Consider the following 70,234-nt stretch of genomic DNA (forward strand, 5'->3'; position numbering starts at 1 on the left):
GGCAGAAAGGGCGCTGCTGACACAGGGGCTGCAGCTCTGGAGAAAGGCTGTGGGGTGGGCGGTGTGTTTTGTTTTCCATTCTGACATCGCCAGAATAATATGGGTAACTTAATATTTGCTAAAATATCCCAAAAAAAATCCATTTAATTGAATAAATTTACTGAAAAGCTTCATAGATGTAAATGGTCTTAGGAGTCATTTACTAGAAAAGATTGATTTCTTTAAGAGGATCCAGCTGTAACTTGCCTTGAGCATTGTACAAATTCTTTAGGGGAAGTGATGACTTTTTTTCTTGTCAGTCTAGTTGAAAATGATACGCAGTAGTTCTATTTATCAGTGGAGAAAACTTGTTTAAACACATTCAGAATGCTCCTCTTGTTTTTATTGAATCTAATCCTTCTGTTTCTCTTGTTAAGAAGGTTTTAATATAAACACAACTGAATTTGTTCTTGTATGTGAACTGTTAAAACCCAACAGTAATACAAAGAGGACCAAAATAGCTCTGCCGTCATTCATATCAGAAATGCGATGCTGTTTATTTATACGACAGAATGATAACACCCAAAGAGATCAAAAGAAGAGTGAGGGAGAACTTTGCTGGCAATTAAAACTAGTAAACTTGAATTTCTAAGCCCAGACTGCAGGTTGCTCAGGACAGGGAGCAAATCTTAACCTTCGTAAGCCCCGTTCCTGGAAGGAGCCTGGCTCCACAGAGGTACTGGCTGACTTATGGGAATTGCAATGGCCACAATAAGTGACACCCTTTTCTTCCCAACCTGAGACACACAGAGGAATCAGACAACTAGAGACAACAATATCACTGGACTGAAGATAAAACTCAACTAGAGGGAATGGCTGCATCACATATCTAGAGTGGGCTTCTTAATCCTTCATCCTGAATTAGATGGAGTTGGCCCCTTGGTGGGTGGCAGCTCTGGCCAACTACAGGCCCCCCTACAGATGTGGGGCCCACCCGTGAGCTCACTGCATGACTGAGTTGCCCCAGAATGCCAGCATCTTGTGGCCTGGCTGCCCCAAAGTCAAGGATGCTCTGCTCCCTTCTCAAACCTGCCCACCAGGTAAGCCACATCCCCTCCTGGCTCGGGAGGATGCAGAGAGGAGTTGAAAGTATTCCCCATGCGTTTCCCTTCTGGAAGCACAGTGGGAATTGTGTCTCTTTTGGAGACCTACAGCCTTGGAAGCGAATGTTTAGTAAAATGCGGGAGAACTGTGGTTTTTAAATGATATGTTTTATTATTTATCTGGGCTTCACTAAGGCTAGAATCCTCAACTCTATCCTTATTGTGGTAACCAAAGTATAACTGCTGGCAAATACCCCTCCAACAAGCTTTAAAATTCATATCATTGCTTAGATCCATGTATCAATCTGCCTTCTCTTTCGATTAAATCATGTTATTGTCAAAAGGAATTACTCGATCAGACTTTTATTTATGTGTTTGCATTTTCCTTCCATTCGCTGACATGACTTGGTATACTCTTTTTGTAACCTGTTGCTGGGGCAACTCAGTAATTCTAAGCTTTAGGCAACTATTTGAGCTGGGACACTGTTCTTTAATGACCTTAACTGGCTGGAAAGAAAAGTCCTTGTTATAGGGCTTTCTATTCTGTTTTGGGTTTCAGAATGTCCGGATGTGTGACAAATATTAAACAAACTATCACTTTGATTTGGGGTTTCGGGCTCAGATCAAAGTCACCATCATCAAACAGTAAGAGAGGTGATGAAATCAGGCAGGGCTCTGTGTGGAGAACGCAGGCTCGCAGGCGTGGGCTTCCAGGGGTGTCTGCAGAGGGGCTCCTCCGAGAGTCAGATCAATAAGGAAGACACCTTGGTGGTGACGCTCCGCAGGTGTCTTCCCCATGTTCTGGTCTTTGATTTCATACTATTTGGTTTGCATTAGCCTCGCCCTGGGTTCAGATCACGTTTGATGGCTTAAGGCTGAGCCACTAGAACCATGAAAGACACGGGGACCTCCTCTCCATGTTTAAAAGGCACTTTCTAAAAAATACAAGGAAAGAAGGTAAAACCCCAGACCACTGTATTTCACAGTCATGGAGTTTTAGGGCTGGGGGAGACTTTAGAGATCATCACATTTACCAGCTCCCTAACCCACTTCCTCACTTTACAAAGCGGGGAAAACAAAGGCAAACAATTTGAGGAGCTGGAATGAAATGACAAAGCTTGACAATAACGAGGTCAGGGCTAGAACTCAAGTTTTTCAGATTCTCCATTTCTCTTTCTTCATCTCTGCTTCTCAAATGTTGGGAACATTAAGGAAGAAGGTGGTGTGAACGCTACCTAGTCACCTTGAGTCCATGTAGAGTTGAGTGTAAGTTGCAGATAACATGTTCTAGCCCAAAGCATGACTGTCCCTTGGTTCCCGCAATTCTCCAGCTTTCATTTCTCTTCTTAACACATTTTAGACTTATCGTCACCGTACAGTGACTGGACATATCAGAGCCCAAATCTGGCAAACCCAGCTAGGAATTGATCCATGAATTTACTTTCTTGCTTGAGTGCGCCCAGAACATAAATCATTAAATTGGCCTCCATTGTTTAAGATTTATTTGTCTTAGGTGTTGTTTTGGGGGTCCTGGGGATTCCGGTGGAATTATAGGAGAGGTTTTGGCATTAAATTTCAAAGCGTAAAAAGTGAAAAGGTCAAAACAAGGGTGAGAAGGGGAGGGCCCCCAGGAAGGAAGAGGCGAAGGCACCCTTCCAGCCACCCAGGCCACTGAGATGGGAACACACACGGGGACAGGCCCTCGTCAGAGCAAACAGACGCGGGTGACTGAAAACACACCTCTGGGCACCCATGTTAGGAATCTAGGTCTGGGCAGTCTCAACTGAGCCTTCCTGGTCTCTGAAAAGGCAATCAGCATTTACATCAGAACTAAAGAGTGGACAGCTGGGGAAGCCACAGACCTAGCTCAGGGGAAAGGGGGAGTGGGAGGGGCCCAAGATACTGACAAGAAACGCATGACAGCCCCAGAGGGGGAAAAGGAAAAAAACACACACACAAAACCCACCCAAAGAGGCCCAGGAAGAAAGACTCTGCCAGGTGGCACCACTTCAGTTTAATTAGACAAAGGCTTGGGGGGTGGGGTGAGGTCTGAAAGCAGAGACACCTGGGGAGCCAGAGCCATGCTGGTAGGGGGCAAAGGTTGAGCAAAACAAGCCGCCTGGGACCCTGACTGAAACACTCCCCCGCCAGAACAAGGTGTAAAGGAGGCAGGCCAAGGAGGCCCGCAGAAAGGCGTGCAGAAATGGAGGCGGAGGCGGGGGCGGGGGCAGGCGCTGCCCGTTAGGCTGCTGCCCGTAGTCCAAAAGGTCAAACAAAAGGCTGGGAACGACAGGGATGTCACCAACAGAGCATCCTCAACTGGGAATCGTAAAGAGATAAAGGTTATATCAGGAGGGACGGCAGAAAGTAAAGGACAGCAACCTCAAGTCTCTTTTCTTCTTAGAGACTTTTTGTTTTTTGCTATATGTTTACAAATAGCATTTCATGAGCGTCAAATCAGATTTTTTCTTTCCATGTTTACTTCCGAAAATTTCAAACTTATAGAAGAGTTGAAAGAACAATACACTCCGCATCCATATATCCTTCACTTAGATTTACAAAGTAACATTTTGCTACATTTGCTTTAGCTTTCTACCTATGTACTCCCCCCCCCAACCATTGTAAAATAAGTTGCAAACACCAAAATACTTCATTCCTAGATACGTCAACATGCAAGTCCTAATAATAAGACCATTCTATTACATACCCAGGAAAATTAATAATTTTATGTAATATATAGTTCATATTTAATTTTCTCAATTTTCCCCAAATATATTTTGGGCTTTTTTTTTTTTTTTTTTTTACAAATCCGGCATCCAAAATTTGTGCCATACATTTGGTTATGTCTCATTAGACTATTTTAATTTGGAGCAACTTTTTAGAAGTTTTTTCCATGACACTGAAGTTCTTAAAGATAACTGACTAGAATACACCACACTCTGTTTTTGTCAGATTGTTTTCTCAGCATTAGATTCAAATGAAATATCCTTGGCAAGAATACTACACAGGAGATACTGTCTTTCCTGGGACAGCACACCTTAAAGGTTTCCATCTTACCTACGTGACAGAAAACGTCCTCATCAGACTGGCATTAAGCCGGTTCGTTTCCTTATAATTTACATTGATGTCATCGTTTTCAACCAAAACACTCTCTTGGTAATGTCCCTGCCATTCCCAATTACAAACCAAACATGGAATTTGATGCTAAGATTCCAGGCAAATGAAGCAATCTGATCAAGAAACTGAATTCTAGAACTTCACAGTCCAACTCAGACAGAAAATGTAAAAAGCAATCCCCGGACTGAATCCATAGGAAATTTATCATGAGAAGTATGATGGACAGCACTCTCTCTGTGTTTCTCCAGCAGAGGCAGCGTCAGCCTCCACGGAGCGCCTGGGTCACAGGGATTCCGTGCGCTAACGGGAAGGGCCCCACGTGTTCTGGACGCCAGATGTGTGAGTGGGAAAGCTGACAGTTTTGAAAATGGAGGAGCCTGACTCTTATTCCTGGCCAGATGGGGAGCCACTCTCACCTCAGCAGGGCAGTGGTTTCCTTGAGGTTCTCTACATATTTTCCAAATGCAGGCCCCCAAATTCTACAGAGTGGCCAGTCTATACTCAGATAATAGTCAAATATTCCTGAAACTGGTCAAAAGATATATTTAATTCTGAAAATGGCTCGTGCATCTGATGAAAACTTAAAACAGACCACAAGGAGTTTATGAAAAGTTAATCTGTCCCCTAAGCAAATACCCAGTCCTAGTCTTCAGAAATAACTACCCTCTCTCATATAGTCTTCTAAGAATGTCCCTGCAAATACACACATACCCGTATATATTTTAATATGCAAATCACTGGGGCACGCTATACTTTCCTGTTGCCTTTTCCTTCCCCATTAATATACATGTTGGATATTCTGGCACATCAGCTTATATACAGCTCTCATGCTTTTTATGTGCTGCGTAGTATTCCATTAGATACCGCAAATTGTTTGACTAGCCACCAATTTCCATTTTCAATATCAATTATGCTGCCATCATCAGCCTGGCAAGTGCATGTTTGTATATGTTCCAAAATATTTGTAAGATAAATCCCTAGAGTAAAACTGCTGGATCAGAAAGGGTAGACATTGAAGATATTAACAGATATTGTACAATTGCCCTCCAAAGAGCTTGTCTCAAGTTACACCCAAATGACCTATGAGAGCCCCCGTGTCCCCTTCTCCTGGCAAACCTGTGCTTTCACACCACTGAGCAATCCGATCGGTGAAACATGGTGTGTCTTGTTTTCTTCTAATTTTCATCTGCTTAAAAGGCTTTTTGAATTTCTCCTTATGCCAGTTTGTCTTCTAGTATTTTCCTAATGGTTTCTCTTTTTCTTATGGGTATATGAGGGCTCTTTATATAATAGAAAAAGGAGATCTTGTCGGCCACATGTGTTGCAATCTTTCCCCCATTTTCTCATTTGCCTTTCGACTTTGTTTATAGTATTTATTTGTAGTTCAAATGTTTTTAAAGTTATTTATTTTTATTAGTTTGCAAAACCAATGTAATAGATATTCACACCCCTCACAAAGTGATGAATCCCTCTCCCAATCTACTACCCCTCTGACATTGTATATAGCAAAAAAAAAAAAAGTTTTTTTCATGTAGTCAAATATAGCTTTTCCTTTTAGCATTTAGGTTTTGTGATTTGAATAGCGAGGCCTTCTCTGCTCTGAGATAATTATCAAGAAACGAAACAAAAGAAAACAAAAACTACCATATTTTTTGGTACTTCTCATATTTTATGTTTAAATTTTTAATCCACATAGAATTTATTTTGGTATAAAGAGTGATATATGGATTGGAATTTCTATTTTTTTCCAGATGTCATTCAGTTGCTCAAAGTTCAATTTATTGATTGACCCATCTTTTTCCCATTGCTTTGGTGTTTGTTTTTTATCTTTTGAAGATAATTATCCTCAATAAAAAGGTTAAATCAGACATCATTAGATCCTAGGTATGAACATTTTTCAGTTAGTTTATTCAATTTAGAAGTTACTGAACAAAATCCTTTTATATACAACTCTTAATCCATTCAGCGGTTTGGTACTTTTCTTTCTCCAAAACAAAGAACTTATGTGTCATTACTGTTGAGGAGGGTTTCTTAAATAAAATTTACTTTCATTCATCTTTCATTTCTAAATGATATGGTTGCAGTTCCAAGTGGAGCATGACAACACGTTCTCTGCAGTGCAGAAATTGATGATGATAGTCCATTTGCATCATTACCTTTAATTATTCAAAAATTGTCCCCACACTAGATAGAGGTTAACTGTTTGTTTTGTTTTTCAGTCGTGCTTGGGACCATCTTCCAGGTTTCAACATTTTTCCACAATTAAACTCATGGGTGAACTAAGAGAATCACGGACAAATTGCCTGTGAGCTCATCAGTAATTCTTTATGCTACCGGATATATCCATCATTAACTCGTTGTCGTTAGACAATCCATCATTGTCTGGGATCAGTATTCATCAGATGACATGAGTTCTACCTTCACAAGAAGATCATACTGAGTGCTATCAGTTCACGCTGCCATGATTAACTTAAGAGTACTTAACTGGTTACTTCAGCTTCAGTAGGCCTTAAAAGATCCAAAATTGTTCCTTCAAAAATGGGGTTGGGAGAGCCTAAACTTCACGAGCCTTTGGTAGACATCATCCATTGATCGTGGCACTGTTTCCATCTGTCCATTTTGTTCAACTCTGTATCATTAGTGTTTAGAACAGTGCTTTGCACATAGCAAATTTTAATTTGTTGAGTGGCAGGATGGATGGATGCAGGACTGGATCAATGGAGGGATGGGAGAGCCCAAAGGAGTTGTCACCGACTTCCACGACACAGCAGCAACTGTTAATTGATCAATTAACACTCCAGATGAAATCTGTTTACCAGGCTGCACTGAGGTTTCACTCTGGACTCATTCTTTCTGACTTTTCAATAAAAGACATACATGTTAAAAAAAAAGCACTACAGTCAGAAAGGCTTGTTTTGCTTAGTATTCTCATCAAAATGATTTACTTGTCATATAATTAAGAAAACTCTTGTTATATGTAGACTTTCCATAAAACTCTGAAACAGAAGTGGGTTGATCTACTCCCTGTTTCAATTAGGGACCACTGACGGTTTCTTTCTTTCTCCTTAATTATAAATATAAGTCAAATTAGCATGGGAGCTCCTCCCACTCATCAAGAACGATGGAAAGTGTTTTTATAATAACCATGGTTGCAATATTTTAAAGTGCAGATAATTAAAATCTCAGCATGCTGCCCTCCAAATCACATGCACCAGAAAAGGAAAACCTTCTTACGTACTAGTTCAAAGACCCGGCCACTTCAACCCCTCCTCTTCGTTCTCGAACATGCGTTTACTGAGGACCTGGAACATGACATGGGACCTGGAAGTGGTCGGGAGGCAAAGGCAGGCGGCTGTTTTGTTCTGTTCAGTGTGCATACAGAGGAGCTGAGCACGCAGACAAGTGAACAAGCTTCTACAGCAGGGTGTACGACAAGCCCTCGCTAAAATAATGAATGAATGAAGGAGTGGATTAAACATGCTTATCAAATTTCGGTAGACGGCCTATAATTTGAGATGAACATTCATGTCTGCCTGTCCCAGTTTCCCTGGCAATGTTTTTGTAGCAGTCACGTCCCTTCTAGGTCCAACTCCCACTGCCTGTTAAAAACCCTTAATTTACTCATTTTAAAGAAGGCTCCCTTACAAGACAACATCCCTATTTTTAATAGATATTTATAACCATGTGGATCTTCATAAAAATAATTTGATCGCTTGTTCAACAAATATTTATTGAGTACCGACTGTATACCAGGCACTGTGCTAGGTGTAAATGTCGGGGCTACAATGGCTAGAGGCTCAAACTCTTTGCCAGGAATGCTTCATATAGTTTAATAAAATAACTATGAGACCCCAGAACAAGGACAGATAAATGTACAAGATGGAAGTTTGCTGGAGGGCAGCAAAGAGCCATGGTGAACTCTTCATGGAACGGAACGAGCAGGGTTGGAAGAAACACCAGAGAAAAAAGTTTATTCATATGATGCCCCCTCCCACGAAAGATCTGAGGTAGTTTACAAAGATACACACAATTCAAAATGATTAAATAAATGAGTCAGGACAAGAAGTACGGATTTATTATAAAAATAATAAAGGTAGGAGTAAATTTGCCATTTAGAAATGTGTACTGGAATTCATTTAATTACCGGATGCTGAATACTAGAGATTGCCCTACCGAGGGGTAACCTGGGAGAAGCCTGTTTACTCCACAAATAGGAAGAACTAAGTACGAAGACTGAAAGGCATTTATCAAACTATTGGGAGTCAGTGGGAATCAACAGAAGGCAAAGTCCCAAATTATTTGAGGTGAGTAATAATAAATAGAGCCTAATAATGTGGAAAGATAAGGATCATACAAAAGGTTGAAATAATATGCTAATATCCTAAAATAGTAATACATCTGCAATAGCCAATCAGAAATAAGATGTGGTACCTTGCTGTGGTCTTGTTATGGTCTTTGACAAGAGATATGCTTTGCATGTGTGAAGGGACACCCATGAGCAGGGTGACTCCTGCTACTGTGAGTCCAATAAGTAACAGGCACTAAAAAAGCACAAGGTTTAACTCCAAGGAAGTCTGGTTTAAGGCATCAGAGCTGAAAGCAGTTAGAGAAAGCACTGCTGAAGACTGAAGGTGGGGATTAAGAATAAAAATCACCAGACATGCCCTCAGTCTGGTGGGAACCAAATTTCCCATGTATATACCATTCTAGAACATTCTCAGAAGAGGCACAATAGGTGCCTAGGCTACAGCTCATCAAGTGACCCTGAAGTAACAACAAACCTCCCTGGAGTGAGCGAGGCTCCTTAGAATCACTCCTGGCTAAAAGGGCGTGGTCTAAGCATCCAGGTGTCCACATGCAGCTGGGTGTCTTCGAGTTCAGTCTTTCACAACAAGGTCCCTTGCTCTGTGGGACTCACACACGTTGTGAACCTCCCCCGACACACCACCAATTCTGAGGGCAAAAATGAACAGCCTCAAGCTCCAACATGATTCAAATCTCTTTCAAGGCCTAGAACTCCAGGGTCATTGCACCCAGCTCAGCATTTTCCCGAGACGACCATATTAAGCCTGAGGCTCCCCCACAAACCCTTCCTCCAAGAACGACCCCGAGACACCCAAGTTGTCCTAGTCACAGCCTCTCTCTGGCCTGCTTCACAAAACACTACGCTGATAATGGGTCCCGTGCCAAGTCTGCGGTTCCTGTGCAGTAACTTCTGACACCTAACCAAAGAGCTCTTATGAACACAGCTCTGATGAGTATTAATTCCAATATTTTTATTTAAAAGCGATTCACTTAAAAGTCAAAATGACATCTTAATGCCATCTCAGCACAGCAACTTGCCCAAGAATAAGAGAAAGCTTCATTTTTGGAAAGACTTACTGCTGAATTTCAGACCACATTTTTTTTTTTTAATTAAAATACATGGATTGTCTTCACAAACTCTTCCTGAATATTTCATGTATTTTGAGCTTTATTTGCTGTACATATCTTCACAGTGTGCCTATTTTTCAAATATTCCTAACAGATGGTCTCAAGTGCTACATATTATATAGCATTAAGTGAATAGCTTGGTAAACAAATGAGTCAAGGATTAAAATATTTTACAGCTTATAAATCATGAAAAATGTTCAGTAACAGTACGTTAATTAAAAAAAACCCTTTAAATGTAAACATAAAAACACTAAACGCTGCTATTAGATCAGTCAATGGTTTATGACAAATGGACTCTTTCTTTAAAGAGATGCTTACCCTGCCTGGTCTCATAGATTATAACCTAAATTAATCTGAGGTTGACAACTGGTTTACCTGTGAGTCTGGCCTCCTGTAGCCTTCTCCCTCCAACTCCAGGAGCTTTCTCTGCCATTTTCCCCTCATTAACGCCGCCTTCATAACTAGGAAGGGAAGTGAAATTCATAAGCCAGTTTTGTTACTCTTTAGACTATCTTTAGCAAAAATTTGCTGAAGGAGTTTGAAACTACAGGTTCGAGTTGAGGGTTCTGAATGACCTGTGTGATATTAATGATCTGTGCTCTCTGGTTCTCCTTCAAAGGCCAATGTTGGGCATTGACGTTGCCATTGAGGGTTTGCATGATGATGAAAACAAACAAAAATTAAAAAAAAAAACCCAAACCCAACAACTTTGGCCGGCGTTCAGGTGTCTTCGAATCCATTTAACACTGTTCATGTTATCGCTATGACTCCACTGACAAATAAAAACCAAAAAATACTCTCCGTTGGGCGTTCTCTCTCCGACCACCCTTACTTGAAATTATGTTACCTAACCTAATGTGTAACGCCCTTTTCCTCATCATTTGGTATTTCTAATATCTGATGCAAGATCTAACCAGATTTTAAAACTTCATTCTAGATTTCCCTAGTCATGAGAACTCAGCCCAGTTTTGACTGTGAAAAGAATATCAGCTTTTTATGAACTCTTTGACAAAATGATTGTAACTAGCAAAGTTACAAAGTGCCTGTTAAGTAAAACCTCTTACCTAAAGTCACAAGTTGGCTTCATTTGTCATATCAAGGTTTATTACCCAATTTCACACCTACTGTCAAAACTTTATTCTACCACCTTCCATATGTGGCTGCATTCTCTATTTGCTCTTCTACCCTAATATCTGTGAAAGGTAAAGACCTCTGTGAGGCTGAGAGAGATGCCTCCTTAACCAAACAGGGCATAGCCACGCCTGAACAAAAGGAAGACCTCCTGGCAGTTTTACATTAAGGCTCCTGCACACGTTTGCATCCTCAATCAGAGTACCAGGTCTTACTGCACAGACGAAAGGTATCTTATCAATGGATCAACAGCATTTATTTATGCATCGAATCTGCATAATGCATTGTGCAGCAATTAGGAAGATTCCACTTTTATGAAGTCTCATGAAGATGAAGTGCTATAAAATACAAAATAGTCATCAAACAACGAAACAAATAGGTCCATAAATAAATTCAAGACTGGCAAGGAACGTTACATTAAGTCAAAAGTCCCACACATCCCACATGCCGCGTGCATGGCCAGTCCAGTTTTTGAATCAACACAGACTCACTGGTGGGAAGTAAACAACAGCCGAGCTCTGAATCGTTCTTACCCTGCTGGTGATGATGAGGAAGAGGATCATGGGGGTACAGCAGCAGCAGTGACTCACTAACGAAGAGGCTGCGAACGTGACGCTCCAGATTTGTGTGTGTATGTGTGTGTCAAGAAAAATGAATTAGTCGCTAACATTTGGAAATCGTATTTCATGTAAATATCTGTATTTTCAGTTTCTCTAGAAAGATCACGTTTAGCAACCCTGGCCGTGCATTCATTTCCATATGGCCACAGTGAGCCGGAGCTGAGCAGCTGTTGCCCACTTTTTGCAGTGGAGCATGGGCTTTGCAGATGGCCACTGCCGCGAGTAATCCCTACTCCTACACACCTGGCCTGCTCGCTATCCACCGAACCTACCTGGCTGTACACGGAGTACACCGAGTTTGCAATCCCTGCTCTAAGGTGGTAACACCAATAAGAAAGTTTGCTAGGAACTGCAAATAACCTCTAGTCTCAGCCTTCCACACTTTGATGTCATGCACCCGAGCGTAATAGAACAGGGGTAAGGTTATAATAGCAACCATCTGACTCTGGTCTAATTTATTAAAAAAATAAATCATTTGCAAACTTTGGTACTAGTATTAGAACAAACTGGACCATATCTTACATTGGACCACAACATACCATAGTTGAAACCTCTGAATACAGAAATTTGCTTTTGTGCTTCCCAGCAGAAATTCTGACTTTTGAGTATGTCCAACAAATGATGAAACCATTGATAATTTCAGAATCAAATTTTAGGGGGCAAGGGGAATAAGGAGTAAAAAATTAGAATCAAGCACTTCTAGTTTATGTAATTATAGATATATAAAAATGTTGCTTGTAAGTATTAACTGTCAATCATAGAAATGTGCAAGTTTGACATTTGTGTTATCATGTAAAATTATTTGGGAAAAAATGTAGAATTCGGTTACTTTGCAAAACTGGACAGAAACATTTCTGAGACAGGCACTGCATCGAAACAAAAATCTATGTGGAAAGGGGCCACTTTAATAGAGTAACAACTCTCTACTTTCAAATTACCCCAAATATCCTTGCCTCAGTAGACTAAAGAAAAATACATGTGCGTGCTGAGGACAGGTAGAGAGTGGAACAATCTAGAAATATCTTGGGGGGACTGAAGGGATAGGTTAAATGGGCCCTCCAAAACTGAGAGCAAGTGGAGACTAGGAAGGTGTTTGGCCTGCAGAGAAATCTTTTTCCAAATGTGTATGATTAATGTCCCAGACCACTATGTAAAGATCACATCTCATAATCTAGAATAATACAATTGCCTAGTCCACTCCCCACCCCCCAACACACAGACACACACACACACCCATCCCAGGTCCTTAGGGTCCTGTTTCCCTCGGACAGACAGGTTTCTCTAGGACGTTATGTTGAGAAAGCACTGGGCAGAGACAGGTCTTGACCTGTATATAAATACTCTAATGTTATTTTCTACCACAGCTTCATCCCATGAAAGGATGCCTGAGACAGAGGGCACTCAGGCATTTGCTGAAGAATGCCCACTCTAAGGTACTTAGAAACTCTCTTCTGCATGTATTTTCAGACTGGTTTTCATAGTGAAATGAGTTTGTAGGTCTTACAGAATACTCGCTGCCATGCACCAAACAAGAGGTGTCCTCAGTAGTTTTAAAAGACAAGGAGGACTCATGTACAAATGTGTATGCCACACTGTTTTATCTGCAACAAGAAATGATGACAATTGAATTAAGATTAAACACTTTAATCAACTATAATAAATCAATCATATAAAAATTCTGATTCATGCATCAGATTACATAAATTATACAATTATCACATTATGCAATGCTTACACGTTTTTGAGTTTGTACCTGTAAAAATGTATACAAGTTGTTAGAGCATTTTACTTAGTAAGTGTAATACTCTTCAGTTATAAATAATGCTTATATCTTTCAAATACTTGCTAACTATATACATTTCTAGATCTGCAGCATTTTTTTGTACCTTAAAATACAAAACACCTGGAAGCTTCGAAGATTAATAGGCCCCATGTATCATTTGTTACAGACTTCAATTCCATGGTGAGAGTGGATTTTTTGACATAGAAAATAAATGAAATAAAATGCCAACTCTGGTTTAATGCTTGAAGAGCTTCTACACTACTTATTAAATACACCAGAAAACCCTTCATATGCAGATTAATTAGTTAAGGTGCTACCTATTGCATATTAAATACGTCCAATAATTGCATCTGGATTATTAAAGGTATAAATCTGTGAAAATGGGGACTTTCAAATGTGTGCTGCCAGACCCTTCCATCTACTGTCATGAACAGCAGCACTGGGATCCTTTACCTCTTCCTTCAAAGAGATCGAGTCCACGAGCATGCTTTATACTTCACTCACACACACAAGGGGCACCTACCATATCTACCTCTAAGACACACGAGTACGTGGACATCAAGACTACCTTGACCTACAGATCCAAGGTAAAGGCTGCTTTTCCTAAAAAGCTACAGAGGAAAATAAAAGCTCTAGTGCAACAATTACTAGACATATTAAGGAGGGGTTTTTTTTAATATATATATTTTTAAGATTCTCCTTGCTAAAGAATAAGCACCCTTATGGGGGTGGTAGGCAGGGGGGCAGGCGGGGGGTGAGGGCAGAGGAGCTGGTGAAGGAAGGATGTGAGGAAAGCAAGTGTGTCACTAATGAGCTGAGTTTTACTTAGGTTTCCATCCACAAAACCCTTTTAAATACAAGGCAACATTTTCACAGCTGGAAAATTACAACTAAATCTTCATTTACTGCCAAAAGCAATAGATGTAGTTATGTATAATCTATGGATAATACTACAGTCATGGGAGAATGGCAAAACTAGGCTCAATGCAGAATATAGCAGCCAAAAGCAATACTTAAACGTTTTTCATGAATGGATGACACGTCATTTTATATACAATTCTAAGACACAACCCTGGCATTCAATAAATGAGACTTGACGCATAAGTGGTAGGGCAAGTATGTTCAATGCTTTCAAAACTGAATTTTAAAACTGAGAGGGGAACTGGTTATAAAATAATACTATTTTTAAAATAATAGAAATATTTAATTACATAACAGAAGTATGTTAACTTCAGATAGGTTTGAGATAAATATCAATTTTGTGATTTTAAAAAAATCCTTTTATTGGTGGAAATATTTTTGAGCATGCATTTGTTAAGCATAAAACTAAAATCTGTTTCTAAGTCTATAATGTTGTGCATTATTTAATGAGTACATCTATTTTATTTCAATTTCTAAGCTACTAACAAAATATACCATCAGAATACTTAGAAGTTACATTTTGGGAAAACAAACTAAGGTGATCTTTTTGGCCTTCCTTCTGCAATGCCAGAAAATAAAACTACTCTGTTTGCAATTCTGCCCAAGGGTAGGAAACACTGATATGTTTACTGGGGTATTCATTTTTACTTTTTGTTTTTAGTTTATTATATTGACAGATTATGAAAATATATAATAAGTTTTACTCTGGGTCATAAGTAAAAATTCATAAACATCGGAGCAGAACATTTTCAGGCAGTGATGAATGCAGATTGAGTTCTCAATAGAATTCTTGTCTCAGATTTAAAGATAAAAATATTCCGTTATAACCAAAACATTCATATATGAATAAGTCTAATTCTTAACAGTTTTTATACAGGCAAAGAATTTCTCCTTAAAAATTAATTTCCTCATAAGAATAGCAGTACTTGAACCACACTTTTTAATGAGGTCTATTCACATAAAACATATCCCCAATACAAAACCACCATCTTGGTTCATTCCACAAAGAGCAAATTTTGGCCAACACATATTAAAATATCTGCAGATAATCTATCATAATACTAAAACTACATGGACTTCGGTATTTTAAAAAACATAAGAAGAGCTTCAATTACATTAACAACAGAAAAAACAAATGCTAAGAATTTTGTAATATTTAATAAATGTTAATTAAAAATGGCACCATATTAAAAAATACTAATTAGTAAGAACTCAAGTGGGAAAATAAAATTCTACACCAGGTTTTGAGGTTTATTACTGAAATGCTTAAGTGAAGGAAAAGTTGGTAAAAGCTGTTTTTCCTTCTCCATTACTTCATTTCAAAAAATTATTTAATTTTTTGCATTTGGAGGAAATTTTCAGAATGTATGCTCTCATAAGAAAACTAAAGAAACCCAGAAAATACAAGTAAGGGATTTTAGCTTATGAATAGAATATAAGCTTGGCTAAGTATTATCTGATTCAAAATATTACTTAAATGAGTAAAACTATTATATCTGCTTTGTATTTAACTTTCAATGAAGTCTTAGTAGAGATAAGTATTAGACAAAAATGCAGTTCATTAAAAGATTAGGGAGTATATGTCTCCGCATACAGGTATATTTTTCATTTTAATTTCAGAAGACACAGATTCGGTGTTTCATAGTATTTTAGATTTTTAAAATAAAAAATAGCAATAGATGATCAGTAATATTTTTATAACTGTTGTTTTTCACTTAAATTTAAGACTAATTTTGTACAAATATATGAAGATAATTCATGGGCATAATCAACATTTTGAGGGAGCAGACTTACAAAAGGAGCCAACATATAATTTTGTGATAAATCAATTCTTAAAGGGTGGATATAGAATAGTGTATAATGTCACGCTAGAAAAGATCTGTTCTAAAATCTCACTCCTCCTTTAGTAACTGTTATTTTGGTTCAAGACCCAAATGCAACCATCTGTTCAATTATTTATGTAACTTGAAACCAAGCCTAACTCTTTATTCCTAGAATTTGCCCACTGCTTTGGGTTATCAGGCATCAGACAATCACTTACTTTTTTTCCCCAAAAATTATATTCAGATTTAACTTCTTAATATTTTCTTGGCTAGTGATTTAAAGGCATTCAGAATCTCACCAATTACGTTAGCTTAGCTTCTGCTTATAGCTTTAACAAAACTCAAAGGTTCAGATAAAAAATGAACTCAAGAAACCCGTGCTGTTGTGGAGTTAATGAAGTTTCCTAAAATATGTCATTCTTGAAAAAAGGGCTTTGGAGCATTACTTTTGGGAAAAGAGCGACAATACGATCCTGAATAACACGTAGCAGCAGCACATTTTGAAACCAAGGTTCACATCGTCAAGAGTGATTTGAAGCAGCTTTTCTGTGACAAATCGTAACACTGTAGTAGCAATGATGATTTGTTTTTCATCAACAGAGCACACATATATTTTCAAATTAAGAAATTGGTACCTAATTTTAGAGGCAACCAGTTATTTTTAAATGTTCTGGAAACACATGTCTATATGAGGTATACGCATGTACTTTATGTACAAAGATACATGAACATATATTCATGTATAAATATGTAATATAAAATATGAACTGTTTTTTAAGTAGTGTTTATAATGAGCAGTATTACTGCAGCTAAACATGTCTACAAATTGAATGCTGAGAATCCAACCACAGTATCAATTCTGCTTTATGAGAAATCTGTTCCTGAGGAATAAGTCATATGCTTCTGAAGATATTTCTAGGCCTATGGCAGGTGAGTGGACCAGCTCCAGCACCTAAGTGAATCCTAAGGAACTGCTTATTTATCGAGAATCTGGTCCGAGTCCACTTTAAAAGTTCAGTTATTTAGCTCACTTCAAAGGTCACTCTTGATAGTCCCTACTAATATTTACAGGTACGACAATTTTTGACAATGGAAGAGAGTATGGAATGAAACCTGTAAGTGTAGTTTCTTTCAGTAACAATTTTTCTTCTTTCTTCCTTTCTGTTCTCCCCCCAATTATAAATGCAGTACAATTGGCTTATTAACTATTGGAGAACTTGCCAGCTTTCCGGGATGGTTCGTACGGCACTCTGAGAATACTGGGCGTCTCTTCCATCACCCTCACCAGGAGGTTGTCGATGTAGTCCTCCAGCTCCCGGATGTGGGTGTCCTTTCTCCTAAGGAGCTCTCTGTGTCTCACCAGCTCCTGCAACACCTCCTCGTAGGTCAGGCTCCGGAACCCTGCAGTGGCATCGAAAGGGTTGCTGTCCTAGAAGGAGATAAAGACTGTGTCACTTTAGTAGACATGATATCAGGGACAAATTCAGAATCATCTTGAACTTGAACTTCTGGCTTTTCAAACCCTGATCGAGACTTTCTCTATCCTTGGCTAGAACCAGTGTGACAGTTCCCAGAATGGTTGGTCAGCTCTGAGGCGAGCACTGGGTCACGTGCACCATGGCCTTAGTGATAATTCTAAATTCCTCTACGGTCCTTTTTTACAATGTCCTAATATAATAAATGCACCTAATAATTTAAGATTAAGAGATTAAATGTTCTAAAATAAATATAAATGAAAACTAAAGATCTCTAAGAGTTAACTTGGAGGAACTATAACAAGCGGTTGAAAACTATACATTTGGACATTAGGTTAGTCCTGACGGAACTGCTTCCAATGAACTGCAGTTTCATGCTATGCCTCTGGCTTTTTGTTGAAGGGATTACAAGAAGCAGCTAAATCAAGTCTGCTTCTCACTATGAAATGTTGAAGGCATTCGGAATTAAACCAACAAGCTTCCTTATAAGAAGTCCCATGGGAGTAACTTCTGTTTTAATTTAGAGGCAAACAGAGCTTTTTCCCTTCTGAGTAATCAGTTTCTTTCCCCCTCATAATATAGTACTGATACCTAATATATATATATATACTTTATCTTATTTCCCTTTTTGCCCTGGCTATCAGGAAACTCAAGAGCTCAACTATGACAATGCTCATATTTAGGATTAGTGTATCTACATTTTTTTCCATTTCACTATTTAGTTTGTTAACCTTATTCTAGGATGAAAAATTTTTACATAAATGTACAAATATAAATGAAAAAAGGCACTGATTTAATTCATTTTTATTACAAAGCATTCTCATATAATATAAAAATATTTCTCAGGAATTTAATAAAAAAGGTACTATGATGTCATCTATTTACAGTGTATAGTAATTCGAGTTCTCATTATGTAAAAGATAATGCCCAAATATACAGTAGCATTTTTATGTCTTTTTATACATAGTTCTATCACTAAGCTCAACAACTTACAATGGTTTTCATCACTTTCTTTCAAAACATTTCCATTTGGCTTTAAGGAAAATCAACTAAATATTGAGGAAATTGGTCTTGCTCTTTCAGACAAATAGTACCTAATCTAATCAGTGGAGAATGGAGGCTGATGAATGCAGAAAGGCCTTTTTTTCCCCATAGGAATTAAATTTGTCTCTACTCATTTTCAGGATCTGCTTTAATTTGCTGTGTGTCTAAAGTTTTCATCAGTAAAGCCAAAATGTAACTTTTTATCACCTCCTCCCCCAGGCACCATGACTTTGCCCGCACCAGAAAAATCAAGCTAGAGTACAGACGCTTGGGTTATTGAAGCACACTTCCTTCTCCAGGATAAAGGAAAAAACAATTCAGCATGGGGAAACTTCTCCAATCCCATAGAATCTCTCAGATTTTCTAGAGAAGATACAGCTTGCAGTAGGCAGAAATTCGTAATGGGCATCTTAAGCAGTGGGCCCTTCTTGTTCAAAGAAGGAACAAGGTTCAAGTGGCCAAACAGGGGCTCGGGGGACAGGGCTGCAGAATAAGGTTCAGGGCGGCGAGAGGAGAGCGGCTGAAACGACAGGCTTCACACAGACCATCAAGGATGCTGAATGCTATTATTAAGGACTTTTGGACTTACTGCTGTGGGAAACAGGAAGCCACTGAAGGTTTCTACCAAGAAGAAAGATATGATTAAAGCTAAGTTTGAGGGGCCGGCCGAGTCAAGTGGCGCATTGGTTAAGAGCTGGCTTGGGACGCCAGAGGGCGCCGGTTCGGATCCCACATATGAGGGCCAGTGACACTGCCCTCTACAGCTAAGATGCTGAACAACAGCTCAACCTGGAGCTGGGCTGCAACCCCTGCTGCAGTGGGTTGCCAAGGGCTACCGTGTGTAGCCAGCAGCCAGCGTGAGCGGCCGTCCTGAAGCCGGCGACTGATCTGCCTCACCCGGGAAGAGCGCAATGATGGTGCCAACTTGGGCCAGTGAAGCAACGTCCTCCACAACTAGACTGAAGAACAAACAAACAAAAAAACGACAGCAACTTATCTGTCCCCCTTCCCCCAATTCCCCAGCACTGTTCCAATTCCCCAATAAAAATCTTTTAAAAAAAATCTAAGTTTGAGGAAAATTAAAATGGAAGCAGTGGGTAAAATCATTTGGAGGGGCTGAGATTAGGTATAAAGCTATTGAAATATTAAAGGCAAGAATTAATAAGAACCTCCCCTAGATTAACAGAATGAATAGAGAGAATGCTAAAGGGAAGTGGGTTTAAATTCTGTAAGATACATCTAAGACAACTTACTTATTTTAGCATTAGACAATGGGGACACATAAAACTTTAAGTTGTATTACCTTTGTCCCTAAAAATATTTCAAATACTGCTCTGCAACAATTCAAGCACAATTCTGCAGACGAGTGTTGATTTACTTTTTACTCTCTTCTCTCAGATCAATTTAATCTTTTTAAAGATTAAGTCTAAACACACACACTCTCTCATGTATTTGCTAGTTTATTTAATTGGTCATGAGTAGTTTATAGATATATAAAACTAATAATTTCCCCTAACCTCATTCTTATTAAACAATTATTATATAAAGCAGGTTACTATAGAAAAGATAAGACATACTATAGAGGCAAGTATATATTTTTTAATTTATTAAAAATAGGCAAAAGTTTCTTACTTTAACCTAAGTAATTCTGTACAGATTTGAGATAGAAACCAACCTAGGTCTCACTTTCCTTATTTGATAAATGAGATGTTCTCCAAAGTCCCTTTTAACTCTAAAATTTCCTGGTTTACAAAGTGATTTTTCTGAACTGCATTTTAAAAAAGTAGTAATGTCTAACTATTGTGATTTTGTTTTTCTAATAAAACACTTACTGAAAAATAGGGCTTCTTGTGAGAATTGCAGGGATTATCGAAACTAAATTAAACAGGATTCATTACTGATTGGTTGACTGTTTCTTACTTTAACACAAAAATAGCATCATTTTGAGTCTCTCTAATCTTAATCAAATTATACATATGTGAATTGATTTCTCCAAATTAAATGATGATATACACTTACATTGTAATATTTAGCACTATACCAGTACCACCAGATAATGTAGTTAAAATTTTTTAAACGTTTTTCTAAAGACAATGAAAATGAAAGACATGTCAAAAAATTCTTATTTTGACATAGTTTAAATTAACATCATGATATAATTCAATCTAACAATTTAATCTCAAAATAATCAATTATTATCCTGGAATATTTTTCGACACTTTACAGCCACTTTTAGAATGTACAAATCTATTGTTTGGCTTACTCCCCCCCACCCCCATTAGATGTCTATACGTCTAATACTTATGTATAGACAGATTTCCTGAAAATACATTTCTGACCTTTCCAATAAATTTCCCATTTGTCCTTTCATGTGAAAATTTTACCCCAAATTTCTGCATCAAGTTTCTAGGCAGAAAACATCTTAGAAACACATGTACTATAAACTATATTCTAAAAAAGAATATAAAATAATTAAAAACAGTTTTATGCTTAGTTCCAGATTTTATCCCATATTTGAAAATCATGTAAACCTTTTAGTTTTAGGCATAAGATTCTTAAATTAATACACTCAATAAATCTATACCTGTTTATATATATATAAATGCTATATATATATATATATATATATATATATATACACACACACACACACACATATATATATATATATATATATGTCCTTCTGTTTGTTGGTATAATTCCAAATAAAATAATGAAGATTAATATTAATTAGCATATACAACATAAAATTAAAATATTTTCTGTTCATAAAAATTATTTTGCCAAAAAAGGAAAACGCTCAGGCAAATACGAAAATTAATTATTTTTTCAAAAGATACTTTTAATACTAATCATGGAAAAACTTCTAAAATTGAGAAATATCCAAACTGGTAAAGACTCAAATAACCTGTAGTGGGATTCCTTAAGTACTCAATATTTTTTCCTCCAGCACTCCACATAGATAGCACATATGTTTTTAAGATGTCTTCTTATATTGAAATGTAATGTAAATTTTTCTTCTCTCTTCCCCTTTCACAACCAATCCTTTTTCATTCCTAACCAATCTCTGTTAAAAATAACCATATGCAGATATAAGAAAATGGGAATTGGGTGAGAGAATAATAGAATTAGTACATGAATTTTCCAATTGGAATTTTAAATAACACAGTTGTGCAAAAGACTGAGGATTTCCAGTGATCTATTTTTACTTTACTCAAAGTCTAGCCTTTTAAACTAGGAAATGTATATATGTTTTTTTACAATATTTAAATTTAAACACAAGCAAATTATCAGGACTCAAAATAACTGAAGATTTAAAGAAAGGTTGTCCTGGTAACCAAGTATTGGTGGGGCACTAGCAGACATCCAAGGCAACTGGAGGAGAGAGAGAGAGATGAGATGAAGGCTTGGCATTCTCTGATCACCTCATTATTGTTCTAATGAGGAACTTTGCTCTGGGAATATCATCGCAGCTACTTTCACATCTTTTGTCCCACTCCCTTCATCTCCCTTTCAGTTCTTAATTAGGCCTTAAAGAGCTCACACTGCCCTTTCAACTGGCTACTGCTCCTGTTTAAACACTGCCTTTCACAGACAGGTGTTGGCACTAGCATATAAGACATACAAACTTAATTACAAAATACTATGTCTAGAAGGGGAAAAAAATAACTTGGTGGACGGCTGTTACTGGAGAACTTCATGTAAATTACTTCAAACATCTTATAATCTTCAACGTAAAAATTGTTCAAATACTTTTACTCAAAAACGATCCATCGGAGGATGAGCTTTCTCCTCTTAATTGTATCTTGCAGTAAATTAACAACACCTAGTAATCCCTTAACTGTCATTTAGAATAGCTAGTATTCCAGAGAAAAAATAATCACACATCAAGGATTCTTTTATCACCTTTAAATCCTTTAACTAAAACAATTTTCACATTTTTATTTCTTTAAAGAACTCTAAGGATGCTTTTACAACAGCAATAAATTACAAGATTTGGAAAAGTACATTTACAAGCACATAGAAATTGTAATTAAGGTTACTTAATAAACAATAGCTGCACATTAAATCGTTTTTTTTGATGTTGCATTTTGTTTGAGATTAAGTAACCGCCTGATAGAATTCATTTTCCTATCTGATCAAAGGCTGACTTCATATATTCTGACATTTCTCGCCAGACTGCCGTATTATAGAGACTTGAGTATTTATGAAACACAAAAACTCCCAAGTCATTTACATAAAACAGCAAAAACACAGTACAAAGTCCTCTGCGTCTATAATGTTTTCTACAATTTTATAAAATAGCTACATTTAGTATGGCTTATACACTACACCATGGTTTCTTCTAGGTATATCGGATTATAGAAAATTGTGATACGTTACTGCTTTAAAAAATTCCTATTATACATCTGGATCACACACATTAAGGACAGCTGGTTCAAAGAGCAACCACCAGCATCTTGGAATAAAGGCTCTATTTCTGTTATTCAGTGAGAATTTAGTTTTTTACCAAGAACATGTGCTCATATTTTTATAAAGTAACTTATCCGCTAGGTTTAATATATTTAGAATTGACTGAAGATGCAGTGTAACTCTAAATAGAGACCCAAAGCTGGACTTCAAATAACAACAAAATGAAGTTAAGATATCTGACCGAGCCCTGCCAAACACGTGACTTAATTTAGCCGATCGCTACCAAGCCTGTTGATATACTGAGTTTTGTTCTGACTAGGGAGGTAAGTGTCCTAAAGGTTCTTTCAAATACTTTCCTGGTCAACTGGATTTCTCGCCAGGATGCTTTTCCTATTGTTGAATACTGACAAGCAGTTTTATTCTTTCTTCAATCTTGGTCCCAACAGAAAAAGCTGTTAGTTTCCTCCACATGCTCTTATTTCATAATTATAATTTTGACCTTGACATACAGCTTTCATATTAATTTTAAAAGTCTGCAAACAAAACATGTATATTCTAAGTTGGCTTCAATTATAATTATGTTTACCTGAACTTCCACAGATGGTACAGAAGTCACACCCTATTGTATATTAAAAACAAAGTTTGAGTTTTGCTTTACTTCTTTCTCCCCAAATTATCACACTAAGCTATAATCCATAGGTAACTGAGGGAGTCAAAGAGATGGAGGCCCTTTTGGAAATGTGTACCAGACAGAAGGCCAGCTTGTGGCTTGTTTTTTTTTTTTGGTAATTCTCAAACCCGCTCTGCAACTTACCGGGATTTTCCTGATGTCTTCATTGCTTGTCGGATTCATATGAAAACTAACAATAAAAGACAAATAAAAACGTTAAGCGGTATCATAATCCACGTGGGAGGAAACATAAAAACAGAGCATTTTTAACCAACATTTCAATAACAATTTCTAAAGTCCTAAATCACTCGGATGAATGAAATTTAATCCAGGATGTAGAAGAAAACCAATATTTACTCAACATTCTAAAGTGTCTACAATTTTAAATTTTGAGGAATCCTTCAGTTATTATCAGAACTGAGGAACTGTACTTCTAAGTATATAGTTTCTAAACATCTTTAAACATAAGCATTTTATCCAGCAAGGTATCTTATAAAACTAAATTTTATAACGTATGATTCATTCTATATACATACACTCACTCACCTTAGGCCTTCTCATATAAAACTAACAGAGAATTAAATAAATTTAGGTTAGAAAGAGCGTAGAATAAAAGAAACAAAGCAACCTTTAAAAAAATTCTACAGGTATTAGAAAATTATCTTTTAAACATTACCCTATCAGTGAGAATAAATTCAGAGTTGTATGAAACATTTCTATCATTAATGTGATTTCTAAGTAGCTGGCCTTCAAAATTTAAATACCCAAGTGGACCAAAACAAAATGGATTTCTTCCATGCAGAGAGTAAGAAAACATCACAGCTGAATGCTATAATCATTTTCTTCTTTGAAACATGTCCATTAGGAAGGGGACTGCAACCAGAAAGAAGCTGAACTTCAAAGCCATCTGATGAGTAAATATTTCATCGTTGTTATTCAAGTTTAATTTTTACCCAGCACTTAAGAGTATTAGCCTTTATAACCTCTACAAAGCATTACTGTCCTAAGAACCTTTTCATCCTCTCTACCCCCCCACCCCCGAAAGACTTAACTGTAAAGTATATATTTTTACATTATCTGTGCTTTATCGGCCAAATAATTGGAATTCCTTGAAGAAATTCAGTTTTTAAACTTTTAATTGTGTGCATGAAAAGTCTGGACACTAGACATAATGTCTGGAAAATATCTATTATTTTAGGTACACATCCCAAGCTGTAAATCTAAAGAGCATACATGCATGGACAACCACCTCAAAGAATTTCTCACACATTCAAGGGTTCATTTGACTAAGATTTGTAGTACTAGCTTCCAGGACTGGTGGCTGACCTTTTCTAGATAGAATTCCTTGGATAAATTTAGTATTTCGGTAGAGCTGGGTGACACAGTGGAAAAGCCTGACACATTTTAAATACCTACAATGCACCATTTCCCGGCTGAGGTGGTGGACACATTTTCTCATTCCCTTCATCTCATCATCTTGATGGTGTTCTACCTGGGCTGAGACCAGAGTCACTGTACTAGCAACGTCTCAAGAGCCTGACAAGAGTGACTTAGAAAACAAAATCCAAAATGCCATTATCATACAGTACACCCCCACCTAGGTGCCCCTGGAGCAGCTGCTAACACCGTGGTTCCCATGCTCCCGGATGTTCACTCCAAGGTGGTCAGCATCGGGGTCCACTGGGACTAATCTCTCCCTGTGCCATCATCTCACAGCACGTTGCTTTCTAATAGGTCAAGAAACACATTCTGCTGCCTTTCTCCTCTTCATCTGACTATGATCATCTCAAGGTCAAAATGATCGAAATCCGGGTGTGACTGTATACCACCACGGTGGTTACAAGCAGAGAAGCGGTGGAGGGCCCTGGAGCTAGGAGGTGTGAATTCAAATGCCAGTCTGCCTTTCACTTGCTGTGTGACGCTGAACAAGTTACTTAACTGACTGTGTCTGAGGCCCCGCATCTGTAAAATGGGGATGGCAACAGTGTCCACCATATAAGACTATTGTGAAGACTGAATAAGTTACCATGTAAAACACTTAGCACAGTGACTAGCACATAGAACGTGTTCAATAAATTACTTTATTCAACAAACATTTACAGAGCACTCAGACTGAGCCAGATATTATTCTAAGCAGTTTACCCGAATTAACTCATTTAATCTTTAGAACTTTTAAAGTAGCTATGGTCTTAATTTTCAAAGTAAGGAAGCGAGAGACACAGAGAGGTGCGGTAACTTGTGTGTGGTCATCGAGTTGGTAGTGGAGGAGGTGGCTGCCCCGAGAATCTGTCCTGACTGACACACGGCCCCAGCCCTGCTCTCTGCACACCGTCAGCACGGGACACGGTGCTCAAGCCCTGAACATACAGGACGCAGGGATTCGTCAGAAAGTGCACGTCGCCTCATTCTGAGTCGGCACCCACTGCAGCTGTGCTTGTGGGGGACAGGGGGACAGCGCTAGGGAGAGTTCAAGTTTCAGGCCTCATAGGGGAAAGATACGTTCCATCACAGCAGTTAGTCAGGGAAGGCCTGAGCCCAGGCAAAAGGAGGATTTGGAATGACATGAAGGGTAGGTTTGGCAGGCCGGGGAGAGAGGACTCTGAAGACATACGGCATGGCCTGGGGCTGCTGGAGAGGAAGCCACTGCAGGACACAGGGCAGACTCGGACCCAAGGCAGCAGGGCGGGAAGGAATCCTGGAAGGGTTTTCATGCCAAACGTGAGGCTCTTAGGTCTGATCCACAGAGCAACAGGAAATTTTTTCACACTTTCAATCCTCTTTCATAAATGTTATTAAACATTTCATGTTCGGTAGCATAATCCATCCCATTACATCCCTGAAGAATAAACAATATTATGACTGTATAAAGTGCATTATATGTCTCAAGAAGAAATTATTGAAGAAATAGAAACACTGGTGTTCTATTTATTGTTATCACAATAAGATTTTTAAGAAACAGACATTTAGATCATAAAACTAACAATATGTCATAGCCAGTGGCTCTAGCCTGTGGACCTACGGTGAAACTCAGCGACAACCTGAAACATGTCTGAGAAGTCTCAAATGATTAAACTGAAAAGGCCGCAACTGTAAGAGAAAAGGGTGCGGAGGGCAGCAAGCCCCAGCCACCCCCATTATACCTGCGTGTAACCTGAGCGCTCTGACACTCTGGCTAGCAGCCCCCGGTGCAGAGCTGAGGACCGGGCTTGTATGGGCCATTGTGGAAAATCTAAAGGCAGAACCCCTCCCTTGTGTTCGGCTTTATATTCACACACTGACCTGTCAAGCACATGACAACTCAGTCATTCACGGCTGCCTTTTTTGATCTGTCCTTAAGGGGGAAAAAAGAGTTAACTGAACTGGATTGAATTAGCTCGGTGAAAAATAAAATGTCTCTATTTATCGAAGTGTGGCACCAATTTGTGATATCTTTCTCTTTGCACTGCGGTCCTCATGTCAGACAAGATATTGAATAATACAGCCTGACTGCTCAACTGAGTTGCTGACAGGTTAAGAAGGATGGTGTTTTTAATCAGGTAGAAAATGAACTTGGACATGCTCACACTGAAAAATGTTTATACAAATGTAAAATTCAGAATTAAAAAAATTTAGTTTAAAAATCAGAATTGAAGGAGTCTGGAAGGATTTTTATTGAAGGATTTTTTTTAATTGAAGGATTTTAAACTGATAAAAATATTTTAAATTCATATTTTAAAAAGTTTTCTAAACTAATAAGATGCTTTACCTGAACATTCAAAAGTTTTTCATGTAAAAGCTTACCTTTTACCTTGCGATATTTCCAAATTTTAAGAATTCTTCTAAGTAAACTCTAATTGGAAATTTTGAAATTAGTAGTACTCGAAAATATTTTAAGGAATCATTAGTATTGCTTCTACCTACAATACACTTATTTATTTTGTAGAATAAAGACTGAATAAAGAAATAAGTAAATTGGTGAGAACTTGAAACTGTCCTTCAACAGGTCAGAAAAACAAACCAATCTTATAAAGCACTAAAAACGGCCATTGCAGAAATCACTAAGGCTTTTGGCGGCGATCAGTTTTTTGTTTTTGTTTTTGTTTTTTTTGTCCTTCCTTTTCTCTCTTTAAAACGTAAATACATTTCTTTGGAGCACAAATACTTAAGACTGGGAAGAGACTACTGAAAGTGAAAAAGTATAAACTGTTTGTCAAGACAAAATAAGACCCATCAAAGAACAAGAACAACAAAGATCTATTAAAACCGATTAACTGTCTTGTTAGGACAAGACAATGCAAAGTATCAATTCTTGGCTCGAGGATTTTAAGTCTTTCAATGAGAAGTCACCCAACACTGGCTCTTTGGAAGGCATTTAAAAGCAAGTATTATTACATCTCCCGTAATATCTCTTTCCAAGCCTCATCAGTGTGAAAATTATAAAGGTAAGTCCATCTTGGCTTACAACTTGACCATTTGGTACCTAATAAGTAAATTCAAGTGGAAAATCCAGGTGTCCCACCTGGCTGGGAGGTGGCAAGAGGGTAGTACAGGAGTCACTTCCACAAGCACCATCCATTTTTTACTATGTATAGGAAATAAGTATAACTTTAAACTATCGCAGAAGAACTTCTGACATTAATTATGTTCAAAGGGGAGTATCCTCTTGATCTTGTTTAACTGACAGAGTGGACTCGAGAGACTTGGGGCTTCACTTTGGTGACAAATGTAGGTGGGGGAGGGGTACAGGCAGAGCTGTAACACGGCATCATATAAAACCTTTAATGAGTCTGAAAAAAGAAAAAGAAAAATACCCCATTTACAGTGAAGCAAGGGCAAAAAAAATGACAGTAGGCCTAACAACAACTGATATTTATGGGCCTTTAATCATGGTACCAGGCACCTTTTTGAGCCCTTTACATGTTAACACATTTAATCCTTGTAACAATCCAATGAGGTCAGTGCTACTTTTACTTCCATTTACAGAAGAGGAAACAGGCACAGAGAAGTTAAGACGCTTACTCCAGGTAACACACTTATTAAGTGGCAGGATCAGGAATCAAAGAAAGGCACTCAAACGCCACAGTCCCAGCTCTTTAGACATAAAACACTTGTTCCACACAGGTGTTCTGAACTGTCAGCCCTGCTCTGAGTTCAGAGATGGCTGGTTTCAAGGAGTCCAATACAATTTCCCAGGGCTTCTTCCAATCAGAAATGACTAAGAAAATTCCAAGACTTAGACAATCTTTAAAGAGATAGGATAAAGGCTGAAAAGCAACAGGCTTTGAAATAACTGTGACCATTATTTTTTGCTTGCCCCTCCCTGTCCTCCAGGAGGCTGACCTCTGGAGTGTATCACCGGGGCCCCTTCCCACTGGCTTCCATGATGCTCTGCCACTAGAAGGCACAGGAAGAGACCGGAGGGCGGGAAGAAGCGGAGGCAGGGGATTTTCCTCCCCCGCCCCTGCCCCATACTGCCACCCCCTCAGCCCCTCCCTCCCTGCTGGAGTGCAGTGTTACCAGCGGCTTCTCTAGAACAGCCACAGTTGCAGCGACAGCTGCCCTTCACTCCTAAGCATGGCCATCCCTTCTAGACACTGCCACACTATCCCTCCCTGCTGTCCTTAACCCGAGCCACCCCTCCGTAAATACTCTCCTCACTAAACTTTCTTCAATTATCCATCATGAGTGAGTCATTTGTTTCCTGCTGGGACTAACTGATACAAGAATATACAATAAATGCTATAAACTACTCACTTAATAATTTAAAATAGTTAAGGACAAAGGTTTATCCTACTTATCTAATAAAAAGAGCGAACCAAAGACAAACACTATATCATGATTCTTCACATGAATGATCTACTCTTCCCTTTTCCCATCAATTTCTGGCTTATGCTCCATAAGTAGTTATTTTAACACTACTTTTTTCTTCCCAGAATATACATAATCTCTTACGTTGTAACTGACAGTTCACCGCGCTAGCCACAAAAAAAGTTCTTGGCCTTCATTTAACAACACTTTTCACACTCACAGAACCAGAGTACTTTATGTTCAAAATTATTTTCAATTTAGGATGACATTGTTAAAGACTGATTGCTCCTACAGTTTTGAAATGGCGTAATTGCTTAAAGTGACCTGGATTTCAATACTACCACTTCACAACTGATAGCACACTTCACACACAGAATTCCTCTAGACATGTTTCCAAAGGAACAGTAATCAATAAGGTGGGATATGGTTACTCACACTAAGCTCCCACATGACCAAAATCCCATCTGATGGACCTCACCTTCTGATTCCCCCACCCCCACTCCTGTCCGACCTGTTTGTGGACACCCACTACCATCCCAATTGTTTCCTAATCTGTTTGTATGTACTGACCTATCTCACCAGCACACACTGACAGCCATGGCCCCTCAGACATTCCACCATTTTTATTTTGCCAATCTCTAATCCCTCCCAAGGAATCCTGCTGACTTTGTTACTTTACTCACCTTTTATAATCGGAAGCACACCACCCACCAATACTTACTGCTGCTTTTATGAAGGTCACCAACAAACTATTTCTACCTAAGGGAACAGCCTCACTCTCTTCCACTTCGCAGCTCCACTTGATACCAGTGACTGTTTTTCCTTTTTGATATCTGGCAGCCTAAATTTTCTCCTGTTTCCCATTACTCCTTTTCCTTGTCCTCTTCCTCTTCTCATCCTGAGGAGGAAACACTGGGCATTTCTTAATGTTCTGTTTTCAGACCCCTTTTTCTACTCTACCTTGGTGATTTCCTATCTTCCATTATTTTAACTACCACCACTGTATGGATTGGTAACTGCTAAATCTTTCATCACCCACAATCACTTTATCCTTTGTTAATTCGACCTTTACAAATGTCTGTTTAAAGTCTCGGATATCCCACTTGTACCTCAAAGTTAACAAGTCCAAAACCAGTCATAATCTTGGCTTTGATATCAGTTCTGTCTGATTTTCCTCTTGCTGGTCCAACAGGTCTCCTGGTCACCAAAGGTGAGGTCTCCAGCTGCAGCTTCCGTGCCTTGTCAATAAGCTACCTGGCCCTCTCCATTCAGCTTTTGGACACAGATGTCTCACTGTCCCAGCTACTCGTCTGTACTGCTACCATCTGATCACAAGCCTGCATTACCCCCAGCCTGGACTGCTGTAACGGCCTCTTAAGTCTCGGCCAACCCTTCCTCATCAGTGCAGCCTGTGGAACATGGCTGAGTAGGACGTTCTGAAGCTCAAGTCGAACCTTATTCATCCGTCCAAAAACTTCTGACCTCCAGCTTTCTCCTGAATAATAAGAACATTTCTTGGCCTGGCTTTCAAAGCCTATTGGAGGTGACTCAATATATCTTTCCAAACTTATTGCCCACTGCCTAGTACCCAGATACAACCTATTTAACTGCTCTACATTTCATACTTTATTTTTAATAAAATGCCACCACCTATTTCAAAGAATTAGGATTAGAAGAGTGTTAAAAGAAATGAATATGAAACGTTTTGTATGACAAAGTACTATTCAAAAGTAAAGTCTATGAACCTAGACACAGGTCTTACATCCTTCATAAAAACTAACTCAAAATTGAGCACAGACCTAAATGTAAAACACAAAACTATAAAACTCCTAGATGATAACACAGGAGGAAATCTAGATGAACTTGGGTATGGTAATAACTTTTTAAATATAACACCAAAGACATGATTCATTAAAGAATTGATAAGCTGGACTTCATTAAAATTAAAAATTTCTGCTCTGTAGAAGACAATGTTAAAAGAATGAGAAGATAAGCTGGAGGATGGGAGAAAATATATGCAAAAGACACATCTGATAAAGGACTGTTATCCAAAATACACAAAGAACTCTTAAAACTCAACAATAAGAAAACAAACAACCCAATTAAAATATGGGCCAAAAATCACAACAGACACCTCATCAAAGAGAATATACAGATGGCAATAAGCATATCAAAAGATGCTGCACATCAATGTCGTCAGGGGGATGCAAATAAAAACAACAATGTGACAGCACCACACACCTATCAGAATGGCCACGGTCCAGAACACTGACAACACCAAGTGCTGACAAGAACGCGGAGCAATGGGAACACCCATTCGTCTTCTGGTGGGAATGCAAAATAGCACAGCCACTTTGGAAGACAGTTCAGTAGTTTCTTACAAAACTAGGCATACTCTAACCATATGATCCAGCAATTGTGTTCCATGGTATTTACCCAGAGGAGTTGAAAATAACGTTCACACAAAAACCTGCACACCAATGTTTATAGAAGCTTGATTCGTAACTGCCAAAACTTGGAAGCAACCAAGATGTCCTTCAGTGGCGAATAAACTGTGGCACATGCAGACAATGGGATATTAGCGCTAAAAAAGAAATGAGCTATCAAGCCATGAAAAGACATGGAGGAACCTTAAATGTATATTACTAAGCGAAAAAAATCATCTGAAAAGGCTACAGACTACATAGTACCAACTCTATGACATTCTGGAAAAGGCAAAAACTATGGAGACAGTAAAAAGATCTGTAGTTTCCAGGGGTTGGGGGTGGGGAGAGTGATCCAATAGGTAAGGCACAGAGGATGTTTAGGGCAGTGAAAATACTTTGTATGATATTATAAAGGTGGACACATGTCATTATACGTTTGTCAAAACCCATAGAATATACATGACCTTAATGTAAACTATGGACTTTGGGTAATGTGTGAGTTCAGCAACTGTAGCAAATGTCTCACTCTGGTGGGATGTTGATAATGGGGGAGGCTATGCACATGAGGGGTAGGAGGCATATGGGAAATATTTGTACTTTCTGTTCACTTTTGCTGTGAACCTAGAACTATTTTAAGTTTGCCTTTTGTGTGTCTGTCTTAACCCCTGGATTCCCCAGGCCTTTCTACTATAAACTGCTTGAAGGAAGGAATGATATCTCATTCATCTTTCAGTCCTAGCATCTGACAGTACTTAGAGCATGGTGGATACTTAACAAATATATGTTGACTAAATTAATAGCCAGTGCTTAATAAAAATTTGTAAAAACTAAGCTAATAGTTGACTGAGTAAGTCAATGGTAGGTCAATACAAGTTTCAACAACAAGATATAAAGTCCCCAAAGAGCAGAGGAAATCTTTTTTCTGAATAACAAAGAGTACTTATACCTAGACCTGACAGTATATTAACAGAATTTTTTCCATTCTTTTTAAAATAGGAAGACATATTCTGAAACTTACAACTGCCAAATATGAATTGAATTAAGTTTCAAATTGTTGACTTCTAATAAAATCAATTCAACTAGCCAGTTTACCCATTTTATCAAGCAGGTCTACCAGTATAGGTATCTGACCACAGTACAGATTATTTTGAGATTTTTCTGATAAATACTGAAAACATTTATTCCAGAGTGGTTCAGTGGAGTGTAAAGAAGTTATAAAAGCCCTAAGAAGTGAAGTGTCCAAAGAGAGATGCCACTAGTACACACAGCCTTTAGCGTATTTCAATTATGCTTATCACACATGCAAACAGGGCTTAAGAGGCAAGGTGCAACTCAATACTGTTTTTTTCTTTTTAGAAAAAAAAAAAGTCAGTACCAAATCAAATTAATGCTACTATAGATTAAAGTACTACATTCTCTCTCCTGGGGCTGGGCAAGTACGCTAAATACATAAATGGCAAAACAGAACCTAATACATAAATGTCTATGGGGATTAACAGTAATTGACTTATTAATATTCTCACAGGATATCTGTTATGGATCTCACAGGCAAGACAATTAAAAACCGTGGTCAGAGACCCCAAAGACCATGGACCGCAAATTCAGACCTAGCTGCTTCTCCATTATGAACGGTAATAAATACACTGTTGAAGAAGTCCGAAAACTGAAGGACTTAAAGATACTGATGAAATGAAGGCGTGATTCATCAAGAATATCATACTCAATCAAGTTTAAGTTACTATTTTCTCCTGGTGAAGAAAACAAATAATTATTTTAAATATTAGTCAATTGAACACTTCACAAATTGTCCAAAATAAGCCTTATGGATGCTAACAGTTCTCCATTTCTTTAAAACCAAGCTTTTCAAACATTTTTCTCTTTAGCACCCCAATACATGAGATTACATTTAGCAACAAGCATCAAGTTTCCCTGACATCTCAAATTTAACTAAAAATTCAGGTAGATATTTTTGCATTTCACTCCATACCATAATCATATTTCTCTTGATATAAAAAGATTCTTTTCTCCCCAAATCTTTGGGAAAACTGTCACTCTGGGAAGGCATGTTGTGCTTATCCCGTTGCTCTGAGAAGACCCTGGTCATGGCTGCCATATAGCCACTAGCGTCTATTTGGGGTGGGGGTGGAACTAAGTTTTCTTTTAGAAACTGGAAAGAAGTGATGAGAACAAGGCACCAACCAGGCCCCTCGGCAGGGCCAGACCCAGCATAGGCTCTGTCTGTCTGTGGGACCAAGGCCAACCCAGTACCCTGGATCAGCCTGTTCCCCTGAGAAGAGAATGAGGACAACCTGGGCAGAGGCAAAGTGGCCTTCGGTCCCTCTGGACTAGGCACAAAAGGACAAGAAGACCCAAGCTGGCTCTGTGCCTGGGACAAAGGCAAGTTCTGGGGAGGACGCTATGGTGCCCTCTTTAACAGTCTGAGCTCAGCCGTGTGAGTTTAGCTCTTTCGTCATGCTTTAAGGGAAAGCCAAAGCTTAGAAAGCCACCTGCGCTGTCCGTACCCAGTGCTACGCAAGGATTTCTGAGCCCAGGATTTTATAGCAGTACTGCTCATACCCTTGCTTTGTATAGTAATAAATACACTTTCTACTTAATACAGGGAATATTTTACTTAATTTCAATGTGGTTTAACTTATTTCATCAAGATATCCTGAAACCAGAAAATCTATGAAGTTTATTGTTTCCTGCCAAATGTACGTCCTTTATTGGTCAGTAAAAACCATGAGCTCCTAAATTTCACTTTTACTTAGTATTTTGCAAGTTGAGGACACATAATTACTTAGAAACAATTTCATCTAACTTGTTTAAAGCGGTTCTTCAGATGCTGCGTAATAAGGTCACACAGGGAACCACCGTCTCCAGGGTCTCCGAGTGGCAGGCACGACCCTCAGCACATCACTTCCGCTCTTCCACAACACCAAGGCTGTTACCCCGTTTAACAGTTGAAGAAAAAGAGAGACTTCGAAAGGTTAAGTAAGGTCATACAAATCCAGACCTGAGTCCTAACCCTGAACTCTTAATACGTATCCTATACTCCCTTCGGGATAGTCCTCTATTACTATATTTCTATTTTCACGTTACACTGTAAAATCCTTGGGTGGAAGAAGTATATCCTCTGAATCAAATATTAGATTATGTTCAGTCTGATTTCCATTTTTAACTTATTTTGGGCACTTAATGTCCTTGAAAATGAAGAAAACCTGTATGAAACAAATATACTGTACACCTCAAGTGAACAAAATATGTGATTAACCTGAACACCCCATCCCCACACCAGGCTCCATAACGAAGAGGTCGCCACCCTGAAAGCAGGGCCGGTGCAGGGCGCTTACTAAACGTAACACACACACTTCCTGGGAACCTACCAGGTGGGGAATGGCAGACACAGAGTATATAATACAGCTCCATGCCTCCAACTAGAACAGAAATGGTAAAATTACTAAGTCGTTAGTAAGCAGCTAATGATATAAGAGTGTATCATCACTATTTATAAAATCTTCCGTCAAAACGCATCTCACAATTTTTTTAAAAATAAGATTTCTTGCTATTTACTAAAACAAGTGTCTCTCTGTTCATTCCCCAACTTAGAAAATCGTGTTCAATGGTCAAGAACAAGCCCAAAGGCCTCTTTCTTAAAGAAGTGTTTCCCAATTTCTAGCAAACTGTTCCTCTGCCTTTCCACAGCAAGGGCCATGCTCCACACAGTTCTTTCTGCCTGGACTCTGGGTCACTGTTCACATATTCCACTCCCTGGCTACCAGCCCTCTATGAATCTTATCTTCAACCCACCCACCCCAGCCCCAGTAGGGCTTTACACACATCTCTGTTAAAACAACTTTAGGGCCGGCTGAGTAGCTCAGCTGGTTAAGAGCGCGAGCTCTGAGCAACAGGGTCGCCGGTTCAATTCCCACATGGGCCAGTGATCTGCACCCGCGCTGAGTTGCCACTGAACTGCCAACAGGTGGCCGGATGTCTCGGCTGGTGAGAGCACGTGCTCCTAACAACAAGACTACCGCTTTAACCCCTGCATGGGATGGTGGCTATGCCCACCTGCAACTAAGATTGAACACAGCACCCTGAGCTGAGCGGCCGCAAGCTGCCTCCAGGAGGCCGGATGGGAACTGGACTTGGAGCTGAGCTAGCTGCGCCCTCCACAGCTAAGATTGAAGGACAACAACCTGTCTGTGCCCCTTCCCCAATTCCTCAATAAAATCTTAAAACAAAAACAAAAACAACTTTAAAACACTGACAATTTTATTTAAATTTTACTCTTAGGCCAAACTGATTCACATAATTGCTATTTAAGTGGTACTGGCACTTTTGTCAGAAAGAGTTTCTAAGCTTAAAATATATATAAAATACATAAAAACATTTTTTGTTTGATGTATAATACATTTAATATATATTTATGTACTATCATGTTAGTATCTATACATTTACAATTATATAATAACATAATACTATATTTAACACGTCAAATCAAAGAGCAGTAATTTATCCTTAAAATGTAAGTTCAAGAAAAGAAATGTCAAATGTCTGGATCGTAACATTCTTAGACAGTAAATAAATGCATATAAGGAAACTCATTTCCTAATCAAATTAACTGCTTTATTTTCTGTCACCAGCAGCTATTTGAAACACGCTGGCCACAGGTAACACTACCCCCATATATTCAATATGTAGAAATGGCACCTGTTTTTCGAAAGTTAAAGCTTTATTGTTGGGAAAAAAAAGTGATGTGATCATAGTGGCCAAAGAGGAAATGCTCTAAACCTAGAAGCAGGAGAGCTGGAAAAACGGTGTATAGAGAAGTAAGGGCCAAGTATAAAAGAAACAGAAGTTATTCTCCTAGTGAAAAGCTAACACAAGGCATCCAGCAGGGCCAAGGTTTGGTGAAGCCAAATCCACTGGAAAGAAATACGTGTACTAATGACACTGCTCGGGGGAACACCTTTTAAATACACTAAATCCATAAACAGTTACAGAAATTTGCATGTTTGTGTTCAAAAAAGCCCAGGTATGCCTCAGTGTTCAAAACCAAACTCTCAAGGACCGTAACTGTACTGATATGAACTTGCTTGTCTGGACCAACTAAAAACACATAATTCCTATTCTCTGAAACAAAACTCTAAAATAAGTTAGCATCTCATTAAAAACACAAAACTCAAACCTTTCCATTAAGACCAAACTGTCACGTTGGATTCAAAGGTTACAGGCCTGACAGTTTTCACAATGCTGTTTCATCAAATTTAGGATACGGATTGAAGACACATCACTGGAGTAATCCTCGTTGTTTCTTCTCCTTGACCACTCCCCCACTCCCCCACCTCCTCTCCTCCTCACACACACACAAAAGTAGAATGGTTAACTTCCGTTTATTTTAGCCCAGAAATATATCTTAATGATATTCTCTCCTTTTCCATCCTCACTGCCAACTGATCTCCATCAGCTCTCACCTCAGCAACCCCGAACTCCCTAACTAGCTTTCCTGCCCCAAGAGTCCATCCCCTTGCCCCTCCACTCCTCCTGTCCCCAGCAGATCCCCCATGCTACAGGGCTATCTGTGTAAGATTTCACTTTGATCATATTACAATCCAATTTAAAAATCTTTCATGGTCCCCAATCCCTATACAATGTCCAGTCCTCAGCGTGGAATTCAGACTGAACAATTACATGCCTGTTTCTATAAGCTCTAAGAGCAGGGTTTATATCTTCATAACCTGTGATTTCCATGTATACAGTAACTATTCCAAAAATAATGAAAATGGAAATATCATCTGATCATCAGATCTGAAATCTGGGGAGAAGAATCACTTTGATGGACGGGAGCAGCCACACCGAGGCGGCACGGGGGTGCATGAGGAGACGAGCAGAAGCTTCCTTCCCAACCTTAGAGTATAACATGTTTATCAGGAAGGTTTGCTGACTGTCGTTTTCTGAAGCCAAACTCGATTCATACCTCCAACAATTTCCCATTTACACAGGAAATAACTAGACCAAATTCCTGAAACTGGGCATCTCAGGTGGCAGACCTGAAAGCACCCTCGGAGCATCCCTGGAGGGACCTGTGCGTGTTATGTCAAACCCAAACTGGTGAAGTGCAGGCTCCTCACTGGCCGAGGTCCTCACAGCTTTAGAGTGGATAAGGAAAACAACATCAACTTGGAACAGGCAATTTTAGCCAACAGGCTCGAGACGAAAAAATAAACAGAATAATAAATTTCCAAAGCAATTTAGAATCATCAAATTTATGTCTTTCCGATGTACTTTTCTCAAAATACACACGTTCATTAGTGACAATTTAAAAAGATTATTAATCTACATGTAATAAGTGTCCCATCTTGTTGGTTTTACAAAACAATAACCCTCTCAAATTCTACCTTAAAAGTTAAACCAAAAAATTTACGTTGATTTACAAAAATTAGTGCGCTGGGGTCACTGGAATAGAATTTTAATACTTTCCTGTCAGAAACCTCAAGAGGACGTATCGCGATATCTTGTATTTGATCATATCATAGCGACCTGTTCTCTTTAAGTATTGGACTCGCTATGTGTTATCCTGTGTCCAGTGCCTAAGAGCTCGTTAATTACCTAAACTATATCTCCTTAGGTCTTGTTAATTACCCGTCTCCTGTCTCAGAGGACCTTGTTAATAACTTGTACAGTCTCTCTAAAGAGGTCCTAACAACACATTAAAATTAAAGATGCTTTTCTTTTAGCACCTGTCAAGTGCTGTAAATTGAGAAATTTTCACATCAGTTTATTAGCCGACAGTAGTTTTTGTTGATTTTTTTTGGCTTGTTTTCCTTCTCCCATAGAATCTCTCTGTTAGCTCAATCTCTGAGCTCAAAATAATAATAATAACTTGGCAAAGTTTGTCTTTTTTTGTTAGAGATTTTTTTGTTTTCAATTTTGAAGTCTACAAATATCAATTTGCATTTGTGACTTAGTAAAAGGATGGTATGGTTGGTATCTGCAAATTAACCCATTGGGAGATGTACCAATTAATGAGAGCTATTATAATGAGTATTAGGATGACAAAGAGTAAAAAAGTTTCAAGCAGTATCTGGGGAATTAAACATAAAGTTCTAGTTGGTGTTAAGGGAACTAATCACATTGCATATTTCATGTTCCCAGTCGTTTTATTGGATACATTCTGTAAATCCCTGGGCACTAATGGATTAATGGATCTAAAAATTGTCTCAAAAGTTTTGTTTTCTACCTCATAAATGAGGCTACAAATTTTCAGCCGTGTAAAAGATTTACAGCCTGCCATGAATACCAGGCAAATTATCTTTAATACTGGACAAATATGAACAAAAAATAAATACTATTAAAATAACCTTATGCATGTTAAGCTTTATTATGCCAAGGACAGAGCTTTAAACTTATATTAAAAAAAATGTCCATAAGGAGTGTTATAAAAATGAAGGTTTTAAAACTAAGAATAGGATCTTTTCTTTAGGATCATTTGTTTACTATGAAAAATTAAAATGTAAGCCTACAGTACACAGTCTATCATGTTTTTATAGACATGTTATACAACTTCACAATAATGGTTACATGCTTCTAAGCCTACAGTGATTTTTTGATTTGTGAAAATTAGAAACACATTTAAAGATACATTGTAGGCAACCAATTTTTGTAGCTTCTAAGCAAGTTATGATACAACCACAGACAGGAATTAACTAGAGAAGGAAAGAAAGGGGGAGGAAGGAAGGGCAAGAGGGAAATAGGTCAACCTGATTTCAAAGGAAAAAGGCTTACTATCGTGCAAAATGAGAAAATACTAGTGATAAATAAATAGGAGGTCTTGGTCTTTAGACGCTATTTCTGTACTGCCCTAAAAAAAGAACTGTTTGGTCTAATTTCATCAACTAAGAAGGAGACGGGTTTTTCCAAAGCAAATATTGCAAATGAAAATAAATGCATATATGCTCTAATAAAATCAATAATACTAAGAATATTATAAAACCTACTATTAAGTTGTCATAGAACAACTAAGAGTTTGCTATATGGTACTCACAACTCCAGTGAGGCAGAAAATAATGATACCTAGATGCTACCTGAATTCTGAGAAACAATTCATCCACAAATGCCACAAATACTTAGCGACATTTCTGTTTGGTCTCCAAATCTCATACTCCTCTCCATGCCCGTTTCAGTCCTGCTGATCTTCTTACCGTCTCCCCTGCCTTAGTTAGGGCCCTGTAAGCAAAGCTAACATGACTAAGTTGTCTATTCAACTATGAGTTAACACACACAACTCCTTACTCCTCTTCATCAGTAAGGTCTTACTGAACGCTTATGAAGTAAATGCTTTCATTTGGATCAGCAATTTTTAAACCTGTCTAAGAATCAATGGGCAGGTTTTAAAAAGCTGATTTTTATTTCAGGCCCATTCACTAAAGATTCTAATTCAGTCTGTGGTAGGATCCAACAAGCCGTGGTCTAGGAAAATCCCCAGGAGCCCAATGCTCAGTACTGAAGCCGTGCACGGATCCAGGTGCTGTGGGGCACCCACGAAAGGAGATTCAGCACAACCATTATGACGCTTACACAGCTCAGTAAGGAGGACTAAGACCTAGATACAGTAAACATCGTAAGGCAATTGGGTTGCTCTGTATCAGCAGAAATCCAAAAAAGGGGCCACCATGTTACTAATCGGGAAAGAATTACAAAGCTTTTAGTATGGCGGGTAGAGAGGCTCAGGACATCAGGCAAGTTAAGAGTGCATTCCACCACTGAGCCAAGGGATGGAGATGGCAGGGCTAGCGAGGGCCTTGGGGTAGAGAGGTGCAGTAAGAAAATTCACTTAGAACGGAGAGGTGAGGAATAGTAAAATTAAAGTTGTACAGTTAAGAAAAGCCTAAAACGCAAAAAGCCTTGAAAAACAGAAAGAAGAGTTTGGAGTCGGTGTTACAAATCAGTGTTCTTCGACTCTCTTGAGCTAGGCTTTCTTAAACAGAACAATGTGCCCTAAGTACAAAACAATAATGCTAAGTGCTGTAACAAATAAATGCAAAAATTGCAGTAACTTAATACTCTGAGAATGTCATTCGGACAAGGTTAGGTGGCCTTCTACATGCATTCAGAGACCAAGGTTGGTCCTATCTTATAGGTTTTGCCCTCTCAAAGATTTCCATTCAGCTAGTGCAGGGTTCAGCAAACTATTTTTGTAAAAGGCCAAACAATATTTTTGGCTTAGCAGGCCACACAGTCTACTACTCAACTCGCACAGAAGTAGCCATGCGCAAATGGGAGGGCTGTGCTCCAATAAACATTATTTACAAAAACGGCAGCAAGCCAGGTTTGGCCCCCAAATCTTATTTGCAGCCCCCGGTCTCGGGTATGGAGGAAGAGAGGCAAAATGAAGCAGACCTGGAAGTGGTACACGTCTCTTCCACTAACTCCTGAATAAGCCAGAACTCAGTCACCTGGTCCCCAACGAACGTCTAGCTGTGTCTGTTTAACAAACAAAAAAAGGCAAATCTGGTTTGGTGAACACACCCTCCAGTTTCCACTTTCCATCGGTAAAGAAGAAGTGGTTGTGAACAAATGATTGAAAATGATATAACAAACATCTCGGTGTATTTGTTTTTGGGAAACTATACACTGCTGATACTGGGAGATGGAAGAGCCTGACTAAGAGCAACTGCAGGAAAAAGCATTTCCAAAAGCCCTGTTCTTGGTTGAAGTAACCTGACAGAAAGCCTAACTCATTTCCCCTATCAGTTCTATGCAAGACTATGGGATCCATTCCAAGAACAGAAGCAAAATGCAGTCGCTTTGTGATTCACAGGGTGATCTCTTCAGGTGGATTTTACTGACACTAAGAAATAAAAACTAGAACTACTAAGGAAGTTTTCCTCGGTACTTTAAACATTTTTGGCATAAAGCAAATCATACACGATTCACTTAGAGGGTAAGAGTATATGGGGCCGGCCGAGTGGCGCGATGGTTAAGAACTCGCTTGGGATGCCAGAGGGCCCCGGTTCGGATCCCACATATGAGGGCCAGTGACACTGCCCTCCACAGCTAAGATGCTGAACAACAGCTCAACCTGGAGCTGGGCTGCCGTGAGTCGCCGGCGACGGCGTAGGCTGCAGCCCCTGTGGCAGTGGGTTGCCATGGGCTACCGTGTGTAGCCAGCAGCCAGCGTGAGTGGCCAGCAGCCGCAGTGAGCGGCCGTCCAGAAGCCGGCGCCTGATCTGCCTCACCAGGGAAGAGCGCAATGACGGTGCCAACTTGGGCCAGTGAAGCAACATCCTCCACAACTAGATTGAAGAACAAAAATGACAGCAACTTGTCTGTTCCCCTTCCCCCAGTTCCCCAGCACTGTTCCCATCCCCCCAATTCCCCAATAAAAATCTTAAAAAAAAAAAAAAAAAAAGAGGGTAAGAGTATGGTTACCACACACCTGCACGCACAGGTGAGCCAGTTCACTCACGAGAACACAATCCAGTTGCACAGCCATGTATCTTACCCTTAACTTTGTTCAGCATCCTCCTTGGGGCATGAGAATCCGGGAAACTCTATAAAGAGACCTACTTAGCACTACCGGAAAAAATACTTCACAGCATGTGTCCCAGTGATGGGAGTCTGCAGCTTCAAAAGTGCATTTGGTTTAGATGTTAACGTGAGAAATCTAAAATGTCTCATCTGACTGAAGTGTGACACTGGGAGGAAAGCAGGAGAATGTGTTATGGACAGCCAAAGCCACCTCCACTCTGTCCTCCCAAATTCCACCCAAGATAAAGCTGCTTTTCAGAAATCTGAACTGCACTCTCTTCCCAGATCTATTTATACTCGAGCCTTTTGGAATATACTATCATTAGAGCTACCCCTTTTTTGCAAATGTTTTAAATTTACCACAAAGATGGTTTGTGACACAAAAAGGAAGAGGAACTTCCCAGGAATTGACCAATGTTTCTGTCCTCATATCTGGCATCTCACAGAATGCGAAGATGAAAGAATGTGAACAAAAAGCCTTAGAAATTAAAAACCTACTTTTTTTTATATACTTGCAATCATTTTATACATGTCATGAAATAGCTCTAATTGTGATAGAAAACCATTACTATTGAAGTTACCCAAACGAGCCCTAAATCTTGTAAAATGCCACATTCACTTTTAAAATCTGTGGCAAGAAATACCCCAAGTATAGGGAAATTAAAGGTTTGAGGACACCTATTTTTCCATATGTTGCCATAATTTAAAAACATTATTTTCCTACCATCTCCTATGTTTTTTGCTTTTTCTTTGACTCTAAAATTATATAAATTAGCCAATCTCTAAGTTATCTCAGAGAGTTGTTTACAACAATCTTCTTCAACCAAAGTTCAGTAAAGGAGAAAAAAAGCAAATGTATTTCTATTTACCCCTTCATATAGGACTTAATGCAGTCTGTGAAGTACACTCTATAAAATACCAAAATAAAATATTTGAGAACAGTGTATCAAAACTATGGGTTCTTTAATACAATATTAATGCCATATGATAAAATGTATTTCTTTGGGGAATAATCTATAAAGAAAACTGACCAATACTTTCTAAAGCCACAGCAAATAACCATTGATTGCTAAAAGAAAACAAAAGAAATACACACTTCCCTTTAAAAGGTTTAAATGCATATTTTTTTAATTAAAATTTATTGGGGTGACAATGCATATTTTAATGTGTCATTAGAAAATTAGAGGAGAGATGAGAGAGCACAGCCTAAAAGGGTGATTGTTAATACTATATTTTCTGTGTATAGTGGGACCAAAAAAAAAGCAGTTTTTTTAATAAAATATGACAAGACAGTATATAAAACATAATAGCAGCCACCATTTATGGGTTCCCTATTTGGGGTCTGGCTTTGTATTATATACTTTATCATCTATCGTCACTGAATCCTACCAAGTAGGCATTATCTTCCTTGTTTCAAAGACGGAGATGTTGAGTTTCATATAGAACAGAGCTGCTACGCCAAGGGTCCCACTCAGGTCTTTACACTATACATTACTGTCTCGAGGAAAAACTGTGTTACATGGCAAACATTCGACCTCACTCTTCTATGGTAACTGTTTAAGATCTCAATAAATTCATCCTGCTCTTTGAGTGAGGTTTCCTTAATTGGTTATTCCATCGTTCACTTCTGCAAAATCCATAATCTTAAATGCATACAGTTCCAACTTGTCTTAAGGAATACGAAAAGTACCACTGCATATGTAACTGAGAACTCAGATTTTGAAAACCTTATCTTTATGATGATAGTGATTATTTCTATGACTATAAATCACCATACAAATATTCTCTGATATGTTTACAGTACCCACAAGGGTCAATGAATTCCAATAAACATTCACAAATAAAACTACTTCTAAACAGCCATTTGATAAGGAGAGTTAACCATTAATACTTAAGTCAGTATTTCTTTTTTTTTTTTTTAAGTCAGTATTTCTTAAAAAACAGCCCATGGGCTGCGACTGGTTCACTAACCCTCTCCAGATAACCCATGGACTAATTCTTGGAAAATAATACATAGAAACACAACATATAATCTAAATTTCTGGCTTTTCTGGCTTGAATTAATACCGCTGGTGATTCACTCTCACCACATCTCATCAAAAGCTATGCCGTTCTCTCCATAATTTCGGTAAGTTCTGGCTCACACAAGTAGAAACAGACTAGGCTAGGGATTAAGAATCTTTCATCCTTCTAAGATAAAAAGTTCAAATCCAAAGACGTATGCAACGTTGTCTGGCACTATAATTCATTATAAAAATAGATTTTTTTTCCAAGTGAAATAAAAGGAATTTAGAATACTCAAGTATTTAAAAGGAATATCTGATACTTTTAAGTACAATATTTTCCAGAGCAAGCTTCCCCCATGTTAAGCTTACCTTGAAGGTGGCATTATATTTGCAGCCCTGAATTTTGTTGTAAACGGATTAGTTGACTCATAATCAAAATAGTCCTGACGATTTTCACTAAACGCATTAGGTGATTTCAAGTCACAAGGGCTATCGGATGATGCCCCATTGTTAAGTTTATCAGATCTTCTGCTATCTTTTTTCCCAGTCACTCTTTCAAACAGGCTAACTTTCTCCCTTTTCTCTCTTTTATTTTCTTTTCTTGCTTCAACTGATTTTGAAAATAAATTCACGCTGCTGTCCCATGATTCACTGCTTTCTTCAAATGGATTTTTCTTCCTTGGCAGTGTCGCAAATTTTTGGGGTAATGATGCAGTCACATTGGTAAATGGGTCATTTTGTCTTCCGAGAGATGATTCACCTTCATCCACGCTGCTGTCAGGTTGGTTCATTTTCGAAGTATCAAAGCTTAATGTTCTTCTGTGTGGCGATTTGAGACTTGCTGCAAACAATTTTGTAGTTAGTACATAACAGTGACATATTACATCACACAATTTGACACATTCTGTGTGCATACTGCTGCTTTTAGAATGAGAACAATTAGCTATTTAAAGATATTAACCTTTAAAATAATCAAAGAAAACAGTCCTAAAATGCTAAGGTATAGCAGCCTGAAGTATGTGGGCTAACAGCAATTAGGATATCACAAGACAATCAGTAATTTACTCCCCTCAGAAAGAAACAATCACAACAACAAACTAGAATGTCAAAACCAGAGGTTCCGCTCAGCATGGTAGTGCTATAAATTCTCAGACTTTTTTTTTCATCATTAGCATTAAATTTACTTTCTTACTTCTGAACATAAAAGGTTTTTTCCTAAGAACTTTCTGATTAAATGGAATATTCATTTGTGCTGCAGGCTTTCAAGACAGGAAAAACAGCAGTAAAAAAAAGAAGCCAGGCCAGGAAAAGTGGCTGGGACTTATTTTTATTATCATCATAACAAAAATGCAATACTGAATTCAGATAGACTCTGCCTTTAATAAACTTATCAATTTTGAGTACAGCAGGTACTCAGTAAAAGACTGGATCACTAAATTTAGAAAATACTACCAAGAAACTAATCTTTATTTTCTAATCTTAGAACTTAAACTTTAAAAATAAAAGGGTATTTCAGGCCAGTGAGGACGCAATTAGAAAGAATGTGTCACTTACCGCTTTCCGGAACTGCTCCAAAGGAATCTATCTGGCGCCCGTGAAGATGCGTTTGACCAATGGTGCCAGACTTCAGTTTCTCAGAAGATATGTGGGCCCCAGTTAAATCAGACATTGAATGTGCTGAAGAGAGTCGCTGAGGACCCAAAAGGAAAGGCTTTTTTGGTTTAGATTTCATCTGCATTTCACCACTTGAAAATTCAGAATTGGCATCAGGCAAGTGAGAACTTGGAATGATTGCAGAAGATGTATCAGAAAATGTCCCATCATTTTTTCTACCTTTCATCTTATCTTTTAATTTTGCAAAAGGAGATCTTGTTTTGTCCTTCATGGATAAGTCAAACATACTTGCTGTCATATTGTTCCTCATGAATTGAATATTGACCTTTATCTCACCCCTGTTTTTGGCTCTTTTTCCTTGTTTAGATTCTAATCTAAACCACCTTAAAGAGAAGGAAAAACTGAGTTGTAACATGTATTGAAGAGAGGATATCAAGCTTTGTTATATACAAATAACTTTTGAGGTAACGCTACTGGCCATCAAGGCAATGCTGAGCAGTGAATGAGAAGCTGTCGGCCAGAGGACTTCTGGATTTACTCATCGTTTAATTTTTTAAAACTTATCACTGTCACATATACTGAAAACACAGGTCTTCAGTAAGTTTGAAAAGGTTTTTCAGATAACCTTTTCTTTATGATTTGCAAATCATTCATCATCAAAAATTCTTACCAATGAGAGTTAGTATGTTTCCTTCTGGGAGAAGTGTTACAAATGGCCTAAAAACATTTTTTAAAGTTAAACAACAAGGAGGTACAGACTCTGAAAGAATCCATCGATCAATACAAACTATTTTTGAGCATATTCCTTAATGATAATCACATTTTTTATAAAATAAATATTTAGCCCCTATCCCAACTGTAACTCTATTAAAAGAATTTTGTTAATGTTGGAGGTCACTATATATAGTTTGCTAATCATGAAAATTGCACATGACATAATTTAGATTAAAGTAAAATGGGTCAAAGCCTTTTCCTATATAAAAAATACAAAATGAACAAAATGCAAAAAGTAACAAAGAGTAACAAATCTTGCAGTTTCTGAAGAAAAAAGCTTAAATGTTTTCTGTTAGAATCTACTTGCTTCATTTACTATTGCTACTGTGAGAATACTGAATAAAAATTATTTTAACTGGAGCCAAATCTTATGCTTTTATAGTCACTTCATTGTATGACATTGCCCACTGTTAAATGATGTATAAAAAGCAAAGTTTATTTTGCTTTCATTTATAGGATTTTTATCCATGAGAAAATCTCCAGTTGTCAGTGTCACAAGTGGTCATTCTATAGGGCAAACAGCCAAAAAACTGCAAAATCAAGCCTAGAAGCGAGTTTCTACAATGTGTTCACATTACTTAACCATGAAGCATAATATCCATTGCTGCAGACAGATTATTACCTAAATATAGCTCTATCAAGTGTAACAAATTTTCCTGGCTACAAAGGAACTCTGATCTAATTTTTGCAGAAGTTCCTTCTCTCATTGTTACCAACAGGATGTGCCCACAAGAAGATACATTTACTATACATCACGTGGAGGATTGGTTCACAGGTCTTTCTGGGCAGGAGAGAAAACTGGCACGTAACATATATACCAGCTACACCTGAGCAAGTAACACCCAAGAGAAATACATTCTTAATCAATACGGAGCAATTCAATCAATTAAGATCTAGCTGCATCAAAACAAGCAATTTTTTAAAAAAGAATATTTTACAATAGCATTAACCTGAGGCCCTAAACCGAGATAACCCCTTATCTGAGGCAAACGGTGAGATCTGGTGAGATCTGGTGAGATCTGAAAGCACCTGGACGAGAGATGACAGCAATAAACTTTGCGGAATAGAGAACCCTGAACAACCCAAAACTGAGTGCTTGAAAAGCCTGGAAATGAAATAAGGATATATACCCAGTTATTGACTTAGTTTTAGAAAACAGAACCATTTTTTTTTTATGGATGAGAAATACTTCTGATGCTTGAGAAATACTCTGTAACATCCCAGGCTTTACAGAATATAGGTGAATACACTTTTTAAGAACTGTACCAAAAACACAACAAAGCAAAAACCCCAAGCATGCAGGATTTCCATATGTAGAACAAAGCAAAGCAAATCTGAGAAAAAAAAATTACCCAATAAATAAAAGCTGATGAGGGTAATCAAAATTCATAGAATTTCAGAAATAAGACCAAATAAATCATCTACTTTAACGTCTTTATTTCATAGATGTGGAAACTGAGGCACAAAGAATAAGTAACTTCCCAATATCAGATTCAAGTCAATAAAGAAAATATCCAAAGTTGATGAATAACATCTACATGAAAACAGAAGTTCTTTCGTATCTGATGAACCATGTACGTCAATAAGATTAATTGCAAAGCTGGTCATATATTACATGCCACTATATTTAATCAGGAGACATGAAGGACAAAGAAGGCAACGCAGGTTTCTACCGCTAGAGTATAAGCTCCATGAAGTTAAGTTGCCTTGCACTAGATAAATGCTTATTGAATTATTATTTCTAGAACTGTATTCTTCAAACAGCCAAGCTGTAATATATATATATTGTGTGTGTGTGTGTGTGTGTGTGTGTGTGTGTGTGTGTGTGTGTGTGTGTGTTGCATTGGTTTGTTTTTTTGGTAGGGAACACTAAAGACTTAGGTGAGCTTTAAAGAATGAAGCAAGTTAGGTTTTGATTACAATCTGTAAATGTAAATACAGTATTTTCCATTCTCCCCCAACCAAAAAAAAAAAATTTTTTTTAATGTGAAGAACTTTAACAAATATACTAATTTAAAATACAGGCATGACAAATAACTTTCGCTGCTTTGTTTTGAAAGTGATATAACAGGGAAGTCTTAATGAGACCTTCAAAAATCATCCCACAGATAAGACTTGTTTTCCCAGGCTTCAAAAAGATAAAATGAAGACATAGCATTTGGGACTTAGTGGATTAATGCTGATTTTTTTCACCTCTTGAGTGCTGGATTTAAACTGTATATGGCCTCTGTTCAATTTTTAGTGGGCACAGGTCCACGTTCTAAAACCACCACACATGTGGGAACTATTCCCAAGCAATTGGTGCTGTGTGGTCAGAAACAGGACAAGAATGGCAGTAAGGGTGCCAGAGGCCAGGACGCAGGTGCACTGCAGAGACGCGCACAAAAGTCCTAAAATCTGCATGTGTTTGAGTCATACCTAACTCTAGGGACTCTGATTGTTATTACTTTTCATAAGCATTAAAAAAAAAAATCAACATCACCCACTTCTGTTATAAAAAACCAATAGACATTACAGAGCAGCATGAACATTTTACCATTCTATTATTACACAGATTATTTCCTTAAATCTCGTGCCAGAACAAACCCAGACACCCATTCAAGTGGGAGACACAGAAGTTCTCTTTCCGTGCCCCACACAAAAGTGTTCAGGCTCAGACCCTTTTTCCCTTCTCCTTAAAAGAAAAAAAAAAAGTCATTTAATTTTAAGGTATAAAAATAAGTAATAGCTTTAGCTGTCACACATCTCCTATCATGACACAACTGGAAGACAAGCTGTAAATACTTGTCTTCAGTGTCAAGAGTAAAAAGTGTCACACCCAGCAGTTTCATGGGACTTCTAAATCAGCTGGTAACCTTCATCACTCACTTGAGTTTTCTAAAGAGCACTTGGGAATCTGCTGACAAGGTTCAGCCATGTGCAGAATATTAAATATCTTTCTTGCAATACACCGGTGGCTCAAATCTGTCTCTTGCTGTGCCACATGTACAGCTGTGCTGGAAAAGGAAACTATTAAATATATTAAAAAACCAGAAATATTACCCATAAATATATCTCATCAAATATGTGGTCCCCATTTATCCACAAAGAAAGAAAATGTGAGGGGTTTAATAACATATGAAAATCACTTTGCATGCAATAACCTCACAAGCCCTGTTGATAACATTTTAAAGCATTTTCCCCTAAAAGTTCTAAGCAATTTTATATAGTAGCCAACAGAGAATTTCCACAGGGAGGCTACAATATTATTGTTTATAGCTAAATGTAATGTAATTGTGATGCTGCTAAAGATAAGGAGTAAAGCAAGAAGAAACTTGAAAAGCTTACTTCATCCCCAGAATCTCTGGGTTCACAGGTGGGCCTACTTTTACGTGGAAAATTTACATTTCAGAGAAGGCCTGTAATACATCATTCATTAACACGAAAAGTACTGTAAATACAGTATGAAATTTGAAGTTACAATATACTTACAAGTTTACATTCAAAGCACTTTGAATATTATATTGTGTCATCCAAAGTTGGTAATTTGAAACAAATTATTTGATAATTATCCCTTTTCATTTTAAATTCTGATGAATTCCTCAGAGGAAACTGAAAGCTAGTTTGTAGTTATCAACAGTTTTATGAAAATCATTGATATATATTCAACTTTACACTTTTTAAAACTTTTTTCTCTCCATTTTCTCAAATTATTTTCATCTCCTTAACTAGTCTCGATATTTACCATCCTCAATATTTCTCTCTCTACCCTTCTAACCTTCATATATTAAATCTTAGCGTAAAGACCTGATTCAAAACTTTTTAAAAATAAAAATAAAAACTCCAACCAAGAGAAACTTGCAGGAAGACAGATATGAATGGAAAAGAACAAGAGGTGGTTGTTTTAAAATATAGAAATTAACATAAACGTCCAGAAAGTTATCATAAAAAAATTTCTAAAGGGGTAAATAAATTTCAGTTATGACTGAAAGAAACACCAAAGCTATTTTGGACATTTGAATTCCTCTTATAAATTCCACCTATATTTTTTTCTCTTATTAATGCCACCAATTAAAATAACGTTCTCTCCGACTAGAAACGTATTATAAATTTAAGGAATGGGTGAGTATACCTATCTCTGAAAATATACTATTTTCCAATTTAAGACATAATATCCTAGTGTTAACTTACATTACAGTTTTTTAAATTAGAATGTATCAATATGAAACTTGAAAGTCATATTAAAAAGGTCATGTTTCCATTGAAGACATCATTAAATCATTTCATCACAAGAATTTAATCACTGTTTCAATATGACAACATATTGTAGTCTAAACACAATGGCTTTACAAAACTAATTCTGAAGTAATGCACCAGGTCCGATATATTATAAATTCAAAGGAAAATGTTAGTGGGTTCAAGGTTGAGGATGTTTGTACATACTTTGAAAACTTTTTTTCTTTGAACAGCTTTAGGCTCCATCAAGATGTACTGACCCTGAAAAATGGTTGAGCTCAAATAAAGGCCAACTGTGTTTATAATGCTGAAAGGAAATATTGAGTTCTAAATTTGACAATTTATTTTTTGACAGCTTCAGAGTTATACTTACACACACACACACACACACACACACACACGCACCCCAATTATATTGGCAGACTTCCTTTTCTGCTATTTCATCTCCTGGAAAACTGTAATGTTTAAATTAAAGATCATAAGAAATTACACACGTTTTAGTTGGTCAACACTGATCCAGTCTTCTTATAAATAGTAAAATAACGTTAATTTACTTAAAATCCAGTGCAAAATATTCAATTACATAAGATGATTTACCTCAAACCACTGAGTAAGGAATTATTAATGACTCCATTTAAAAAAAATATGTCTTCACAAGGGCTAGTTTTACTTCAGATTCATGCAAATAATGGTGCTTAAAACTGGGTCATATTTCAATCCAAAAACCAAATGCCCCAGATTTACAAAAAACTTTCAAGAACACAAAAATCCATAAATAAGATATCGTTCAACTCCCCCAAATTCAAAATAAATTACATAACTTACTCTGTTTTCCTTCTTTGTTTGTCCTCAAAGATGTCATTGAGATTGATTGCCACCTGCCCTAAGAACTTATCCAGACCCACCAGGGACCTGTGCATCACTATGAGGAAAAGGATGTATTTCTCTGGATTCCCCTGCATGAGCAGCCCAGGGAGCTCGAAGGAGGCCTCTTCCTTCCAGACTGGCTCAAGGGTTTTCTCGGCTACCGAGGTGGAGTACTTTTCCTTGCCCAGCTGAATTATAGTGTATGTGTCATTGGTGCCACTTTTGCCTTTTGGCTTCAGATCTTTGGCTTGAAGCACTGTGACCTGCACGTGGGTCGGAAACCACTTTTGGGCTTGCTCGGACAGCATCATGCTGCCCGTTTCCTCCGCACCCAGCGCCCAAGCGCAGGCCGTGCAGTGCGCCTCCGGGAGGGAGAGCCTAAGGCCTCATCGCCGCATCCTAAGGGCACTTGACAGAGACGGGCAACCTGACAGCTGCCCCACGTCCCTAGGGCTGATGTCCGAGCGCCTCAATGGGGCAGCCCGGGGACACGGCTGCTCTGGGGAGGTCCCCTTTCCTCAGGAGCAGCACAGGGGCCCACCATTCCCCGGCCGCGCCGACCGGGCCCCTGGGCGCGCCCCGCCTCGAGTCCGCACCTTCACGCTCCGCCGGCCCCGGGGACGAGCCCTGGGCGGCGGCGGGCGGCTCCCCGGCCTGCGGGCAGGCGAGGCCTGGCCGCCGGGGCTCGGGCGGAGGGCTGCGGAGTTGGGAGGGCGCCCCCCCCGTCCTCCAGGCTAGAGCTCGCTCGCCCAAGCTCGCAGTCCCCGGCCCCCCGCCCGCCTCCTCTCGGCCGGGCCGCCCTCGCCTCCTCCGCGCCTCCCGCCCGCCCCACGCTGGCCCGCGGGGCCGGGCCGGGGCTCCTCCTCCCGACCCCGGTAATACGAACCGCCGGCGGCTCGCGCGGCCTCGCTCCCTCTAGCAAGCCTCTCCCTCCTTCTCCTCCCCCTCGCCTCGGCTCCTCCTCTCGGGCGGGGGCGGGGGCGGGTCGCCTGGGGGTGGCGTGGGACGTGGGGCAGGGGACGCGGGCGCTCCGGCGCCAGCGGGCCGCGGGCTGCAGGCCGATGGGCACCCGGGTCCGCCTCGCCCGGCCGGCGGCTCCTAGCACCGGGCGGGCGGTGGCGGCGGCGGCACTTCCGGGTTGCCCTTCTCCATGTTGATCTCGGGAACGCGACGGGGCGGGGCCGGGCGGGGCCGCGGGGGTTAGGGGTCAGCGCCTCCCTGGTTGCTGTGGCGACCGGGGGCGCGCGACGCGAGCGCCAGGCCCAAGGCTGGGTGTTCCTCCGATCGGTTCGCGTTGGCTGCTCCGGCCTGGCACAGCCCGTGCTCGGGGAACGTTGGGGCCTACACCGGCGGGCAGTGGGGAGCAGGGGGGGGATATGAGGGGAGCGGGGCCCCGCTCCTGAGAGGTGTCAATCAAGGCCCGGGGCCTGCCCAATCTGGAGAAAGACCCGATTTCAGTCTTTGGAAGCAGTCTTGGCCTTACCGTGGGTGCCCAGGGCCTGGCACAATGCAGGCTTTCGAGAAAGGGTGGTGGAGTGAATCAGTGTTCTTCATTGACCGAAAACACAGTTTTCCTCAACTCTTTTCCTTTTGAAAAAAAGAGAAGGCTGTTAATTGATTGGAAATACACACACACACACACACACACACACACAGGGATTAATGAAGATCGCAGGAGGCACTGGGTTGGAGTCATAAGACCTGTATCCGACCCCATGTCTGCCACCATCAGTCTGTATGACCTTGGTCAAGTCATTTTCCTTCCCTGAGCCTCAGTTTCATCATGGGTAAGAAAACTCTTGTCTAAGACCACAAGGCAACTGTATGGACTCAATGTCAAAAGGACCCCTTGGGGCATTGCAGTCTGGTAGACTATCCAACTCAGAAGAAGCCAAACCCAGAGATCATCATCAACTAAGAAAAACAAACAGCTTCCTTCACCAAAGGCACAGACTTACTTGCTACTGAGGGCAAGGCCTGATGGACCCCATTGCTGTTGGGATGAAAGGGTCTTTGTTAAGAGAAGAAAATGGGGATATGTTAATACTGTGCTTTTTCTGCGCTAGTCTGATCTAGTGGGAAATGTATGCATAATGGCTGATGAGTCAGGAGCCTTGCTTGATGCCTCAGCTCTGCCAGAAATTCGGTACATAGCTCGTGATGGGCACTTAGCCTCCTAAGGCAAGGAGTTTAGGTTCTGGGAGCCTCCATTCCCTTGTCCATATATTGTAGATAAAATAGCTATCAGAGAGTTGGGAGGAGGATTATGAGAACTTACGTTCTCCAGCAGTGTCTCCCTTTGCCCCTCTATTTCTCAATTAAAAGAAACTTTTATATACTCCCTTTATTGCTTTTATTTCTGTTCATATCTTATTTTCGCAAGGAAATGCTAAGTTTTTTGGACTGCCTTATGTATCATGGCTATCGTTTCACAGTGGCCAGCGTGCAGTAGGCACACAATTTATTGAATGACTTAGTGTCTTTTCTCCCTTTACAGAGCTAATTCTGAGAGTAAAGCAATATGATAGATGTACATACACTTTTCCAGCTTAACATGGCCATAAAAGTGTAAGGTATTATGTTTATTATTTTCAGACAAGGTTTAAAACTTTTCCATTTGAGGAGGACATTATGTTCTCCAGGGGTTTTTGGGTTTTTTTTTAATGTTTACAGGATACTAGCTGCAGCACTTAAAGCCCTAAAAACCAAGAGTCTTTTCTTCAAATATTTTTTGAATGGAGGTATGTGAGGGCTCAGTATATCTGTGTCGGAAAAGCAACCATAGAGTTGAAAAGCCTTTGGGGGCACGGGGAGAAGAGGATAACATTATACATTATTTTAACCTTACTGAAGGAAGATACTGCCTTGACGCTAAAGGATAACACCACAAACCTCAAAGACCACCCAGATTCCAGCACATTCTTTCAAGGGCCCACTGACACTCGTTAGTGTCTATAGATTTCCTTTAACTTCTTGGAAACTCCAGTTTTCTAGTGCTGTTTACACACAGTGGCTGGTGTGAGTTCTGCATGAAGTAGGCACTTCAAAAGAGACAATGAGTTAATTTACCACCACCAAGCTTTTCAGGGAACCAAGCTACAGATGAGCCTTAAATAATCCTGAGCTAGATACCATCCAGAAGGAAAAGACCCGGTTTTAGGTCATCCTACTGAAAGTTTACTACAAAATGTTTAAAAAGAGGCAGAATTTTTTTATCTTCGAGAGACAGTGTATGAAAAGGCCATGTGTGGGACAGAGAGCAAAATCACTGTACTGTGAATATAGCATCTGGATCCCAGAGTGGGCAGTTGTCAACCTTAAAGAAAAATATTCTTTAGGAATTTTTAATTTTTAAAGAGTGCTTTGGACTAGTCAATGGTGGAATTTCAACCAGGACCCCCAGAGAGAAATCACCGGATACTTAAAACTTGTAAAAACGAAGTAAGCATCATGAAAAAAAAATGTAGTTATGCTGAGAATTTTTATGAATTGCATTTTTAAAAGTCTTCAAGTCTCTATTCAAGGTTGTAATTAAATAAACAGTGGGCAATTAATTATAGTAGTGGGTGTGTGTTTCTAAAGAGCTCAAATTGTTTGGTAAGCTTTATTAATGAGTATAAATGTGTTTACAAGTATCATGTCACTCATCTCTGAAATACAGCCATCTCTAGGGTGTAAGTTGGCAGGGGTAGTTCACAACAATGCAATAACACTCCAACAAAATTCAGGGAATACTCTTAAGGCAAGAGCTAAACAACTGGAATTGCTAACATTTCTTCCTGTAGCACCTAAATTTCATTTGAGTTTTCCCAAAACCCGGTTAGAGCCAAAATCTTTTAATTTTACTACTTGGCAAGATCAGGAGTTATGACTTAATGTTTGTAAGCCAGAATAAGAGAAAATAACATATTTTTGCCCAAAGCAAGCATACAAACAACAACAAAAAAGAGCTAAATAGACTTAAGAATTGTATTGTGAAAGTGAAGTGATTTCTTATAAGAAAGTGTTGTTCCTGTTTTGATTATTCCTATTAAGAGAGTAAAAATATGTCAGTTGGGTCAAATATATGGTTGGCTCATAGTGAAACATAGTAGCAACTACATAAGATCTGGGATCAAAGGTGTTCTGTAAAAATGTTTATTGTCGTACAGTTTTTAAAATTCTTCTTACTAATTTTAAGATATACATGGACAGGAATTTAAAACGGGAAGGAGGATTACATACATAAGGACAACAAACCAGAATCGAAAACAGTCACTTTTTTTTATTCTATGACTAATGACATGTCCAAAATGTTTGGTATAATTCTAAATTCAAGAGCTTAGGGAAATAATACATCTTAAAGGAGGAAAATGCTGAAATTTCTCATTTGAAACTGTTACAGTGACTGATGTAATGAATAAGAATGATTGACCAGAAAGTAAAACAGTCAATATTTAGTCTCCAATGGTGTAGGACGTCACAGATGAAAATATTTGCTAAGCACTGCTCCTTTCAGTAAAATCCTGTAGGAGACTTATTCCAAGCACTGTGAAAGGATTTTTCCCTTGAGCATCAGCATCTCTAAAATTGCCACTTGCAAATCCATTGTAGGACAATTATAAAGCTCTTAGTGTTTAAATAACCCACTGGGTCAAGAGTGTTAACGCGCCCATATACGATACGTAGCAGATATTAATTATTTTCCAGTTGGAGTTTCCAAAGTACCATTACAATCTTCATACTTCACACACACACACAAAGTCAAATATATATACAACTCAAATATATAAAAATTTATACACATATATATGGCAAAACTGCAGAGTACACAGATTAATCTCCACATAACCAGTTAAAAAGCAAAAAACTATTTGGCAAATGGACTTGAAATTGTAATTGTAATAAACAAATATTTGGGGGAGGGTTGGTAATTGCTCTGTTTTTATCACCGAGCTGATGAATTTGTCTTCTGGGGCTGGGCAGTGTATGGACACAGTTTGTAATGCATGAACAGTGTGGTATGTCATATTATTATATAAAGAGCCTCAGTCAGCAGCCTGGGACTTAATCCCAAGTCTGCCTATTACTAGCTCCATATCTTTAGGGAAGTAATTTTCCTTCTTTGGACCTCTGTTTCTTCATCTGTAAAATAAGAGTCTATAATAGGAACCACTAAAGCATTCTCTAACATTTAATAATTCTAAGTAGTATATCCACAACACAAAGCAGCAAATTGCATTATAATTACCTAATTGAATTTGGTCAATATATTAAAGCAGATTCCTTTTTTATGTAACTTATTAATGAAGGCTCCTTTAATTCAGGAGGAAAAAAATCCTCAAGAATGTCCTGAGAGTTCTTTCTCCCAAATGAAAATGATCATTGCAGAAAGGAAGTAAATATATCTTTTATTAATAGGACTTGCGTGAGGAAATTGACACTAACAACTCAAGATTAGGAAGAAATTACAAATAAGTGCAAGTGGTTTTGAAAAGCTTGAAAGTTTTCACTTGTAGTAATAAACATAACTTCTATTCATATGACTTGTAGCTTTTTCAAACTATGGAGACATGCTGAGGAAGGTAAGAATTTATGGAGCAGAATACATTTTGCACATAAGAGTATTTTGTGTGGATGTCTTTTAATTTCCTCTTTATGGTATCATACTATCATGTCATGCAATTTTTGTTTCTTCAACAAAATCAACACATGCTAATAATGCATGGAACGTGAATTGATTTATGTTAACTGTCAGGCGGTATTGGGTCAGAGTTCATCTGACCATTTGACTGTTTCTCCTTCCAAAGGACGTTTAAGATGTTTCCAATGTGTCACTATCATAAACGATGCTGCAGAGATATCCACACAGGTCTCCTCCGCACATGTACAGAGAATTTTCTTTTTTTTTTGTAATCATGTCTCTTTTTTGACAACTGACAGTGAAATTATTGGGAGTTTGTAAATGATAATGTGGAAAACCCATGGGCCTGAGCATCAGAAGTCCTGATTGCTAATCCTGGCTCTGCAACTATGCAATTGTGGACCTGACAAGTCTTAATCTTTTTGTGCCTTGGAGGCCCCTTCTGCCTCCAGAATTCTCAAAGCCCTTCATATATATATATATATATATATATATATATATATATATATATATATATAATATTGTATATATCATAGTGCATATAATATATAATATATATTATAATAATATAAATTTTAGATGTTTATAATATATATGTAGATATGATTTGTTTCTGTATATAATGCAGTGGGTTTTTATATATAGAATTACTGAAAAGCAGAGGTTAATATCATGTATTAACATGTATGATTTGTTTTGATATGTAATACAGCACATGTATACATAATTACTGAAAAGCAGATATTATTATTATTGAAGAAAGGTTTTGTGAATACTTAGGTATGTATCTTCAAGTTTTAGTTGTCTCTTCATCATGAGCCTTTCTGAAATCTCCCAGCACACAGCTACTTGTATGCATTTATGTGGAGGTTAACAAGGATGGGATAATTCTGATTATTGCTGAAATAAATGTTGATCAGGGTACATAAACTTATCATTCTTGCACTTTATAAACATCTATTAATATTTTCATATTCAAGTGAAATCCAAGATGGAGGGGGATTTTTTAAAATGAATAATAAGGGACTAGAGTTATAATATTTCTGGACCTAATGTGTATGTATATGATCATTACTGGTGAGCATTAAATTGGTGGGTGGCTGGCAAAAACATTTGGTGGTCATGTTCTTCCCCCTACAGAAGATCTAGTTGCTCTCTCCCTTTCTACTTATTTAATCGATGCTAAACAAAGGAAAGGACTTTAAAAGTATTCATTATATTTTGTATGTTTGCTATAAAGCCCCGGGGGGAGGGGGAGGTGGGCAGGTAGACATGGCATTTTGAGGGGTAGAGCCAACTCTTCTTGTTCCAAGGTCAGATTTCTAACCATTTCTGCTAAGCCCTTCCAACTAACCTGAACAATATTTTAGTCCATTCGAATATTTGATAATAAAAATATTTTTGACTTGGAACTGGGTGCTTATCTTTTCCACGGTCTGGGTTAGATCACCTTCAGAGCACGTATAGGTTATGATACAGGAAAGGACTGCTGTGAACCTGTATTGTAATCGTTTTCTAGTTATTGGAATAATCACTGATGAGCTACATAGTCAAAATTAAGCATAGGACTTGGCTTGGCAATGTCGACCTAAAAGAAAGAACCGCCTCCCAGAAGTTAAGCAGTATAGTGGAAGGTAGCATTGAACTGAGAGAATGTATCTGGCTCAACCAACTCAGAGCATGTATGACCTTGAACAAATGAAATTCTTCTTCAGTAAAACAGCAACTTTTAAATTTCTTCTGTCTCCAGACTTGGATCTCAGATTATCCAGATGCTTCTCAATAGACTCATGTCAATGAGCAATGGTGTTTTACTGCGGTTGTTTGTCAGGTTCATGCGAAAGGAGAAGGTATACATTGTGTAATTTGTGCCTGTAACGGGGCTCTTGTAACCTGAGATCTTAAGAAAATTAAGGAAGTTTTTCAAAAACTTCTGTCCAAAGCATGAAGTACATTGCATGAATTTCTAAGTTAAAGTTGTGCCTAACTCACCATTGTAATTTCGAGGGCTTTTGTTTTCCTCTTCTATATACTCTCGGACATCGGAAAGGCATGGAGCAAACCAGCTTTGCTCCTCAGGAATTAAGGGCTTGAAACATTTTCTAAAACAAGATTTTCTCCAAAGTTTCTCAGAGACACTCACTGAACCGCCATTGAGTTCCGGTCCCAGGATGGGTTTTGTCCCTTGGGCACTAACTACTTGTGCGACCTTGGGCAAATTATGTAATCTCTCTAAATGTAGGCTTGCTCATCTGCGACATGGGTTGTTGGAATGATCAAATAAAGGGTCAGACAAAGCACATAGGAAGTTCTCAAAAGTTGTTTGTTGCTGTTGGAATGATGGTGCAATTCCACTTCTCTTTGCAGCTGCTTTCCTCATACCTGAAGGCAAAGGCTAGACAACACAGTTGTTCTGGACTGTTCTTTGCCAAGTAATGAAGGATCTGGGGCTGCAATAGGTGCCTTCCTGTAGCCCAGCTGGTGAGAGCCAGCAAACTGAAACTCTGAGTTATTTTTGTTTCAAGCCAAACCCAACATGATTAGACACTTTTTCTAAACAAAAATTAAAATTAAAATAACTCCTTAAAAATATTTTTTAAAGTATAAATTTAATAACTTTGTAAGAATTAATCAGCTTCTTGAGTTGCAGAATAATAATGAGGACTCCCTTAATTATAAACCTTCTATCTCTACAAGTGGCTGAATGAGAAACTTAATAGATTGTATACCAGACAGTATTTTAATATACTAGATTTCCACTTAGAAGAGAATCGTGATGAATTTAAAAACAGAAGTATGACATCCTTTGATACACCTAGTAATGTAAACATTCGGTGATTAATCAGTGTTTTCTAACTCCCATGTGCCACTCTAATTTTAAGCATGTTATCTCTACTCTAAATATTATTAAACAATAGCTAACATTTGCTGATTGCTCACCATATGCTAATTTCTTTATCATTTCATTTCATTCGGAAGAGATAAAGCTACAGCCAACACAAACATCACCACTGTTTTTTGCTATTCCATCAACCAAGGTTATGCCATTGACTCTCCTCTTCAGGCATCGCTCACATCAGGATGTGGCAGGAAACCTGGAAACCAAATCCTTCATATCCTTTGAACAACTCTTGTACTTCAATTGGCTTTAAGCATTATCACAGCATCCTTGACACAATCCCAGAGCCTTACGCTGCTTTAGTAAAAGCGCAGAGACAAGCAAAAGAAAATTGACCTGTTTCGCAACTCATGGCATACTCAGTGAAGCAGCAGCCTGAACTCTGGTGTTTGGCATCCATAAGCTGCAGAAGGATTGAAATGTGCTAGTGAACCCTATACTCTAAAAAAAAAAAAGAGTCACCTTTGACATCACTGGATGACATCTGCTGTTATAACCAAAGGACAAAATGCTAATAGTCTCTCTCTAGTGGAAAAGGTTCAGCTTTCATTCAGAGGACCAAGCCTCACACATCACCCCTCCTACCAATTGTGTTGAGACATTTGCTGGAGAGTAAAACACTACGTACATAAAGGCATTTTGGAAACTGTAAAGAAGTCTACAAACATGAACTTTTACCATGCCTTTTTAGGCTTGTAGCTATTAAACATGTATCTCTTAGCATTCATAGTTTTACCCTCTAGCGTCAAGGATGGTTGCTTAAAATGGTGAACTGAACAGATGTGAAAGCAAAAAAAATCTAGTTTACCATCATCCCACCTATGTTAAACCCAATTCAAGATTATAAAATGAACAGTTAAAGGATAAGTATGTTGATAGCTAAGCAGATAAACATATGTGATGGGTCAAAACTGATGGACTGTTGCAAAACAGACAGGCTATACCAGATTAAGACAAACTATATTTAAGTTTATTGTGGAATTAAAAACCCAGGGCCTTCTTGAAAAAACATGCCTTTAACAAGCTCATGTGATTGTTAAGGTTTATAACATGTTGATAGTGACTTACATGTTTCTTATTCCTAGGTATGCCCAGTACCCTTATAACCTTCCTCCTACTATCAGGCAGCAGTGAGGAGGTCAGACTCACTACCCAGGGTCCATTCTCAGCTTTGCCGTTTCAGGATAGACAGCAGCAAAAGAGGTAACAAAAGTCAAAGTTTATGTGATGAATACAGAATTTTGGAAGAACGCAATTGATGAAAGAGCTAAACTTGACAGAGATTTCAATGGCCAGGGAGAAGGGAGGGTGGGAAGAGGAGATGGATGGAGAAGATCAAGCTTGTTGGATGTTTCTGAGTGTCTCCAACACCCTTCCCTTCCCATCCCCCCTTGCTGAGCAAAGTGGGAATTGGGCAAATTGTTCATAGAGCCTCCAGCTCGATTTGGGCATCCAAAAGCCATTATCACTTGCAATCTGTCTCCTAGGAGGGACCTTAAATGTGAACAAGGTCCTAGAGCTCTGCCATGCACTAAATGCTGGCTCGGAGCAGCATCAGTAGCAGTAGAATAGCAGGTCAAGGAGACTCCAGGCAGAAGGTTTAAGGCGACCCCTGAGCCTCCCATCATTAGAGAGGCAGCAGAAAACCTCTGAGAATGTCATCTTCCCCTGAAAGGTGTGAAAATGACTAAGAAACTGCTGGTAGACCTAAATGATCCTCCAGGTCAGATTGGGGGAGATTTGGTGAACGCAGATCAAGGACCGGGGACCGACCATGGTGTGGTTCAAATTTCAGGGTCAAGCTTCATTTAGAAACAAAAATGCATTCTACTTCTCAGCTTAAATGAAATAAAGTGTTCAAAATCACTAAATGTAAGTTCTTGTCACTTAGATGCTGTATGATAGAAGCACATGTTACTCCAAGTAGTTCTTTCTATATTCTATTCATGTTTGTAGACGTTTTTCTTTCAGTTGCTGGACTAATAATGACGGCATATTATAATTGCTAATATTCTCTAGAAGAGAAGGCTTTTAAATCACCTTCCAGCATTAATACCTATTTTTTTAAAAAGAAGAAAACCGAGTTGCATTTGGAATTTCCTGGATTCTTCTGTTTGTCATGCAAATATTCAGTTCTGCTCTTTTTATGATAATATGAAATAAAGTAGTTTCTCATAGTAACATTGTAAATCATTTGCTTTCTATTACATGCAGCTGGTTTTGTTACTGTAATGATTTTCTGTGAGTGCATATTGCAGAACACATAAGATGCAATGTGATAGTCCTTTATTCAGAATTGATATGCAATTATTGTTTGCCCAAAAATAATGAGACAATGTGGAAATATCGTTATTTATTCTAATACGTTTCTTTTTAACACGCACCTACATTGAGGAGAAAATAAAACTCTAAATTTCTAAAAGTGACATGCCATCTCTTTTTGTTATATAGACTAGAGTTTTCATCTCACTGAAAATTCAGAGTCAAAATCAAAAACAGCTGAGGTAGTTACTCGGGTGCCTTCCTTCAGCTTATTCAAAAGAACATAGGATGAACGGTAAGAATTAAGTAAACCACAAATTATTTTGGAGTGTCTGGTTTATATTATAAATAAATTTTTCACTGCTGGTTGTTTTTTCAAAAATATTGCCTATAGTTTTGATATTCATTCCTGTGATCCAATATAAACTCTGTCCTACCAGTTTAATGTATTGTTTGTTCATAATTACATTTTTTCATTACACTCACACGCTATAAATATTTCTCACTCTGCTCCTTTGGATCTCCCCCAAATAGCGATCGTCTCTCATGCATGTCACGAAAAACGTTATTAAGAAAATTATCCCCCTTTGGTGTTGGCACATACTAATTTCGCACCTTGAATAGAGTCTAACCACATCGACAATGAAGCATCTATTTTTAAGACACCAAATTGAAGATTATTTAGTAAGAAGCAACAACCCAAGTAGTCAAAACAGAGTATCACTCTGGTATCAACATTTTCCTCCTTATTGGTCTGGACAAGAATTTTAAAACACTTGGTGGTAAATTTGCATTAGTTTGTCATTTGATGAAATCAAAGTAGGTCAGTTTTTCAAGTACAAATGTTTGTGAACCTTTTTTATAAACTTAAAAATGGTAAATGTGCACAATCTTTTTGTATTTCATTCTTAATTGCAAAGATAGTATCACCAACACAATGTATTATATATGATGGGGGAAAAAGATTACTAGTTATTGTCCATGGGCCACCTACTTTTGAAGTGTGTTTAATTTTATTTAAAATTATGCTCTATTTTATTCTCATTTTCTCAGTGGTTCCTGTGGCTCCATACAAAGGAGCCTAAAATTTATAAGAGGGGACAAAACAGGGCAACACTGCACCAAGAAAGTTCTTTGGAGGCAGGATCTGATGGAGAGGATTATCGTCTTTGAGTGGGACATCAGTCATGGAGGGTCCACCATGATGTGCCACCAGAAAGCCGTGTGCACCATCCACACGGGACACCATAACAGGTGGACTCTGGGTCACATGGAACCAGTCAGAGTGGCAAAATGAGAAAGACCCTCTCCCACATCGCTGACTAGTAATAAGAACCCAAGAAGATCCTTCGTTCTCTCAGTGTTAGGTCTTCAAAAGGGGTAGGGTCATCTCAAACCACATGTCCGTCCCCTTCCACCCTTGCCTCACCTCCATTTAAAGAGAAGGTCAACGCCAACCTCCCCATCCCAAGTCCCTTGAGCCACACGTCTGGGGTGAGGTAAGGCTGGGTGAGCGCTTTGAAAAAGATGTAAACTGAACTTTGTAAGCCAGGCCAGACAGATTTGTGATTTAATTGCAGAGTGGCCAGAATATTATGAAACCTGCTGAAGATACTCATGGGATGTGTCAACCATTGGTATCTTTAAACAAAAATTACCAGAAATACCTATTGGTTCAGCGCAGAGAAGCTTATTGGACCTCCTGCGATAAGGGAGGACACCACCTTAACAGTCTCATGGTGAAATTGGCAAAGGGTGTAGGGCCTGGGCTGGTGATGTTGAGGGGGTGATGCAAGGCAGAAGTAGGGGTCAACTGGTTGAGACTGAGCAGTTTGTGACATAATAGCTTTGGATAAGCACAGAGCAACACTAGAGTCTTGGACTGAACCTTGCTGAGCAAATGGCTAGTCTTGATCCATAAGCCATTTAGTCCAGTCTCATCTTTCAGAACAACTGTTCTCTGGATCAAACAGCCAAGTGCTTTTGCTTGATCTCAGGATTGTCTGACACAGGGACAGGGAGTTGTCCCTGTCTCAGAGCTTTTAATCACGGGGATCGGGTATTATAAGGGTTCAGTTCTCAAATGAGAAAGGCAGACTTTTCCAAAACAATGTTAAAAGCAGTCATTGGACAAAACTAAACCCATTTCATGTTTACACCCCACTTCAAATTACACTAAGTTGTTATCCTCATTTGAAATTGGAAGCTTGAAGAGTTCAAACACTTGTCCAACATCACAAAACTAGTAAGAAGAGGAGTCAGAATTCAAACCTAGCACTGTGTGAGGACCGTCTGGCTAAGATGTTTGCCATCTGCCCACTGATTACCTGGATTGGAGTTGTTGAAAACGTTTGCTTTTTTCCCCACTGTACCATACATTCCGCCTCCAAGGAAGGTAGGGCTTAGCCAGTTTTCTTCGCAGAGCTTCAATACAATTTATTTCCTCCTTTAGTGCTAAAACAAGACTATGTCCTTGGCATGACACATGTTGGTGCTTAATTACATGCTGCTTGCACAGTTTTTTTTATTTCTGTCTTTTCGATAACCCCGGAAAAGGCTGAACCTGCTGCTTACACTTCTGTTGTGTCTTTCAGCACTTAGAGGGTGCTAAACCCAGAGTAGGAACTCAATATTATGTTGAATTGAATTGAAATGTTTACCACTCCTCGGGTAATTATATCTCCACTCCAGAGTTTCAACTACTATTTAAGATACTGTGCTCTGCCAATTATTTGTTGTGGAGAATAAGCAAATAGGTCCAAAAATGTTCAGGCAAGTTCATTGCCACTGCAAACAGATTTTTCACTGAGAAGTTTTTCTCTGATGTTCAAAATAAAAAAATTTTAAAAAAGTGTCTCAACTGTACCAAAAATAAGGCTAAAACTACAGAAACATTTGTAAAAACAAAGACCAACTGGCATTGCAGCTCCAAAACATAGGGTGAATTTTGTTCTCTGTGTTTTAATCAACGATGATTGTGTTAGCCCCCTGCCCTGTGGGACTAAGACAGCAACTGATGGAGTCATTTCCCCTATATACGCAAACAAACAAAAACTAAAACTAAAACCCATCGATTTTATTACAGGGAGCAGAGTTGGGGTAGGAAGGGGGAGCATTTGTTTTCCTGAGAACATTCTCTGGAAACTACGGCTTTTCCTTATTTCCTTACCTGCCCCTCCTCACCTTCACAGACCACCTTCAGGCTGAGCTTCTTGTCTTCTTTAGGGTTGCCACAAAGGCTTCTATAACTTGACTTTTCACCTGGATTAAAACGTTGGCAATTGGGGATATGTGCATCTTCCCAGTTCAAAACGTCAGTACAAACAGGTGTTGTGCATTTGAGACTTTAAGAAATCATTTGTTCTTTCTCCAGGGAAAAGCAAGGAGCAGAAGGAAATGGAAAACCAGGAAATCATTTTAGATACAAATGCTCTGATTTGAAATAACCTAGATAACCTAATGCATTGTGTTTGTGGGGGCGTTGTTGAAACTGAATCAATTCTTTGCGTTATTTAGCAAGCTGCCTTAGTTATCCCTTTTTCTCAGTGAATTGACTCAAATATCCAGGGAATTCAGAAAATACCCAGGGTTACAGGAAGATGATTTTCGAACCTTTGACGCGGTAGCAGGGATGGCTGTTTTCACAGGCAGGTGAAGCAGGCTCCCCTGTTGCTGAGATGAAATGTTTCAACTTTCCCTTTCGCGTCCTGTGTTTTTCTCTCTCTCCTTTGGTCTTCATTTTTCTCCACCTGCCCTCTGTTTTCCTCATTGCTTTCCTGTTTCGAGTTCACAATGCTTTGAGTTGTATAGACAAAACATTTCATTGTTTGCTAAAGAAATTTCCCTTTTTACACAAGGGCACATTCAAGTTACTGCCTACAGTGTTATCATTTCTTCTGTATATATTTACCTCCTTTGGAGCTTCTCTTTCTAAACTATACAAAAATTTAAAAACATAATAAACTAAAGTTACTCCAGGTGAGCTTTGAGTAAGGGTTCTTTATTGCAAGACCCTCCATCAGGCCACCGGAATGTCACAGCCCCCTCTCGGGTGAGACCGCCGAGGTGGTCTAAATACAGAAGCTGTGCGGAGAAATTTTCCCCTAAGCATTTGATGGCTCAGAGGGAACGAATAGCTCAGTTCTGAAGAATGTCACCTACTTCTCCGCTTTTATCTCTGTTTGGTTTTCGGGGAGTTGGCCTCCAGCCTGATAACAATTCTTGCCCTTGTCTTGTGACCTTACCTCCTGGTACCCGGTCCTTGTTTTTTGCCTCCTCAGTGCCCAGTCTCTCCTCCTGTCTTCTTGTTTTGACCTTGGTTTATTAACCTCATCAACTCGGGCTACACAAACCTCTAGTGGAGGCCAGCTGCCCCTCAGGCACTGGGCTGCCCCCTCCTGATGCCACTGCTGCTAGTCCAGGCCCAGCTAACCGAGAACAGACACTTTCACCTGGTTAGCATCTTCCCTCGGGGAGCCAGCGTTGAGTTCAAGTAGGTTAAAGCATTACATTTGTAAATTTGTAAAGGATCAAGTTGTGAAAAGAAGGGCAATCTTGTTCTTTGAGACTTTACTAGCCAGTAAATGCAATATGATACATTTATAGGAGCGAAGACCCAGATTTTCTGAACTTCACTGAGCCAAAAAGATGTGTTTATTTCATAGGCTTTATGGAATGACTGGAGCATAGGTAGAGTTTTACAAGGCACTACACTGACTCGAGGTAACCATAAAGTAAAAATGGGCACTGAGTACCTTCGGGTCTAAGTATAATTTATATACATATTTACCCAATTAAATGCAAAGCCCCAAAGTCATATGTTTTTAATTTTTGGTTTAATTTTTAAGCTCTTTAGTTGCTTTTTTGATGTAAAAGAAGTTGAATTAACTTTCTAAAAATAATGTGGCTCTCAAGCGGGTGTCATCATAGAATGCGCCAATGATGGCCACAGACACTCATGTCAGCGAACAGCAACACAAGGTCACACATTCAAAAGCTCCTCACTGTGACAAAATAAATCAGAATTATATGGCAAACCCCTTACAGCTTGTTATCATTCTGCTAAGAAAACAGAGCTACTGAGCCTTTTATATGTGGAAGTTGAACATGGGCAAGAGAGGTTTTTCAGATGATGCCAAAACTGTAAAGCTATGTTTAGACACAGGTCTTCTATTAATCTTGTTATTTTTGTTATTGCATTCTGACTTCCATTCTAGTCTTGTTATAGCATGGCTTTTGACAAATAAGCCTTCTTGAAGGGGGAAAGGTATACATTTTAGAACGGGCATGAAGGGCAGTAGAAACTATTTAGGAAAGGCAAAGGCTATAAGCAGCAGGGATAGACAATTTTTCAATAGGTAGGTAGATAGATAGGTAAACAGATAGATATTAGAACTTTTCTCTTAATTTTGAATCTCTTGTTTACATTTATCATGTGCCAGAAAATGAACTGACTCAGCGAGAAGTTTGCAAGGAAGGGCATAAATTTAGGTGATTGGTTGTGAAAATATTTATTCATTTTTTAATTATTGAAAAATTTTGTTATATTTAGAATGGCAAAGAAAAAGGTGGTGCCACGTAATTTACTTCTGTTCTTATTGTGCATTCTCAATGCATACGAGCCAAACAAATCAAATTGCACTAAACAAAGTATGAGAATCTCTCTGGTCACTTTTCTGCTCCTAAGTCCCACACTCAAAAATGTGGGTGGGCAAGTGTTGACTGTGCATTCTTGCAGTCCCCTTTCTATGTATTTCACCCATGTTTGTACCTATCTATACATATCTTGTTGTTTGCCTACATAAGACCATAATTTATATATTGTTCTTGAGTTTTTTTCACCCAATATATCACAAAGCTCTTTCTAGGCAAGTGCATGTAAGTCAACTTCTTTCTTCTTTTTGGCTACATAGAATTTTATAGCATGACTCTATCATAATTCAGCTATTATAGTACATTAAAGTTATTTGCAGTGTTTCATTGTCATAAAACTACAATGAATATTCTTGTGTATTACTTTTTAAAAAGTGGGAGTATTTCTTTAGGATAGCTTCCCAGAAATGGAATTGCTAGATCAAATAGTAATCCTTTTAAAATTTTTATAGGCTTTGCTAAATTGTCTTCCAAAAAGCTTATCTTTTCACTGAATGTATGAGTGCCCATTTTCTCACATCCTTGAAAGACTTTGAGATCACAAATCATTTTTTTGTTTCATCTTTCCAATTATGTGAGTGAAGATTTGTATTTACTTAACTATAAGGGTAATTGAGATTTATCTCTTTATTTACTGTATATGTTCTTTGGGAATTACCTGTTCATATTTTGCCCATTTTTTTCTTTGGGGTTGTTCTTTTTAATGATTTGTGGAGGCTTTTTATGTATTTTGGATATTAATTCTCTGTGTTAAATATGTTGCAAGTATTTTTTCCCAGTCTTTTGCTTTTGCTAGATTCATTTATTTCTGAATTCCGTTTGAGCATGTAAATTTATTGCTAACACTTAAACGTTTCAAGAAAACAGCTAACACATTTCTTCAGTTCCACATTGGTTATTATTTAAATAATTTTTAACATGTAAACTCGAATTTTATTTATTATATTCTGGAAAAGTTTACTAAAAGTTCCTTTTAAGCGTTTTGCTCTCTCTATCAAAACATTGTCCCACATTATCACTTTTATCTTTTAGGTTGTGTCCATCTCTGACATGTAAAAAGATACCTGAAATATGAAGTTTATTTTAGCACCTGTGCAGACAGACCCTAAGGTGACTCCCAGTGAACTCTGCTTTCTAGTATTCATATCCTCATATAATCTCCTCCCTTTGACTGTAGGCAGGACACATGACTTGCTACTAACCATTAGAATATGCCAAAGGTGATGGAATGTCACTCCCATGATTATATCACATTACGTAAGACTGTCTTTCTAGCTCTCACCCCATTGCTGCTCTGGAAGGATTAAGTTGCCATGCTGTGAGCTGCTTATGGAGAGATCCATGTGGCAGGGAACCATGGGCAGTGTCTGGAAACTGAGGGACTCAGTCATACAACACAAGGAAATGAATTCTCCAGCAACCTGAAGGAGCGTGGAAGCAGACTCCTCCCCAGTCGAGCCTCCAGATGAAAATGCAGCTCCGCTGATACAAGAGAAAAGGAAACTTCAGAAGAAAAAGTAGACGAACTCCCAAGAAAATTCACAGTGAAGGATTGAGCAGAAGCTTTTGCAGACCTCACAAGCTCCTTAAAAAGTTTGAAGACATGGACCCCAACACTGAAAGGTTTTCATTAATAGAGAGGAACGCTCATGAGGCATTATCTATTTACAAGCAGGTCTATGATGAAACAAACCAAGCAAACCACCATGGACATATATCTGAAAAGAGTGTCACCATCTCAAGAAGAGCCTCAGGCAGGTCCTTCAGGAGGTGTTCCAGAAGAAGGCATTGTCATCACAGGAGATGACAACTCCATGCGTGTCATTGTCCCTGAAGGCCTTCCAGTGGGACAAGATGTGGGGGTGGAGACAGTGATACTGAAGACCCTGTCTGTGTTGGCCTGGGCTAATGTGTATCTCTATGTCTGTTTTTAACAAAAAAAAATTAAAAAGTAAGAATAATAATAATAACAGGAAAAAGCTTATAGAATAAAGATATACAGAAAGAAAAATTTTTTTTAAAGATTTTTATTGGGGAATTGGGAACAGTGCTGGGGAATTGGGG

The 70,234-nt window shown here is 38.6% G+C and overlaps 1 protein-coding gene across 1 annotated transcript; it reads right to left on the reverse strand.

Moving 5' to 3' along the window:
* Positions 1 to 16,235: 16,235 nt before the first annotated feature.
* Positions 16,236 to 52,481, reverse strand: RAB11FIP2 (RAB11 family interacting protein 2). Its single transcript, XM_019642966.1, has 5 exons — positions 51,693 to 52,481; positions 45,819 to 46,261; positions 44,634 to 45,105; positions 23,657 to 23,702; positions 16,236 to 17,339 (listed from the first exon to the last, which is right to left on the reverse strand). The coding sequence occupies exons 1-5, from the start codon at positions 52,043 to 52,045 to the stop codon at positions 17,112 to 17,114; spliced, it is 1,542 nt and encodes a 513-aa protein (XP_019498511.1). The 5' UTR covers positions 52,046 to 52,481; the 3' UTR covers positions 16,236 to 17,111.
* Positions 52,482 to 70,234: the final 17,753 nt, after the last annotated feature.

This window comes from Hipposideros armiger, unplaced genomic scaffold, assembly GCF_001890085.2.
Source record: "Hipposideros armiger isolate ML-2016 unplaced genomic scaffold, ASM189008v1 scaffold_74, whole genome shotgun sequence".
Taxonomy (NCBI): Eukaryota; Metazoa; Chordata; class Mammalia; order Chiroptera; family Hipposideridae; genus Hipposideros; species Hipposideros armiger.

Coding starts and splice junctions, on each gene's coding strand:
- RAB11FIP2 (XM_019642966.1), bottom strand. CDS start 52,045: ATGATGCTGTCCGAGCAAGCCCAAAAGTGGTTTCCGACCCACGTGCAG. Junction 46,262..51,692: donor AAACAAAGAAGGAAAACAGA/GTAAGTTATGTA, acceptor CTTCTCTTTAAG/GTGGTTTAGATTAGAATCTA. Junction 23,703..44,633: donor AATATAATGCCACCTTCAAG/GTAAGCTTAACA, acceptor TTTTATTGTTAG/TTTTCATATGAATCCGACAA.